The sequence below is a fragment of the Coffea arabica genome, chromosome 2c, assembly GCF_036785885.1.
Source record: "Coffea arabica cultivar ET-39 chromosome 2c, Coffea Arabica ET-39 HiFi, whole genome shotgun sequence".
NCBI classification, from domain to species: domain Eukaryota; kingdom Viridiplantae; phylum Streptophyta; class Magnoliopsida; order Gentianales; family Rubiaceae; genus Coffea; species Coffea arabica.
In genome coordinates, this window is record NC_092312.1 from 56,777,111 (window position 1) to 56,848,232 (window position 71,122).

Consider the following 71,122-nt stretch of genomic DNA (forward strand, 5'->3'; position numbering starts at 1 on the left):
AAAACTTAGACTCACTTGTAAAACTTTAAAATCGCTATTTGAGTCGAACTGGCAAAGAAAACGTAAATACCCTAGATGGTTCACGTGGTATTCGTTCTCAAACCTTACTCAAGTCGCAAGTATATCGACCTAGTTCTCGAGCGTAAATTTGGGCAGCACGCCCTTTGTATTTACCTATTTTTCAGCCATTTATGGCTTCATTATTTTTCTCAATCAATCCCAAAGTCATACACAATATAAATTCATCATAACAGCCGTTCAATAGGCTCTAAGTCATTCAAAGACAAGATTTAGCTAGGGAAATGACCGGAAATGAGCTTTAAGCTAAGAAACCAAAAGGATAGATTCACCGCTACTTAGCGAATCAGACATAACTGAAACTACGCTTATTGGATTGAAGTTCACATTATACTGTTTCGAAGCTAAGACAGAGGGCTATAACTTTGATGAAGACTACTTAGCCCAGTTCTCACCCTAACTAGGTCAAATTTACCAAAACAGCCCCAAATTTTCCAGTTCGAAGCTCACTATGAAATGCAACCAGCAGTCCTGATTCATTCAATCATATCTCAGCACATACGAATCCCATTCAAGTGATTCCAAAGCCATCTGAAAGCTAAGATACCAGGCTATAAATGTTAAGAAGACATCGACAACCAAATCAGCAGTATTCCCAGTCAAACTAACCAATTACCAAAGCTGATTATCAGTTTCGGACAGAAACAGGGCAGCAGGGGTATTTCAGTCTTTTCATAGGCTACGTTGCTCCGATTGGGCTGAAATTTTGCAGGCAACTATAAAACATCATTCTCTACAACTTTCATGTTTTAACCTAAGGCTACTTCGGCCTATAACTAGGTCCAACAGTACCGTGCCGAACAGGGAAAAATTGAAACCCTAATCTGGAATTTTCCGCACAAAGTGGAAATTTTCCGCAATTCGCTACAATTTACGCACTATAGCTTCATTCTAGACTATCCTAAGCCATCATCCATGGCCACACACTATCAAACAAATAAAAACAGAAAAAACAAGAATCAATATAAAATTCACCAAACTCAACTAAAAGTCATGAAATACCACCTAAAACTATCTCTTTAACTCATACAAGCCACAAATTTAACATTATCAAGAACAAAAGAGAGATTCCTTAGCTACTCACCTTGTAACTCAAGAGAAGAAGCAACTAAGCACCACTTTCTTCCAAACCACTTCCAACAACAACCTCACAAACACTAAACTAAGGATTTTTATGGAGAAATCAAAAATTTAAACGGTTGGTTTGCTAGATTAAGGTAGTTGGAGAATATGAGAGTTGAAGGTTTTTTTTCTTTTCTTTCAAAGGGAGAGTCGGCCACAAGAGTGAAGAAAATGAGGATTTTTTATCAATTTTGGGATATTAGTAAAGTGCATGAATAGTGGTCAAAGTCCAAAATTAAATCACAAGGTGACACTTGTCACCTTTTTGGTTGATAATTATCCTTTTGTCTCTCCTATACTAATCTATCTAAGAAACCTCTAATTATCTCTTAGCACCTAGTAAATTACTCATGGTATACAAAACTTAACCTAATTAGCCGAATTTTACCGCACTTACTGCACTAGCGGGTCCCAAATCCGGTATTCACTCTTAATTTCTCAAAAACTAACTGATACTAGAAAAATAATTTAAAAACTATATTTATGCATAAAAATTTCTAAAAAATTTTCCTAATAAAGAAAATGCAGACAAGGCGTGCAATTAAATAAAATAAAGCCTAGAAATTAGAAAATTTCAGGTTCTCACACTTTCTCCCCCTTAAAAGAATTTCATCGTCGAAATTTCTTATCATCGCCTTCTCCAGGATACAAAACTTTTGTTACTTCCTTCTCACAATCAAATTGAGCACCGTACCTATCTAACCAATCAGTATCCCTTCACTAGCCAACCTCATTGAATTCTTTTGTATAGTTTTTTTTTCCTTCTCAAATTGAACGTCTTATACACCATTCTAGTGCTCAAACGGTGGAATACCAGAATCTTACCTTCCACGTCTTCAAACGGGTCAGGGGCTTGATGTAGCTCAAGGGCATATGCCCGAGCCGACACCTTTGGTCCATTCTTCTCCCCCTTCGACCGATCAAAGTTGGTCGTGGTTGGCTATTGGCTCCTACTCCCTTCTCGAACTCAGCCTGGACAGTTTACGATTTGATGATCTGTGCTCCCACAACGTAGACATTTTCTTCCTTTCTTCCAACAAACCTCCTCTGTGTGATTTGGCTTCCCACAGTACCCGCAGGGACCACGGGAAACGGAGACTGAGCCTCTCTGTGAGGCACCACTTGACATTCCTGGTAGTTGTACCCCCCCCGTTGCCCCTGCCAATCCTAGGAGGCATACCCTTATCCCCTTGCTCTGAGCTACTTCCAGGAAATCCTTTTTTCTTAACTTGGAAGTTTCTAACTTGTAACCTCGCGCTTTCAACTCGTTGAGTTTTCTCCACCGCATCACTAAAGGCATTGAGTTGGACTATAGCCAAGCCCTTCTGAATCTCCACATTTAATCCCTGGACAAAACGCCTTATCCTCCTTTGCTCGGTTACGATTAGTTCGGGAGCGAATTTAGACAATCTGGTGAACTAGCTCTCATATTCGGCCACAGTTTGAGTTCCCTGCCGAAACCTAATGAATTCATCTTCTTTCTTTTCCTGAATCAGAGGTGGGAAATACTTTGTGTTGAACTTTCTCATGAAATTCACCCACGTCCTTGGGGTTTGTTCTCTTTCCCATTTCAGTCTTATAATATTCCATCATGAACAGGCTGCTCCCTCCAGTTGAAAGACAGCAAATGTAACCTGTCGCTCCTCCGTATAGTGTAGTGCGGCAAAAATATCTATCATCTTCTCTAACTACCTCTCGACCACGTCAAGGTCGGGTCCTCCAAGAAATTTCGGTGGCGAGAACTTTTGAAATCATTCAAGAGCTTTATCCTCACCCTCGGTATGATTACCAGGATTTCCCGGCTGAGTAATAGGATTTTGGCCTTGCTGTTCCACTACGTGAGCCAAAAGATCGGTCATACGTTGGATAGCGGCAGCTACCTGAATGTAGGGTCCATTCCAGATTCAATGTTGGGTTCAGGTATTGGTTCCCGATTTCCCCCTTCATTCAAGGGTTGCTTATGTCCACGGCCACGGCCTCGTCCACTACGAGTTCCTTCCATTGGATTAACTAATCTAAGCTCGAGACGTGAATACAATATACAACTAACGAGGTCAGTCAATCAGATATATATCTAATATGTCCGAATCAATTCAAAACAAAACAAATATACATATAACACGACTATATCAAACAAATCACACAGTAACGGTCAGTCAGATACAAGCAAAGGAAATTCTATGGAAGTAAGGGGGTCATTCAATAGTACATATTACGAACTAGACCAGGAGTACAAAAGCAACTAACAAAAAGCTCCCTCCCTAGGGTTCCATCCGTAATCTACAAGAAATCGCAATTTATCTCTTAGGCAGGGTTAAACATCTATGCATCATATAAAGTTTCGTAGAATCAGAGGTCTAAGTCGCCAAGTCATTTCTAACCTAAGCTTTCATCCCATTTTGTATTCAGGTACAAGAATCCAAAATAAGAGAATTCACCACTTGAGTTGGCCAGTCCCAAGAGTAAATCATCTACATTTGAAATTTCTACTCGACATATGTATCTATAGTCTCCAAGTACCAAAATAATGTTTAAAACCTATCATACACTGTGAATCATAGCTTATGCTCGAAAGAGTAATTAGTCCCTTATACTCATTCACATGAGCGAGACCACAACACCACTTGGCCCCAATCTCACTCCGCGCAGAGACCACGCGAAGCGGCTCTAATACCAACTGTGATAGCCCCACCTTCCCCTAAGGCGTACCAAAGGGGTTAGCGGACTGCCTGCCCAACTCTCGCCAGGACTACTAGCGTGGTTATGTACAGTCTAAAACATTCCGGAAGGTATCAGCGCGTTCAAACGAAGCAAAAATCATGAAACGAAAACGAAAAAAAAATCGAAGCCGCACATGAACAGTGCCCGGTCATGTAACGATCCGACCGGGACCGAATCGAATACAAGTAACTTCATATAATCCTGGAAATGGATTTATACAAACCAAATATAACACATGAGAATGAGTACACGCTTTTATAAACCACATTCGTATTTTTACAAATCAAAAGGGAACATTAGAATCCAAGTACAATTAAGGTTTCCAATCATTGAGGAGCTATACAAAATATTTAAACTAGCTCGACTCATGCTTCAAAATCATAGTTCCAAAAGTGGTTCCCTGTAAGGAAAATATGGATAACGGAATGGGGTGAGTTAAAAGTTCAATGAGGTACCAAAAGTGTAAACAGTAGAACTCATGAGAATACACTTTAAAGCACATATTCACATCAAACACGAGAAAAGAATGAACACCACAATGTAAAGAATACAGGTGGCTCTCAAGAGCCAAATCCCCGTTGCAATACTTGATCCAGCCTTATTGACCCTCCGTCAACGTTCAAATAAAGGAATCAGTCCAGTAGATCACCACTTTAACGCCAAAATCCCGTTCACCAAACATACCCCTTACCGGACCCGAACGCCAAACAGGAACAGGAATGGTAATACTCGAATATACCGGAAATCCAGAGTCTCTAATACCCATAGATTCCCAAGGAATAGGCACCCATGGATTGTCAATTTCCTCGACCAAGCCCGTGCTTGCTCGATTCAATTAACTCCCCATGAGGTTGAGCTCAGATTTAACAGAAAGGTCATTGGATGTACTTCCAAACGACATTATAACAGGCGCAGGTGACAGATTCAAGTATATGCAGGAAACAAGTCACACAGGCCAGAGAGCGAGTGTGATAAAATACACACTCGTCTCGTATAAAATAAACAGTCGAGAAAGACATTCAAATAGCAATTTGCAAGTACAGATAACCAATTTAGCAATACATCAGGGGAGTGGTACACTCACCTATTAAGGCAAAATAATGTCTAGAATATCTTCCGGGTAACACACTCAATCACCGATGAACCCTAAGGTTAATCAAGAGAAAATATTACAGTTCCTCCAGTAAAAGTTAGGTGAATCGAAGACAATTCAAATACCACTAGTACAAGGTATAAATATGATTTTTTTTGGAAGTGAAAGGAGTACATTTAAACCAAAGGACATGAGTAAAATATTTGTAAAACTTAGACTCACTTGTAAAACTTTAAAATCACTATTTGAGTCGAGCTAGCAAAGAAAACGTAAATACCCTAGATGGTTCACGTGGTATTTGCTCTTAAACCTTACTCAAGTCGCAACTATATCGACCTAATTCTCGAGCGTAAATTTGGGCAGCACGCCCTTTGTATTTACCTATTTTTCAGCCATTTATGGCTTCATTATTTTTCTCAATCAATCCCAAAGTCATACACAATATAAATTCATCATAACAGCCGTTCAATAGGCTCTAAGTCATTCAAGGACAAGATTTAGCTAGGGAAATGACCGGAAATGAGCTTTAAGCTAAGAAACCAAAAGGATAGATTCACCGCTACTTAGCGAATCAGACATAACTGAAACTACGCTTATTGGATTGAAGTTCACATTATACTGTTTCGAAGCTAAGACAGAGGGCTATAACTTTGATGAAGACTACTTAGCCCAGTTCTCACCCTAACTAGGTCAAATTTACCAAAACAGCCCCAAATTTTCCAGTTCGAAGCTCACTATGAAATGCAACCAGCAGTCCTGATTCATTCAATCATATCTCAGCACATATGAATCCCATTCAAGTGATTCCAAAGCCATCTGAAAGCTAAGATACCAGGCTATAAATGTTAAGAAGACATCGACAACCAAATCAGCAGTATTCCCAGTCAAACTAACCAATTACCAAAGCTGATTATCAGTTTCGGACAGAAACAGGGCAGCAGGGGTATTTCAGTCTTTTCATAGGCTACGTTGCTCCGATTGGGCTGAAATTTTGCAGGCAACTATAAAACATCATTCTATACAACTTTCATGTTTTAACCTAAGGCTACTTCGGCCTATAACTAGGTCCAACAGTACCGTGCCGAACAGGGAAAAATTGAAACCCTAATCTGGAATTTTCCGCACAAAGTGGAAATTTTCCGCAATTCGCTACAATTTACGCACTATAGCTTCATTCTAGACTATCCTAAGCCATCATCCATGGCCACACACTATCAAACAAATAAAAACAGAAAAAAAAAGAATAAATATAAAATTCACCAAACTCAACTAAAAGTCATGAAATACCACCTAAAACCATCTCTTTAACTCATACAAGCCACAAATTTAACATTATCAAGAACAAAAGAGAGGTTTCTTAGCTACTGACCTTGTAACTCAAGAGAAGAAGCAACTAGGCACCACTTTCTTCCAAACCACTTCCAACAACAATCTCACAAACACTAAACTAAGGGTTTTTATGGAGAAATCGGAAATTTAAACGGTTCGTTTGCTAGATTAAGCTAGTTGGAGTATATGAGAGTTGAAGGTTTTTTTTCTTTTCTTTCAAAGGGAGAGTCGGCCACAAGAGTGAAGAAAATGAGGATTTTTTTTTTCAATTTTGGGATATTAGTAAAGTGCATGAATAGTGGTCAAAGTCCAAGATTAAATCACAAGGTGACACTTGTCACCTTTTTGGTTGATAATTATCCTTTTGTCTCTCCTATACTAATCCATCTAGAAAACCTCTAATTATCTCTTAGCACCTAGTAAATTACTCCTGGTATACAAAACTTAACCTAATTGGCCGAATTTTACCGCATTTACTGCACTAGCGGGTCCCACATCCGGTATTCACTCTTAATTTCTCCAAAACTAACCGATACTAGAAAAATAATTTAAAAACTATATTTATGCATCAAAAATTTCTAGAAAATTTTTCTAATAAAGAAAATGCAGACAAGGTGTGCAATTAAATAAAATAAAGCCTAGAAATTAGAAAATTTCAAGTTCTCACACACTTGACGGAATGTGACGTGACCAATCTTAAGAAAAAGTAGAGATTTTATAGAGACTTGTACCACGAGGAGTTGGAGTGAGCCTCTGATAGGCCTAGGAAAACAGAAGCGCTCGCAGATCGAGCAACTAACTAGACGCATGTGATATCTATCCTAATTGTGTTTAAGGAGCATATGACGTAGAGTAAGTAGGTTTTGCATAAAGAGGTTAACCGTCTACATGAGGAGGTTAACTGTCTTAGAGTAGAGAGGGATGAGCAAAAAGAGCTTGTCGATATGTGGCTTGAGGGATTCCAAGAGATGACTACCCTGCTTGAGGAATGTGATGCTACCTACCAAGCTATAGTGGTGAAGTATAAATAGAGGAGGCAGCGTGTTTTTAACTGGATAGATAACCACCTGCTGATTTCATCTCAGATGCCGGGTAGGCTCAGTTATGGCCCTATAGTGACGCTGAGTCTGGTAGCGAGCCAATGTTTGATCCTAAGAAAGAGCCACTACAAGATGTACCTATGGATGGTAATCCCCATGAGGAGGGAGTTGGTAGACAAGATGTGTCGGAGAAGACGATTTAGAAGATGGAGATGTTGATGACAGTGCAGGCCTCCGGGCGATGATCAGTAGAGACAGCCTTAATAAAGTTTTATTTGTTATTTGGACCAATTAGTGCTTAGGATTTTATGATGCTTTGTTCCATTTATTTCCACTTAAGGATTATTAGCATATGATTAGGAGTTAGACAAATGTTAGGTTTGGTAGTTAATCTTAGATAGATTAGGATTTTGAATTTCAGTATGTATGAGAACTTTATGGAATTTCTAGATATCTAAATTATCATTAGTATATTTGAGTGTGATGTTTTAAAACTATATATATATATATATATATATATAGACACACACACAAAATAAATAAATAATACAGATACATACATTTATATAAGCAATAATAAAATAGTAATCGTAAATTAATAAGCAAATACATATATTTTTTAATAACAAAGAGTACATGACATTGGTGAACTTGTACGCGATAAAAATTTCAAGTCTGCAAAACGACAAGAAAAAGAAATACACGACAAATATGTACTATATAAACTTAGAAAAAATATGTAGGTACAATCTCTGGAAGTTTCTCGAACTTATGGAGAGCTTCCTTCGATTCTTCTCCTCGAACACCAATCCAAGGGCTTCGCAGCTTGTTCTTGGATCAACCACCGACTCCTTCAAATCTTGATATGGAAGATTTGAAGAATTTGAGAATATTTGGAGGCTCAAGCCTTGATATGCGAAAGACTTGGAGAACTTGAAGATCCAACCCTTCGTAGCTTGAAGCTTCAATACTTGAGTGTATGAGATACCTCTTGAAGTCTCTCTGTGTATCTCTGTGTCTGTCTGACTTGGTTAAGAGACCTCTATTTATAGTTGTAGCAAGAGGTAGAGGTTGAGAACCTGTATACCACCTTACTTGTCTTGCGAGACGTGCAGTCATATTAGGACTGTGCTAGCCAAATATTATCTCTTCATTTTATATTTATTAATAAAGAGATAAGTAATTTATCGATTGGCCAAACTTGTGGGGACACGTGACGTGGCGCCATTTGACTGGCCAAGCTACTGCAGTATATAAGAGGTATACTCGGATTAAATAACTCTAAATATTATCCCTTTAATAAGAAATATATACTTAGATATTTATGCAATAGGTATGTGATATGATATGATTTGGTTGGTGAAAACACCCCTGCGATTTGAATTGGTTTGGAACACCTCAACTTGACACGTGGAGGAATATAATTGGCCATTTAATAACCAAACTTTCCAAGTGTACATGATATATGGCAATATCCGATTGGACGAAAATATTTAATAGACCAATGGTAATTTTTAGAATTTAATTAAAATTCCATTGTCTACAAATGCCCCCTCGAAACTTGTTCGCGAATGCTGAAAATTGAAGCAAGATTTGAACGGGCAAGTTTCGACATTTTTTTCCTTTGAGAGCATGGTCGGAATTAATTTTCAAACGAGTCCATAAATGGACTAAACTTGGAGATTTAGCGGCTTAGTGATCTTCAAGTAAAGTCCAATGACTTAATGGCCCCAAACTCCACGTGAAATACCACCGATATCTCCTTTAATGATCTCAATTCCCAATTAATTTCCAATACGAAATACCACCAATTAGTCCCGAGGCCGGATTAATTTATACCTTGTGTCTACTGTTGGAATAAAGCCTACGGATGGATTCACTTAAGGCTTTGTAATGCCATGACCTTTGAATCAATCATAAGATGGTCAATGCAAGGCATTTTAAGTTCCACGGCTGCATGCATCATTTGGTGGGGCCAACGCTTCAAATTTCCAAGACCAAAAATGTTTCCCTGCAATGTCTATGCCATAGCTATACCATAAGTCCAATGAAGTAGCTATCCTGCCGCATGCAATGACTCCAATTCCCAACATGACTCTCTCGTGGCCCACAAGTCCTTCCTTATACCAAATGTGAGTGCTTACTCCCTAAGCCGAATTGGAATTCTTTCCCATAGCAAATTGCTCAGCCGGTGCAGTCCGCGAGGTCTTCTGACAAATTGGCTTCGAATCAATAAAGTTGATTCTGAAAAGGACTCGACTTTCTCACAAGTTCGTGCAGAAGAAAACTCCCTCCTCGGCTCAGATTCACACCAACCCTCTCCTATAAAAGTCGTGCCTAGCTTTACCAATTGCCGTATCATCCAATTGGCTGAAATACAAATATTGCCGACTGACTTTGTCCTCTGCCAATTGCCTAGCTCCAATACCGCTTTGCAAGTTTTCTCCCAGCCGCATCATCAAATTGCCGCTGCGCCAGACAGCAGGTACGTGCGGCTTCCTTTTTTTCCTTCTTCTTTACTTGCAACATTTAATTATTACAAGAAGCTTGAGACGCTTAGAGCCCCACAATTTTACTAAACAATTTCTCAAAATATTATTTGAGAATGAAGCTCAGGTCAAAATATTTTTTTTTTTTGAGCTATTCCTCAAAGCTGAAAATTCAATTTTCGTACCATTTTTTTTTTTTTGTTTTTGCTTCTTTTTGTTTTGTGTTTTTTTTTTGGGTTTTTTTTTTGTTTTTTGTTTTTTTTGTTTTTGTTTTTGTTTTTGTTGTTTTTTTTTTGCTCATTTACTAGGATAATACCAAATATAATATTTGAACTCCCCTTTTTCTTAACACTAAATATGATATTTTTTTTTGTTTTTTGCTAATCTATTAGGACAATACCAAATATGATATTTGAACCCCCCCTTTTTTTAACACTAAATATGATATTTGAGCAAAAGTTTTTTTTTTTTTTTTTTGCTAATCTATTAGGATAATACCAAATATGATATCTAAACCCCTTTTTTTTCCATGTATGAGGGTAATATCAAATATGGTATTTGAGAGCCTCCCTTTTTTTTCTCTTTTTTTTTTGTTTTTGTTTTTTTTTTTCCGGCCCATGTCAATATCTCAATTTTACTAACTTGCTCTTCTGTAGATACCCCATCTCGTGCCTGAAAAGGAGCTTGAAATAATTTCGGGAATTTGAAGAGAGCCACCGATTAGGTAATTTAATTATCGAATTCTTGTAAGAAATTCTCTTCATCGTCTAATACTTTCCTTTTCAAAATTCCAGCAATCATGCAAATTAGGGACGATGCCGTACCACTGCCGCATATTTCACTGACAGATGAACGGGGAGCAACTCAATCGAAGAGTTTGTCACTACATGTTTACAAACCAGCAATCGGCCCGCTCGCTGAATCCTTCATACCCCTCGAAGGATGCTTTCATCTTGAAGATTAGACTAGCAAGTGGACTAAGGAAGTGGTGGCACCGTCGACTTTCTCCACCACGTCGAGGGAAGAAGAAGTGGTCGTATTAAACTCGTCACTTCACAATGGAGATCCAGAAATAGCCAAATTCACACTTCCGTTCGTGGGATTCAATGTTGACAAAGTTACATGGAAAATCCCTTCGTCCTTCTTTGGTGAGGCGTGCTTCACCTCCCATTATTGGGAGTGGGTTGAGGACATGCTTGGAAGGTATAAAGACATACTCACACGCGCTGGTATATTTGAAGCCGTCTACGCGTCGAGATACTCCTACGACCGCTGCGAAAATATCGTGCGAGCCTTCTTCAAGTATTGGTGTCCCTCGACGAACACACTCCATACGCCCGTTGGGGAGTTGTCCATCACGCTTTGGGACCTCTATCGACTTGGTGGCCTTTCGATCGATGGCACGTTTTTTGATGAAGTTGTTCCTTCGGCGCGGGAGCTCCTCACTCGTGACAAAGAAGGGAAGCCGCTTCTCCCCGAGAGTTGCAGGCACCTCTTTTCTGCCTACTACCACCTTTGGACGAACGACCAAGGGGTATGGGTGAAAGACTAGATTCGCTTCTGGTTCAAAGGAAAGACTAGGTATAGGGCTCCTCCGAGTAGAGCGAATAGAAGGAAGACCACATCTAAACCAAAAATGACTTACAACCCTTCTGGAAGCGTGGAGCCTTACGACCTTGCTGATACGAAGGACTTCAACGTCCCTTTCGACACACTGGACATTCCAGGGTATTTAAGAAAGGAAACCTACATTGCGGCATTCATAGCGTGCTGGATTTGCAAGTTTCTTTTGCCAAGCAAAAAGGTCGATCGTATTCGCCCAAGTGTCTTTAAGGTTGCATGCTTAATGGCTACAGGGAAAAGATTTTGTCTTGCAATTCCCGTCCTTACGAGTATATATCATGGGTTGAGGGAGATCGTCCACGCCCCTAACCTTGGAGAATGTGCGGTAACTTTTTTAATCCATTACGTCTATGCTTGGATTGGCCAATACTTTGACGTATATCACGAGAATAATCAAGTGAGTAGCCACCACGCGCGCATGACGAGATTTAGCGGTGAGAAAATGGCAATATTTTATGGCCAATTGGAAGCCGAGGAAATTTTCAAAGAAGTGAATCCTTTGATGCTCCCTAAATTGTGCTGGACTGAGAATGAAGAAAAGGCGTTGATCGATGACGGATTCTTATCATCAAGACTCACGAGCTATTTCATTAGTCAACGCTCTTGCCATTTAACTCTACGTAAGGACAATATTTTCATTATTGAAAAATATAATCCTTGCAGGTTTAGCAGACAATTCGGCTTTTGTCAAGACATTCCCAACAACTTGAAAGAAATCACTCACACTTACACTTTGGGCGAGACTATTCAAATATGGGATTCTTCAGTTCGCACGCAGACGCGATCTCGGATGACTATACCCGCGCACAGGAAGCATCCATTGATCACAAAAGACTATGACGCCTGGTGGTCGACTCGGTCAAATAGTGTCTCTTCAACTTCCTTTAAATTCACCGTTAAGATCCCTCAGCAATCATCGAAAAAGGGTAAGATTACTTCCGCTAACGAGTTAGGGCATCACAATGGAGCTATAGAGATTGTAACGGGTCTTGCCTCATCCACCTTGCGAAAGAACAAAATTACTAGCAGTCCCTCGAAAAATATTGCCACAAAAAATAAGTCTTCTAAGGACTCTCGGCAGGCCATCAAAGAGGCGCAACCAGCGGTTCCAGCGAAGAAAACGCCGCCCAAAGCTTTGAAATCCTTATCGGCCACTCGCACTGAAGAAGATGTCGAAATTGAAACGGTGGACAATCGTGATTCTATCAAGGCTATAGAAAAAGAAGGAACTCAAGCTCAGGACATCGGATCTACCCAAAGAGGGGTCCATTCATTGGCAAGCGGTAGTAGTAGTCAAGATCGTCATTGGAACCGATCGAAAAAGAGGACATCTTCTGATTTGGAGGAGATTTCCTTTACACCACCATCGGTTGAAGTGTCGCCACTTAAGGTAATCATCTCTCCATCTTTTTCCCCTTTTTGTAATAATTTTCTTTTGGTTGTAACCTTTTTCTTTTCAGCCCCCGTTTCTTGAATTTCGTCAAGAAGGTGTTGGTAACAATTCACCACCCGAACTTGAAGCTGATGATATAATCTCAAACAACAAAAGTGACGAAATAGCTATCAGTGCCCCACAACAATTTGCCCCCAGTGGAGATACCTCGGCAATGCATAATAAGGAACCGACTGGTTCACACGAAATTCGAAAAAGACCTAAGGTAGCACTGGTTTCAGAATTTCATGGCCAAAAGTTGATCCAGGCACATCGAAGAAAGTACTTGCAGAGTTTGTGGATGGATTTCCGCGAACAGATTCTTGACACTCCAATTGAGCAGATCTCTTCTTTAAAAGAGTGTGCGGAGGAAATCATTGCAGAAATCACAAGAACGGATCCCGCCAATGGTCTCCCTTTAAAAGACCACTTGATGGAATTGTTTGCCAAGGCGGAGGCTTATGATATTCTAGCATCTTCATCGTGGGAAAGGATGAGCAAAGAAACACATGCAGAACTCCTTTCCAAAGCGACCGTCCAACTCGAGAAAGTTAAGGCAAAGGGAGAAAAGCTAACTTGTCATTTGCAACGTTTTGAAGAAGAGTTGCAATCCATTGAAGCCAAAAATAAGGTTCTACAACAGGAACTCATCAGTTTGGAGAAGCAAAGCTTGGAAATCACCTCAACTATCGATCAAAAGCATGCGACTTTCAAAGAGATCCAAGCCGAAATAACCCAAGCGCATGATGAGCTATCTTCCATTGAAAATGCTAGCATCTTGATTGATGATGCTGTGAAGGAACTTGAAGACATGGAGTCTGCACTTGAATCATATAAAGTAGCTGTAGTGGAATACAAATTTGATATTTAGGCTTTCCACCATGATCTTCTTTTCCTTGAACCACTCATTTTTTTCATGTAATAAATTTTTTTCTTTTTAATAAAACGCTTTTAATTTCTTATCTCTTGTTTTTTTTTTAAGAGAAAAGAACTCAAATGGAGTATTTTATTATTATTATTTTTTAATTTTTTATTTTTTGGGAAGAGAAAATTCTTTTTTTTTTTTACAAGGGACAAGGATTTGATTTGGAGTGGTGTAACTGAACTTAGAAGTTGCCCTCCAATCTGCCTACGTATCCCAACAAGGGAATCAAGTCACACGTAGTTCCTGCCGTTCACATTTTAACCTCATGCGGGCCAGGATTATCTATTTGTTTACCACCTTAGACTTGGTGGAGTGTTTCAGCATTTTAACCACATACTACACTATTGGTGGTTGCCATCCACAGTTTTAGCTCATGCGGGCCAGGAGCATCTATTTGTTTACCACCTTAAACTTGGTGGAGTGTTTCAGCAGTTTAACCACATACTACACTATTGGTGGTTGCCATCCACAGTTTTAGCTCATGCGGGCCAGGAGCATCTCATGGTTTCGATTACGCATAGTACCTTTTTAGGTACTTGCCATTGATGGGGCCAACCCTTAATCCATCTTCAGCAACCAACTTGTATGAGCCATTTGTATATACTTCTCGAACGACATATGGACCATCCAACTTAGGAGTAAACTTTCTTTGTCCGCCATGAGTGAGAATGATCGGTCTCCGAACAGCGAGTACTAACTCTCCAATTTGAAAAGAGCGAGGTCGGACGTGCTTATTGAACGCTTTTGAAAGGCGAGCCTGATAGCACTCAATCCGTTGCTGGGTTTCCAATCTCTTTTCGTCGAGTGCTTCTAACTCCTCAAGGCGAACACGGACATTATCTTCTCCACTGAGCCCTTCTTGATTCGCAATTCTTAGCGAAGGTATTTGACACTCAAGTGGAAGAACAGCTTCAACACCATAAACAAGCGCGTATGGGGTCGCTTGCGTGGGAGTTCGAAAAGTAGTTCGGTATGCCCAAAGTGCTTCTCCAATTCGAAGATGCCAATCCCTTCTCGATTTATTCATGACTTTCTTCAACAGATTACATAAGGTCTTGTTGAATGCTTCAGCGAGTCCATTTGCAGCAGCGTAGTACATGGACGAATTGTATTGTTTGAAATGAAACTTCTCGCAAAGTTTGTTCATTACTACATTGCAAAAAGGCTTACCATTATCGGTAATGATGTAACACGGGACTCCATACCGATAAATGATGTGCAAGCGAATGAAATCCACTACATTCTCCTTTTTGACCTCTCTTAGAGGAATCGCTTCAGCCCACTTTGAAAAGTAATCCGTCGCCGCCAAAATAAAAACATGTCCGCCAGAAGATTTTGGAAGTGGTCCAACTATATCCAAACCCCAAGCATCGAACGGCCAAGAAGCCACAGTTGGGTGCAATGGTTCAGGGGGCTGATGGATGAAATTGCCATGAAATTGACATGCTTGACATCTTCTAGCAAAGTCAATGCAATCCTTTACCATTGTTGGCCAGTAGTATCCCATTCTTTTAATACGAAAGTGTAATTTCGGGCCAGACTGGTGAGCACCGCATATCCCAAAGTGAGCCTCCTCCATTGCTTGCATGGCCTTATCTTCTCCAAGACATCGTAGAAACACCCCATCGAATGACCTTCGGTAAAGCGTCCCTTTGTAGTAAATGAAACGTGGTGCTCGACGACGTATATCAACCCTTTTCTTAGGATCTTCTGGTAACTTTCCATGATTAAGATAATCAATGATGAGGTGACGCCAATCCTCCTTTTCGATCTTATGGACAAAAATATGATAAGTATTTTCTTCTTCACTATCATTACCTTCATCAAACATCGGAGGTATGACCCAATTTTGACATATTGAAATCTGATTTCGATGAGAAGGTAGAGTGATCATGGACGCCACCCTTGCCAAAGAATCAGCTTGTTGGTTGAAATTTCTAGGGATATGTTCTATAGTGACATTACCTAAATATCCCATGAGTTGCCTTACATACTTGTAATATGGGATCAATTCAGGTTTCTTGACATCATAAACACCAAGGAGTTGATTTACCACCAATTTTGAATCACCGTAGATTCTAAGATGCAACTGCTTCATGTCTACAGCCGTTTCAAGACCGAGAATCAACGCCTGATATTCGGCCACATTATTGGAACACCGGCGTGTTAAAGTGAAAGAGTATGGCAATATATCTGCTTCAGGAGTATAAAAGACAACTCCCGCACCAGCTCCATCACGGTGGGCAGCTCCATCGAAATACATTGATCACGGCAATTCGACCATAAACACTTCTTCATCGGGAAGTTCATCAGTCAACTCCCACTCGGCAGGTAGGGGATGATCGACTAAAAAGTCTGCCAATATTTGTCCTTTGACAGCCTTCGCAGGTACGTAAATAATTTCAAATTGTTGAAACTGGAGGTAATATCTCGCGAGCCGATCAGATAGTACAGGTTTTGCCATGACATATTTAATGGGATTGGACTTAGATATGAGACGAATAGTATGTGCATGAAAATAATGCTTCAACTTCTGAATGACAAATATAAGTGCCAAACACAACTTCTCGATGAGTGCGTAGTTCAACTCATTAGATGTCATCATCCGGCTCAAGTAATACAGCGCATTCTCCTTACATTCATCGTTTTCTTGCGCAAGTAAGGCCCCAACCGACCGTTCTTGAGCGAAAATATAGAGAATCAATGGTTTTCTTGGAATGGGCTTAGCCAGCACTGGGGGATTCATGAGATACGCCTTGATGCTTGTAAAAGCATTCCTACACGATTCATCCCACTCGAAGGGTACCCCTTTCTTCATCGGTCTACTAAAGGGTTGGCATCGCCCGGCCAAATTAGAGATAAACCTCCGGATATATGCCAACTTCCCTTGAAGGCTCTTCAATTCATGAATATTTTGCGGTTCAGGCATGTTCACAATGGCATCAATTTTAGATCGATCGATTTCTATTCCCCGTTGATGAACGATGAAACCAAGAAATTTGCCAGAAGTGACTCCGAATGCGCACTTCAAAGGATTCATCTTTAATTGGTATCTCCGAAGGCGTTGGAAAACTCTTCGAAGGTCTTGAATATGATCCTCTCGCTTCTTGGATTTCACCACAAGGTCATCAACGTAGCACTCCACATTTCTATGGAGCATATCATCAAATATTCTTTGCATTGCCCTTTGATATATCGCTCCAGCATTTTTCAAGCCAAACGGCATTACTTTATAGCAATAAATTCCCTTAGGGGTGCGGAAGGCAGTTAGCTCCTCATCCTCGGGCGCCATACGTATTTGATTGTAGCCAGACGATCCATCGAGAAAAGATAGTGCTTCATGCCCGGTTGTAGCATCTACCGTCAATTCTGTGATAGGGAGAGGAAAATCATCTTTGGGGCAAGCCTCGTTTAAGTCTCAAAAGTCAACACAAACTCGAATTTGCCCATTCTTCTTCCTTACAGGGACGATGCTTGAAATTCATGTTGGATATTTTACTTCTTGTATGAATCCGGTTTCAATCAATCGATTTATCTCATTTTCTATCAGAGGAATCAATTCGGGCCGAAAGCGCCTTTGCGTTTGCTTGACAAGTTTTGTTCCTCGCTTGACGGACAAATTATGAACGGCGACCCTTGGATCCAAACCAGGCATTTCTGAGTAATTCCAGGCAAAGACGTCCCTGAACTCGAGCAGCAAATCAACATACTCTTTTTCTTCTTCAGAAGTCATACAAGAGCTTATGTAAATTGGGCGAGGATCGTCGCTTGTGCCAAGGTTAATCTCTTTTAGCTCATCGACCGTATTTTTTTACCCCTTGTTCAAGTTCAGCAGGGGCGTCATCTGCATCTTCTTCTTCTTCTTCAAAATCACTGATCGTAATATGATGACAGGAAGCCGTACTTTCTTGACCCTGTTCTTCAAAAATGGTTTCAATTCTTACATTGAATAAATCTCCATAGTGCATGAAGAAATTGGAGACTCGCTTTCTTGGTCTGTTCTTCTTTATTGGAGTAAGACTTTCTTCCCTGGCAACTTGGTACTCCTGTTTCTTACTACCTAATCTCTCATAGACGGGCGACTTCAGATTTTTCGGCTGCGGGCCAAGTCTGTCAAACACAGAAGTACGTTTTGACTTATTTCCCAATCGGTCGAACACAGATCTCTTTCGGCTTGTGACCTCCATTTCTTCGTTCACATAGTTACAACTCGCTCTTTTGATCATTATACGAACATGAGAGGGCGGTTGATAACCAAGACCCATCGATGAACTTTCAACATTATAGCCCATTTCTTTCAACATTTTCTGCGTAGGTGTCAATCCGTGAGTCCTCTCGCCAGTCACTTCATGAGGGAGTTTGCCTAATGTATTCTTCTCATTTGGGTTATAACCCGCCTTAGCAAAAAGTCTATAGGCGTTTGGATCAAAACCTTCTTGAGTTCGATTAGTTGGTAGCGAGTAATGCTCCACTACCGGTTCTTCTTTGGGACGAACAAACCCTTGCAAGCTCACCTTCTCAATTTTAACAGGCTCTATCTTGGTGAGCGGAACATTTAATGTGTCATTTCTGATAAAAGAAAACTGACCTTCTTCTCTCTTTGATCTTGGAGTATACCGCAAAATGGGTACTTTGGAATCTTAACTTTCTTCCCTTACCGATTCCTTTCTTTTTGCTTCTTTGTGAAGATAAAATTTGGCATCGGCAAAGTGAGTTTCGGCTTCCGTGAAAGGTTTGTCATCGACAGTAACATTCTTAACAATACCGTCTCGACAATATTTGAAACATTGATGCAGAGTAGATGGTATAATTTCATTCTCGTGAATCCAGGGTCTTCCTAAAAGCATGTTATAAGAGGTTTTGGCTTCAATGATATGAAATAACGCACTTGAAGACAGCTCACCAATGAGCATTTCAAGCCTTATGAGGCCAATTGCTCTTTGCCCCCCTTGATTAAATCCTTGGATCATGAGGCGGCTCTGGGAGAGTTCATCACTTGAGATTCCTAACTCTTTCATAGCACGTACGGACATGATATTGACAGCAGATCCCCCATCAATGCGTACCCGACTCATCTTTTGTTCTCGAACATATGCACTAACAAACAAAGGTCGATTGTGTGTCTTGAACTCAACAGTTAAATCATCATCATCAAAAATGATGGTCGTTGCACAATCCACCGGTGGTTTATCATCGACTTTGAGTTTTTTCTCAAATTCAGTGCCAATTTGTGTGACTTGAGGATTTTCAGCTTTGACGACATTACAAGAAGTGAAATCATCGGTATCGTCACTTAAATACCCCTTGGGTATAAATTCTCTCAGTGTCACGGGCTGCCAAACCTCTTGGAGGCGCTGAAAATATGAAGGAATTGGTTTTATGGCCACTCTCTTTTGTTTCTTTGTTGCATTTTGTCGTTTCATCGTTACTTTTGCCTTTGTCAAATGGATGCTTTTCGAAAAGATGTACTTCTTTATTCTTGGCTTGCAAGTTCTCTTTCGAGTGACTAAAGTCCATCCTTCATTATCATCTTCGACAATATCTTCAATTGACGATTTTTCAAACTCCGTTTGTACAGACAGAGCACTGCTTGATGTGGGTAGAACTTCTATCGGGCAACACACAGATCCAAACATTATTGTTGTTTGGTTTGCCGATGCTTTATCCTCCTCAAGAAGGATTTTTCCTTGGCGGGCTAATTCCATAATTTTGTCCTTAAAGACAAAGCATTTAGTGAGAGGGTGACCAATCAAGCGGTGATAACAGCAATAATTCGGATCATTGACTTGACCGGTTTCCTCCGGACGCTTCATGTCGGGAAGTTCAAGGAACTTCTCCTTGAAAAGATCATCAAACATTCCTTGTAAGTCGGACTCAAGGAAAGGGTACTCCCTTTCTTGCATCTCTTTTAAAGTGGGTCTTCTTACTGATCTATTTTGGGAGGAATCTAATTTCTCAGTGATCTTTCGACTCACTTTGGTAGCAATTTTCATGGGAGCTGTGTTTATTGCCATGGATTCCTTATTATTGAATCTTGAAGGAGGCTTGCCCCCTTTTCTATTTTCTTGTCTTTCATTGTTTTGCCGAGGTGGCTGTACTCGCGGAATTTGAATAGGAAGCCCATCAGTTGCATTGGCCGTGATGCTTAACTCCATGTCATGAGCACGAGTAACTAATTCTTCAAATGTGTTTGGGCGTATACCCTGCAAAATGTAACTTAGGCTCCAATGCATTCCTCGAATGCACATTTCTATGGCAGAGGGTTCAGACAGCCTGTCCTTGCAGTTGAGACTCAGACTTCTCCACCTATCAATGTAGTTGACCACAGGTTCATCCTTCCATTGACGAGTGTTAGTCAACTCCAGCATACTGACGGTTCTTCTAGTGCTGTAGAAGCGATTCAAGAACTCTTGTTTCAACTGTTCCCAACTGTCGATGGACCCCGGAGTGAGATCAGTGTACCAATCAAATGCGTTGCCCTTCAAGGATCGGACGAACTGTTTGACTAGCAGGTCACCATAGGTTCCAGCGTTATTGCAGGTTTCGACAAAATGGGCCACATGTTGTTTTGGACTGCCTTTCCCATAGAACTGTTGAAACTTAGGCGGTTGATATCCAGCAGGCATTACTAGATTGTCAATTCTAGCAGTGTAAGGTTTGGAGTAGGTAAAACTCGATCTTGAACTACCCCCATTTTTGTCCTTGATCACGCCTTCAACAAGTTCCTTCAACTATTCTACGGGGATAGTTCCCTCGGCGGTCACGTGTACTTCCTTCACCTTGTCTTTACCTTTAGATGAGAGATTTTCACGCTCTTAGTTCTCCTTAGAATTCATATGGCTTCCCTCAGGAGCGTGGTCCTTTTGGGTGAGCAGTTGAGCGATAAGAGCATCTTGGTCCTTGATGTGTTTCATCATGGTTTCCATCATTTTGGACATGTTCGAAACTTGTTTTTCGAGACTCAAAATATTTGTCATCATGGCAGGCATTGCAGCAGAAGAAGCAGCAGAATCTTCAATACAAAATCTTGAATGAAGAGTTTCATGTGAAGAGGCTGATCCAGTGCTTGATGAATCATCGTCATGCTTGTAAAATTTGGGTTCGGATCCAAATTCGAGCATGGCAAGAGTCTTCTCAATCGAGGTGAAAACGTCTTGGACCCCCATCGTGAAGGAATAGCTCATTTGTGATGTTGGCCCGAAAACGGGAGTTGGCGCCGAGGGTTCCATGCTACTTTGGGTGGAGGCCCTCGTCATACTCCTTGTCACAGAGCCAATAATGCGGGTATTGGTGGCAACGTGTGCAGCTTCCTGAACAGGCTTAGCATCAGTAGCCTTGGAACGTGCAACCACGATTTTGTTGTTCTTTGGTGCCATTGGTGATAGACGTAGTTGAATATTCGAGGGGAAGAGATGGAAGGCAGAGATGGTCCCACCGGGCGTGCCAAAAATTTGTACGCGATAAAAATTTCAAGTCTGCAAAACGACAAGAAAAAGAAATACACGACAAATATGTACTATATAAACTTAGAAAAAATATGTAGGTACAATCTCTGGAAGTTTCTCGAACTTATGGTGAGCTTCCTTCGATTCTTCTCCTCGAACACCAATCCTTGGCTTCGCAGCTTGTTCTTAAATCAACCACCGACTCCTTCAAATCTTGATATGGAAGATTTGAAGAATTTGAGAATATTTGGAGGCTCAAGCCTTGATATGCGAAAGACTTGGAGAACTTGAAGATCCAACCCTTCGTAGCTTTAAGCTTCAATACTTGAGTGTATGAGATACCTCTTGAAGTCTCTCTGTGTATCTCTGTGTCTGTCTGATTTGGTTAAGAGACCTCTATTTATAGTTGTAGCAAGAGGTAGAGGTTGAGAACCTGTATACCACCTTACTTGTCTTGCGAGACGTGCAGTCATATTAGGACTGTGCTAGCCAAATATTATCTCTTCATTTTATATTTATTAATAAAGAGATAAGTAATTTATCGATTGGCCAAACTTGTGGGGACACGTGACGTGGCGCCATTTGACTGGCCAAGCTACTGCAGTATATAAGAGGTATACTCGGATTAAATAACTCTAAATATTACCCTTTAATAAGAAATATATACTTAGATATTTATCCAATAGGTATGTGATATGATATGATTTGGTTGGTGAAAACACCCCTGCGATTTGAATTGGTTTGGAACACCTCAACTTGACACGTGGAGGAATATAATTGGCCATTTAATAACCAAACTTTCCAAGTGTACATGATATATGGCAATATCCGATTGGACGAAAATATTTAATAGACCAATGGTAATTTTTAGAATTTAATTAAATTCCATTGTCTATAGAACTAATTAATTCACTCAAATAATAACGCACTTAAACATTTGTTGTTACATTTTCCTTCCCATTTTATCTTATTAAGGAATGGTAATCGCTTAAAGTTAAGGAACAAATTCTTGATGTTAGTATAGAAATTCACCGGTTCGTTATAGGAAATGGCACCAAATAATAGGCAACGTGGAGGCTGAAATTACGACGCTGACAATAAGAATAACAACGGGGTCAGCGACAATAGGCCGAATCAGGGGAATCCTAACTTGACCATGAACCCCCAAGAAAATGGGCAAAATGGAAATCAGGCACATATAGTGGTGCCCGCTGAAAAGATGGCTGCCCTAATTGGAGTTGCACAGGCACTGCAAGGGCAAGTTCAAGTGCAAGCTCAAGTGTCTCAAGATCAGGCTTATGGACAAGATGGGGTCCACCTTTACTATGAGAAGATGAAGAGCGCTCACGTTCCCACCTTTTGACGGTACCCCCGATTCGAATATGGCAGAAAAATGGTTGGATGAGCTTCAGACCAATTTAATGTTGTAAGTTGTAACAAGTACCCAAGGACATGAAATATATCGTCATCAAGCCCTTCTTGGTAGGAGAGGCGAAAAGTATGTATGTATATATACATACAGTGGCGGAGCCACGTGCAAGCAAGTGCAGTCAATTGACCTCACTTAATTTTGAAAAATTAGTTTTTAGGCTTAAGTAATTTACAAAATTTTAAGGTTGCATCTTATTTGATCCCACTAAATTTTACTAAATTCTCTTTTTTTATATACATAGACCCTGAACAATTGAAATTTCATAATCCTTACCATCACAATAATTTTGAATTTATTTCAAGTTATTTGTGTAAGTTAGTTCAAGAATAAATTCATCCAAAGTTTCCAAAAACAAGAGGTGAACTTTCTTGAGTAGAGTGAGAAAATCAATTATTCAATTTTCAAAGTTTCCAAAAACAAGGATTTTTCAAGTGGACGATAAATTTTTAATTTATATTATGAAATTAAGTTACTATGATTTTCATTTATAACACAGTAAAGATAAATTTCTTAAAAAAAACTCGAAGAAAATCAAGTTGATGGTAATTCACATTTTATTTTTAAAAAATTCAAGAAGTTCATTTAGTTACATTGAAAAAGTTGTATTTAACAAAATTGATAATGAATTGATTTTGCAACGCTTTAAAAAAATGAGCACTCTTGTAATTTAATTTTAACCTGTATGTAATGTTAGTAGTTTTTTTTTTAATTAAATGTTATTATACTAAAATTTGACCGCACTTAATATGGTGTCTTAGCTTTGCCCCTGCATGCATACATACATATAGATTGACAGCTCATCATTTTCAGGCCTATGAAACAAGTTTCTATCTCGTTTCTTCCCTCTTCTCAATACGTGCATCGAGTAAAAAGCAGGTACCGTGTTGTTCCCGTCTAGGTTTTGGTTGTTGCCTATCAGATGGATAATGTATGAAGATGTTATCTTTAGCTTTAGACTTTTAGCTTCAAAGTTTTAGATGATAGTTCTCTTCCAAGTGTTTTTTTTTTTATACAACTACTAATATTGTAATTGTTTTAGCATGCTGCTCAGTTGTAGAATGGGAATTCTTTTAGCTTGACTTCCGATTAATAACAAGTGGCAACCTAAAACAAATTTCGACTGTTGGTTCTATTTATATTTAAATAGATCTTTAATTTCACTAATATACTTCATTTATTATCTTATTGTATATTTGTCATTTTCTTCATTTTTCTAGGATTTAGAAGCCTTTATAATTTGTTTTAAAAAGCCCAACAATATCTCATAATTTTTTAACTAGAAAATTTGTAGTTATCTTAGATTTCTTCTCATTTTATTTATTTTTGGGGGGGGGGGGTTTAAAACTAAACTTCTTTCCTACCTTTTGTAAAGAGTGTGTGAATAGGCACAAGTTTCCACTTTCTTGGTAAAGCTTGCCCCGCTTGGCAAATCAAGGTGGTTCAAACCTGGCTTCTAGGTTTGGGGAAAGGGAGGGTTTAGGGGAGGAGGGAAGCGTTAAAAAAAATCATACGCCAGGTTCTTTGATATTTTTATAAAGTTTTACTTGGAAGTCGAATAACTTAACCAATTAATGACAAAAAGACTATCAGATTTTAGAAAATCAAGTAATCAAGTAATTAATTTACAAGTCAAATTTTCTTACGACCTAAATTACATCAAACTTACTATGTGAATATATGCACTCATATTTCATTGTGCCCTTGTATTTAAATACTTTTTCTAATTAGTTTTACTCTTTCCAAAAAACTAACACTTGAATTTATATGAATAAGTGCCCTTGAAACAGGCGTTGGCCAACTCCCCCCCCCCCTTTTTATGAGACTTTGGTGGGTATAATTATTAAGTATTTTGTTGTTTCCATTTACGAAGAGGAGTATTCAGTTGGTAAGAATGGTATGGCGGGGTAATTGCTTGCTTTTTTCTCCGATCAATAATTAAGTACAAAGGAAAATATAAATCTAGGGATGGCAATTGGGGTGGGGAGGGAGGGGTTAAAAAACGAGGTGGGGGTTGGGGAATATATCCCACCCCCTCCCCCGGCACAGCCACCCATTAGAAAGATTAAATTTTATACATAGATATGACTAATATTATAATTTAATTAGTTATAAGTATTATATAATAGTAATAATTATACATGTAAACTAATAAAAATTATTAATTAGTTATACTAAATTTACTAATACATTTATATTAGATTCCTAATAGCAATTGAAGAAGGAAATTGAAGACTTGATGACTAATGGCATGTTTTAATAGAATGATTCTTAAAATTCAAAAGTGATAACTTGATTACTTTAGTTGTATTTATCGCATCATGTTGGATTATATTTAAATAGCTTTTGTTTGATTGTTTTTATGGGTCTCAATTGTGAAATTACAATGAATAATAATTTAGTTATTGATTGGTATTTTAAGTACTCGATTTTTGACAAAAAATTGGTTACAATACAATTATATGACAAGTTTTTATTAGTCCCTGCAGATACCCTCACAAGAGAAGCGAGGTGGGGGGTAGGGGAGGGCTCCCCTGCTGCATCCCTGCCCCGTTGCCATTTCTATATAAATCGAGATGGATTGTACGTGGTTTTAAGCCAACTTGAAGAAAATCAATCAACAATAATTTGTAAGCAGTCTCCCATTACAAAGATTAAATTATATATATAACTAATATTATAATTTAATTAGTTATAAGTATTATATAATGTATATTAGTATATATAACATTAATAATTATACATGTATATTAATAACAATTATTAATTAGTTATACTAAATTTACTAATACATTTCTATTAAATTCCTAATAGCAATTGCAGACTTGATGACTAATGGCATGTTTTAATAGAATGATTCTTAAAATTCAAAAGTGATAATTTGACTACTTTAGTTGTATTTATCGCATCATGTTGGATTGTATTTAAATAACTCTTGTTTGATTATTTTTATGGGGCCTCAATTGTGAAATTACAATGAATAATGATTTGGTTATGAATTGGTATTTTAAGTACTCGACTTTTGACAAAAAAATTGGTTACAATACAATTATAGGATAAATTTTTATTAGCCCTCGCAAATACCCTCACTAGAGAAGCGGGGTGGGGGGGTGAGGGAGGGCTCCCCTGCTCCATCCCTGCTCCGTTGTCATCATATATATATAATAAAGTCGTATTTTCATACTTATCCCTTCGCATTTTCTCTTTCCTATGTGACTTAATAATGACACGGCAAGTAATTTTCTACGTGGCTTGCTACTTTTTTGTTTGGATGTATATCAATTCTTATTTTCTATAAGAATTCTTAATATTATATGATTTTTATTTCCTATCCAAAAAAGGAACTAAAAAGTAATTCAATATAAATAAAAGAGACATAAATCTCCTTTATTAGATATATAGGAATAAATCATAATATATATTTTTTATAGTGTCCTTTTTTTAATTTTTTTTTACAGCTTCATCATACATCCTTTTTATTTTAAGATAATCTATCCGTATATAGAACAACGTACAAACAATCTAGACATGGAAATTAAAGAAAGTTAACCCAAGAAAGTTTTACAAGACTCACAGTCCCCATGCATAATTGATGTACAAAGAGAAATGACACTTCATCTGATTGAAAATTTCTAGAAAAATCCATAAAGAAAATATTAACATTTTTATCATTTTAATTGTTACAACATCTAGATAAACATAACTTTTAGAATATGTGTATTTATATAGGTAGATGTTAAAAGTCTTGGCAAGTGATGCAACCAGTAGTGCTTGGTTTGTTATATTTGATCAAGAGGCTGAAAGAATAATAGAATACAAACTTTCTTTTGTTCTTGACGAATTTAACAAGGTAAACTTATATCTAATTTTTAAAAATATTTTTAATAAGGATTAATTTTTCCTGCATTGACAGTGTATACACTATCATTTTTTTTTTGTCAAGAATTTATACGCATAACACCTAAATTAACCCCACAAGGAATACCAAAAGGCGCTAACTTTTGGTACCCCCATGGAACTTAAATACTACACGCACACACTATCAGCATTGGATGAATGACAACTATGCAAAATTTGAATTTGAAATTCAATTTTTGCACACATGTCATGAATTCAACGATGATAGTGTATACACTGTCAGTGTAGGAAAGATTTACTCTTTTAATAATAGTAGATAATCCGACACTTATCTTAGCCGTTGAATATTCTAACAAAAAAAAATCTATTATGCATTTCTTTTTCAGGAAGAATTTAGCAGTGAAACCGTGTCATCAATTATAAATAAGATCACGTGGAAACCTTTTGTGTTCCAAATCAAGTGGAACAATTACAATCTGGAACAAGGTAGTAATAGATTTACAGTGACTAGATGGTTCTACTGTGATTTGGGGAGGGAAATGCATTTCATGCTTTTACAGGTTATGTGCAATAAATTTTTCTTATATTTCACATATTATATCCCGCATAATATTTTTGTCTTTAATTTTGATAAATCATTATCAAATTGGTGGAACCGACAACCAATACCAACCTGAAGCATTTTCTTCCCAGATCCCAATTAGTATAACAGATGATTCTAATTAATAACATTTTAATACACTTCATATGAATCATTCATCAGAGGGTTCAATAAAAACTACAGAGGAAGGAAATCCTAGTAAAAAGATTTGCATGAAAAGGTAGATTTAATATACTATTTTACTTTCTTAAATTATAATCTTTACGTATTGTTACACACAATTTTGAATGCGATAAATCATTTTTTTCCAGTACTTAGTTATCCTGCTTTGCTATCATGCAGCGATAATGGAAAATCAATAAATACTGATTTGCACAGATAGATCGAGGAGAATGTTCAAACAGAAGAAAAACAAAAACAAGTTTATGAAAAATAGAATATTATTTGACACTATTTACTGCACTTTTTATTTATTTTCAAGTTTTTTAATGTTATGGTATTGTTGAATAATATTTTTTCTATTTTTGAATTATTATTCACTGAATTAGATGTTCAAATTTATATTATAAGAATACTTTGTATTACAATGCGCACATAGTAATATACTTAAGATAAGTTATAATAGATTATACATTAAATTTTTATTTTATATCGACATTTTTATAAAATTAATTAAATAGTTTATTATTTTTTTATGATTCCCGTTCAACGAACGGGTACAAAACTAGTTCCTATAAATCGAGAGTGGATCATATGCAATGTTTTGAAACCGGACCGGACCGGCCGGTTCGACCGGTTGAACCGCGAACCGGCCATGGCACCAGTCCGGTTCAATGTCATAGTTGACTTTTTCAGAAAACCGGTCAAGAACCGATCGAACCGTAAAAACCGTTATTGGACCGGTTTTCAACCTTCCTCTTTTTTTTTTTTTTTTTTTTTTTTGCAAAATGTAGCTATCAAGATTTGAACTCAAGACCTTTCTAATAAAAGATCAATGTATTAACCGTTGCACCATCACATCTTATTAGTTTTTTTTGATAACTTATTTATATAAAACAAACACTCATATTTCTTTTTTCCATTTTTTTTACAAAATCTCATCCTCTCATGGCTCTTTCTTTTTAATTTTCAACTCTCTCTCTCTCTCTCTCTCTCTCTCTCTCTCTCTCTCTATCCTCTTTTCTTTTGTCACTCCCTTTTTAATCAAACCTCTTTATTTTTAATTTATTGATGTTTTCTTCCATCTTTTAATTTTGTTTTTGTCCATTAAATTGAAAAAATGTTAAAAAAGAACTATTTTTTTAACCCAAATTATTTAATGCCACAACCACTCACTTTTATCTCATTTTTTTGTTTCTTATCAAGTTTACATTTCTATTTTCGATTTTCTTGACTTCCTTCGAATTCCAAACTTTCTTTTTTAAATTGCAATCTCTAAATCCCAAAACGTAAATTAAAATTTAAGTTCACAATATCTAAATTCTCATAGATGTGAATTTTGTATAATTTCAAAATATTGTGATATTTTTGGGTTGGATTTAGATATGATTGAAATTGAGATGAAATTTATTTATTTTAACTTATAATTTTAAAAATTTATTTTTAAAAATCCAAGTTATTAAAAAATAGTAAACTTTTCATCACATAAAGTATTAAATTAGTCCATTACATGTCTTATTTTGTACATATATATATTTATATAAATTATTTTTTAAAAAATTCATTGAACCGAGGTTGAACCGGTCCGACCGGTTGAATCTCGACCCTTTCACTTCACCGGTTCAATTAACGGTCCGGTTTTTAAAACATTGATCGTATGTGGTCTTAGGTCAAGCTGAAGAAAATCAATCAACAACAATATTCATAAGGAGTGCATATAATTTGTATATTTTATAAAAGCAAATATACATCGTAGAGTGACTTTTACTAGGGGTGATTTGTTGGTAATTGAAAATTCAGTTAAAAAATTTTAGTTTCTTCGCATTTTTTTATCCTAGAAGCCTAACATTCGATTATGTCCAAAATTTTTACTTCGTAATTTGGACATTGGTAATTAAATTTTGGCTAGATATTCTAGAAGCTCAACATCCGGATCCGTTCAAAACATTTATTTGGTAATTTAATTTAGACATTGGCAATTGAATTTTGGCTAGATAATTTATATTTTGATAAAATCCACAATTTGAATTAAATTTTTTGGCGTAAATTAGTTAAGTATATATTTTTTTTTATAAGCAAACCCCATAAGGGATGCCAGCCCATTATTTTTATTAAAAAAATAAAATAAATACAATAAGTAAATGATATATGACCACACACTACATGAAAAAGAACTACTCCTTTACACTACATAGCCGAAAATGAGGAAGAAAAAACTTATCGAGTTGCAAGCACGCCTTAACCTTCGCCGGGAGGTGTCAAAACTCCGTAAACACCGCATCAAAACCCAATTGAGCCGACGCAAGGGCGTCAGTTCAAGAATTCTCTTCTCTAAAGGTATAAAAATAAGCGAAGCATTTAAATCCCTGAGCATAATTCATATTTATAAATTAGTTCAGTATATTTAATGTGCAATTAACAAGATTGATGTTCAATGTGCTTTTAAGGTCAAATGATCTTGTACGGAAAAACAAGGTCACATGATCCTCTATAAGCATAGTTAAAACTTTTAAACTAATAAACTAGCCAAGTTTGTGTAGCTGGGAAACTTTTTTTTATTGGTTTTTGGGTTGGGGAAGGGGGGAACACTTAAAAATTATTATATTAAAACTTGGGAAATCAAATTCTGACAACTATTCTCAAATTGTCTTACGAAATTTTAAAAATTGGATATAAATTATAAATTAATTTTACCTAGAATTCTTTTTTTAATTGAAATCCAATTCCCGAACTAAGCCTTGTTTGGATTGCTGTTTTCCGTCGAAAAATTACGTTGTTTTCCGTAAACACATTTTCCTATTACCTTTTTCCCTCACATACATCAAATCGCTACAGTATTTTTTCCATGAAAAATAATGAAAAATGCAATCCAAACAGGTTCTATAAGATTCCCGATCTAAAATGGATTGGCTGATATTAGCCCATTTTTGAGTTTTTTCTTTCCAAAGTTTAAACACCCTTAATTATGTGGTTAACAGAGCTCGCGCTCGACAATTGACAGTCCAAATTCACCTTACGAGTAACAATTAACAAACCAAATCGCAGTACAAATTTTATATTGACTTTCTCTTTTTATTGGCAAATAAATTTGAACCCAGACCACGTCAATCAACCGCGACTCCGATTTGGGCAGCCAACCAGCCTCTGAAGCGCGGAAACCACGGATCTGCAGATTCAGGGTACCCATCACACATTCACACTACTACGCAGCATATCATAAACCTCTATCCCCATTTGAGGCGTACTCACAGGTTAATCAATCGTCAGCCCACAATGGAGGCGTCACGAAACGTGCTGGGAATAAGGGGCTCGACAATCCGACAGCCCACGTATTCTTGGTAAAAGATTCTCTTTTACACCTTTTTTAATTACTCTTTTACTATGAATTAATCTGTCATATGAATATATGACGACAATCGCAATTTAAATTTTATATATTTACATATATTCAACCTTAATATCATATACGATATCAAAATCAAGCCTCGTACTCGGTATCTTTGTCCTCGGAGGCCTTATGTAGATTGGCAGACGCATTTGATTTTTCAAACACCCCTTTGTCAGCTCATTTTGTATGTAGTGTGTACACGTGATTGGAACTGTTGCATAGGTTCTTGAATAAATAAATAAAGATGTTACATGTTTGGTTTGTATCCTAGTGATGCTTGTGACTTACGCTAGGTACATAAATTGTATTCAGTCACATGACTCAGCCCATCATCAAATATCATTTGTCTTTTTATGTGTTTTGAGTCATCTCAAATGTTTCACGGCTCTAATATTCCTTTGCTTGGATATGTTATTTGCAAAATTTTTTTATTGCATAGTAACACGTTTTCGATCATCTTTTTTTTTTTTTAACCATATTTTTTTTGCCACACTTATATCGCATTTCAAAAAAAAAAAACTGCAATATTATTCTAAATTTTTTTTTCAAAAATCTCCTCTTCAAAAAACATACATTGGATTGTGTTTGGATAGGCTCTTATTTGCTAAAGAATTATTTAATTGCATCATGAACATGTTTTTTAACCACTTTTTTATCTCATGTACATCATATCATATAAAGTGTTACAGTATTTTTTTTTTAAAAAACTATTCCAAATAATCTCCATTATTTTCCACATAAGATATTCAAGCATGTATGGCTGAAAGTCAGGCATCGTGGGTTTCGTGCGATTTTGAACATTAGTGAACTAGTTGGAATTTGTTTTGTCAAAGCCTAAATGTCGTTTTATGAGAAGACGACGGTACCAATTTGGATTGTGCTTTTAGGATAGTTTTGCTGGAAGAGGACGTCTTTGTTGTGAGAGTGAACGTTCCAGGAAAAGACGTGTTTTACGATTTCAAGTGTCTGTTTAATAATGGGTGGTGGCTGCGTTTGGATTTAAAAGTTTTTTGAATAATTATTTTTGTCTTTCAAGCCTATAACAATAAACTTTAAAAACAACTTTAAAAAATTTTAAAAAACACAACACATCTCAAATGCACTAAAAAAATAATAAAAATGTCCCCTATTTTCTTCTATATCCATCACCCAGCACCACCACCAGCCACCATCACACACCACCACCCGCCGCCACCTCCTCCTTTTCTCTCCTACCTCTTCCTTCCCCTCCTTCTTCGTTCTCCCTCTTCCCCTTCCCTTTTTCCTCCCTTTCTTCCTCCTCGCTCGTCCTCCCTTCCCCTCCCTTCGTCTCTTGCCGCCTATGTTTAAAAATGCCGTCTTAAAATTTTAAATTTTAAAAATATCTCAAGATATATTTTAAAAATAGCTCCAAAAATACCATTAAAAACATTTATAGTAACAGTTTTTTTGCATACATTGCTACCGTAAAATATTTTAAAACACCCTAAAAATAGATGTGAGTTCCTACTTCTAGTTTTCTATACTACCAAGAATGCGCACATATGAAGAGTTATCACTGCCATAAACATAGTTGACAAATCAAGTGATTTTCTTCATACAGAATATTGCATTTTATATTTGGAGATTATGTCATTACGTTTGAATTCAACGTTGGATTCCATGCCATGCTCTTCATTGCATAATTTGCAGTATTGGATTTGTTGCATTGTAATATAGGTGGCAAACAAATCTATTTAGTTAAATTTACCCATACTTGTCCATGAATAGATGAATATGGATATGTTAAGTTTTTACATATGGATATAAATGGGTTATCCAATAATACCCATTTAAATAAATGGATATTATTGGGTAACCCATCAAATCCAATTAACTCATTTAAAATTGTCTCCCCCCAATCCTCCTCTCTTCATTCATCCATTTTTTTTTTTCAGATTCTTCATTTTGTCATGATGTTAACTACTTTTGTTTCATTATTATTATTATTATTACTATTACTATTATTTGTTAGTTTTATTTTATCATTTTATTTTCTCTTAATTTTTTAACTTGCTCATTTTTCAGCATTACCAATTTATGACAAGTTTTAACCTTTTTTCCTACCTTTCCAAAATAAATTTTAAATTTACACAAGAAAAAATGCTAGGAGTGCAAAACTTTTGGAATAAGTTTTTATGTTAACTTTTATAATACTTAGTTCAAATTTTTATATTTTTATTATTCAATGATAAAATAATATGTAATTTTGCGACATAGAGTACGGATGGAAAAAAAAACTAGTAATTAAGCGTATTGAACATTATAAGTAAATATTTAAAACTAATGATGGATGCAAAGGATAATATAAATTGATAACTTAGTTTGCAAAAATGAATTTAAATGAGTTTACAAAAAGTTAAAATAAATGGATTATAAACAAGTAATTAGGTTACCCAATTCATTTTTTGACTTACCCACTTGTACCCATCTAATTAAATAGATATAAATGGGTTGACTTACTTATACCCATTATCCATTTTATCCAACCCAAACCCACCAAATTACCCATTTTGACACCTCTATATTGCACCAACACTTGTGGGTGTGCAAGATAAAAGGGAAAAACTGATAAGAAAAAAAAAGATGGAATTTAATGGGACAAATATTAAAGAAGGCAAAAATGAAAATCTAAAAAACAATGTAAAAACACAAAAAGCCCTTTTCTCTTCTATATATGCCGTTTTACAGTTGTGTAATGACAACAATAATAAGGGCGTGAGTTGGATTTGATGATAAAATAGGAGAGATCGTAACTGATAATAAAAAAAAATTGATTCAAAACCTTCCACTTATGAAAAAATAATACTAACTTTACAAGGAAACATAGGTTACTGTTGGTGGCCCTGTTATATATATTACTACAAACAAATATTACTATAAACGGAGCTAAGGGTGTGCAAAATCGAAAAATTTCGAATAATTGAATTCGAAATTTCGAATTTGGTAATTCGGAATGGAAATCAGAATATCTGATTTCGAATTGGTCAAATTCGGTAATGAGATTTTTCAAATTGAAAATTCACAATTCGAAATCGGAATTCAGAATTCCTATTTTGATTTCAAATCCGTTTTTCATATATATATATATATATATATATATATAATATAATATAACATTTATATAATAATAATAATTTTTATATTCATGAAATCGGTGAAATCGGAATTCCTATTTCGATTTCAATTTCGTTTTCACACATATATATAATATTTTTTTTATATATATGTAATATAATATTTATATAATAAAAATTATATGTAATATAATATTTATATAATAATAATAATAATTTTTATATTCATGAATTCGGTGAAATAAAAATTTACCGAATTCTGAATTGAATTCGGAACGAATTCGAATTCGGAATTGGTGAATTCAAAATCGAAATCGGTCGAAAATTCTGATACCAAAATTTTGAAAATTTTTTATTTCAAAGTTCCGAATTATTGATTTCGATTTCGATTCACACCCCTAAATAGAGCTATATATTACTATATCTAACTACAATATAAGTTCCAGTTGAGTATTACTATATCTTACATATATATGAAGACCTAAGATTTCTACTCTCAGGTTCAGCCGCATGGCTTTTCACATGAAATTACTACCTTGCCCAGATAAAAATAACTAGCCCCAAAACAGTAACTGTTGAGGGCTATTTTTGACTTCTTGCGAACAGCCTTTTGCTTTATTTCTCAGTTGCCATCTTTTCTTAGACGTAGTTGCCATCACCTTTGTTGTTCTTCACTTCTTTGTCTCCGTTATCAAAGACAAGAAGTCATAGGAGTAAAAAAGTCAAATAAATACTCCCTCCGTCCCGTTTTGTTAGTTTTGGTTTTTTTTTCACACAGATTAAGAAAGTGTAATTAATTTGGTTGAAAACATAAATTTAGATTAATAATTTCCTAAAATACCCTTATGCTAATCACGAAGAGTGCCAATTAATATCAGCTACAACTAATGGTGCCAAAAAATATCAGTTATCTATGTATTGGAAAAACTCAATGTATTCAATGTAGTGGGTTAGTATTTAATAACAATGTATTAATAACAAAATATTTAATAAGGGTATTTTAGACAATTTGAAAGATTACTACATTTCTTAATGGGAAAGTGGACTATAATTTGGGACAGACGAAAAAGGAAAACAAGACTATCAAAGTGGGACGGAGGGAGTATATGGAAGTGCATCGATGTGTCAAGATTCAGGAAAGCAAAACACTCCCTTTTTACTTCATTTTTACAACTTTAGCCCATAGGAGTCAAAAAGTCAAATAAAAATCTAGAAGTGCACCGATGGCAGGAAAGCAAAACACGCCCTTTCTACTTCATTTTACAACTTTAGCCCATCATCTTTTGTTTTCTTCTTCTTTTCTGTCTCTCTCTGTTTCCCGTTTCTTAATTTTTCTTTCAGCTTTCTTTTCTCCCACAAAGAGTCAATTATATGGAAGTGCAATTTTTGTGCCTGAGTTTTGTTGTATTTCACCTGTTAATCATACTTTTCCAATTGTAAGTTTGTTTGCTTTCACTTATTAAGTCAATGTATGCTTTATATGACTGTAATGGAGCTAACTAATCAATAGATTGCTATGTAATAGAAACAAAAGAGTAAGCATTTCTTTCTAGACTCTATTTTTATTACCTTCGTCTAGGGAAATGAGTAAACAGGGACAATTTTTATTTGAAATTCTCCAATTAATGATTAATATTGTTCAATATTTATTGTACAGGAATATTTGCCTTTCGATCTATTATTTTCTTCTGTTTGCATCCTCATATAGCTCACTATACCTGAAGATATTCAGCTTTGGTTCTTTCCTGTTAAAAAAACACATTTCAATATTTTTGACACAATACCTTGGGCATTGGCTGTGCCTTGCACAGCCAGAAATACTCTAGTCTAACTACAATATATTACTATATCTAACTACAATATTACTATAAACAAATGTTGAGTATTGCTATGCTGTCTTAGTCCCATCTACGTTAGCAATGATGTCCAGTTGTACATATACACGCAAATGACGACAAACAAATTCCAGTACTCAGATTACTTGGAAAGCTGCACATGCATCTTAATCAGTCATATAAATGTTACCATTATATTTGTGCATTGCCTGAATTCGCCCAATTCTTCACAAGTTGAATCTGTACCAGACACTCTCTCTTTCAAGTACGTAATTTTCACTTTTTTCCATTGGTAGATAGCATGAGAATAACTGACTCGAAAATAAGAGTTGTGATAAAAAATTTTAGTCCACAAATCATTCGTGGCTGGCCCTCCATTGATTCTTATACATAACTCTGGTCTTCTTATTTGTTTTTTCAATTGTTTCATTGATTTTGCAGTTGGTCTTGAGGCAATTCGACAGGTGGGGCGGTGGTGCTGCTGAGAATTTGGTGAGAAAATGGCAAATGATGAGCTTCAAGAAAAACTCCTGAAGAAACCATACTATGAGAACTGCCCTGGTTGTATGGTGGATGAGATGAAGGAGAGGCAGAGAGGTCTGCCCATCACGAAGCTTCTAGCCATATGGACCGTTGTGCTATCTGCAGGTAATTGAAGTTTCTTTAAACTCTGCTCTACTCTTGCTGGATTGAATGTGAACTAAGCCAAATATGATTATTAGAGTTTGGTTTTGCTTTGTCGGTCTGGTAACTGGACAGCTAGTGTCTTATTGGATATTGGAAGGAAGTGTATGAAAATTGGTCAGGGTGAGACTAGTGAACTGATCTCCTCTCTTGCATTTAGGATTTTATTTTAATTCATGAGTTCGAGAAGTGGAGAAATAGAACTGGAGAAAGCAAACTTCAACTCACGAATCTTAGAGTTTTTAATCAGAGATAATTCCTTCATGTCTCGCATTGGCCTTGAGTGGTTTACAATTTTGGTTTCATCCCTCCTCTAGCTGCAATAATTTATTCTAGGAGATGTACTTTGTTTTTTTTCCTGATTCTTGTTATCATGGAAAAGAAACAGAACAAAAAGCTCTATCCCTTATATCACTTACTTCAAATGAGCTTCTGTAGCACATCCTGAAATTGTAGAAGAGAGGAAGCTGCTTATTATTTTAAAAAATCTACTGTCTTTGTGGCATAGGGGATGACTCTTGCTTTTCTGTTAACTGGTCTGTTTGCTATTAACTCATGCTTTTCTATTAACTGGCTATAAAATGTTAAGAAAAAAGTACTGATGGTCTTCATTCTTTTTGTCAAAGGATCTTTAGAGATATTTAATAACTAGCTGACGAATCTAATAGAGAATGGCCAGAAAAAAATTAATATCTGATCTTTTCAATTTGGCTGTTGAATTGAAGGCAATTAATGGTATAGACGGAGCAAAAATGTCACCAGGCAGAACGAATGTGATTATTATAGCCAATGAGTGACATTGACCATTTCAAGAGAAAGGAAGTTCTATTTGTTTTTCACACGGTTCCCTTTTTGCATTATGGGACCATTCATATCTGAATTTTTCTGGTAGATATATACCAAATTTGTATTAATCTTGTGACCTTTCCCAGTAGTAGGTGAAACAGAACAGTGGACTAGTATTTTAATTGACCAGACGGAGCTTCTGAATTCTGCTTTGTAAACATTTTTTCTTAGGTTGTGCTGTTGGGCTGCTAAGAATGCTAATAAGAATGTCCCTATCGAATACGAGTGTCTAGAAATTCATTCCCATTTGAGATTCACGTGGATTCTGAAGGAAATCTACACTTTTAGGAACAACATCCACCTGAGATTAAGAGATCTTCTTCTTAGAGTTTGGGATTGGATGATATTAGTCCTGCCATTTGGAATGTTAGACAGAAGTAGGTTATTTTCTCTATTTTGTCCTGTAACGGTTTCTTGTTGCCTTAGGTATAAAGTGGAAAATACTTTTACTGAATTCAGTTATATTGCAATAACTTTTCTTTCTACCTTATGGGTTATTGTTGAAAAGATCCAACAAAAACGATATAGAAGATGAACTGCTACCAGGATTTTGCCTGAACATATGAACAAGCAAAATGTGGTTTGGTACATGTTTTTGGAAGAAGAAACTGAGATAGATGCTGGAGAAGAGAAATACCTGCATCATTACCAAAAGCACACACTTGAGAAGTGACTTAGTTTGACTGAGCACAAATATTAAAGAAGAGGTTGAACTCCGTTCAAGATCAAAGAGAAATGTAAACCATGTGAACTCACCACATTAGTTTCTTCAAATTGGAGTAACAAAGAAGTATGTGTTGCTAGTGCCAATTTTCATGTATGCAGTATTTAAACAAAATCTTTATTTAAAGTTCAGACTCTGGTTTATGACTATAGTTTTTGGTCAGACCAAATTTTGTAAGAGTCTGAATTTGGACAGAAGAAATGAGATATAATAGTTTACAGCAAATAGTCTGTGAGTGCAGCATGTCTTTTCTTGGTTGCCACAATATTCTTTACTTGCTCCCATTTGTGGGCATTTTTTTATCCTAGATGAGTAATGGTTCATCCGGGATTTGTGGCCCAAAAAAAAAAAAAAAACTCTGGATATCTCTATATTATTGCCTTTTCGTGCTTAGTTTTTCCTTTTTCAACGAAAATGTTTTGGCAATTTTATATAACCTTCATGTGTATAGCTTCATGGTTGTTTACAAATATCTTTAGCACTTATATGGGGATTGGCTATCGTTTTGTTGACATTTTCAGTTGTATTGCATTGTCATGCTCTAATGTCTTGTTTCTTTCACTTTGTCTTGGTTGCTTCCTCAGCACTACCAATTTCATCTCTCTTTCCATTTCTTTATTTCATGGTAAGTACATTTTAGCCGACTCTGGTTGCCTTTGACCTTTTGTTCAAATTCTATATATGGCTTGCCTTTATTTTGTCTCGAGTGGCTTAGTTTAACAGTCTTTTGATTGACTTCTTATAGGGATTTTGCATGGGATTCTCTACTGTTTCGTGTCAGATATCTTGCTAGTCTTTCAGTTTTCAATGTTCAACTACTAATCCGTTTGGATTGGTCATTTTTTGAAAAAAAAAGTTTTTCATATATTATGCTGTAGTAATACACAAACAAAAATAATTTCAAAAATACCAAAAACACAAAAAACAACCTTAAATACGCCAAAAACAACCCCATCTACAGTAAAAAATTTTCATCTATATTACTACAGTAAAATATTTCAAAAACACCCCCAAAACAATTAATCCAAACGGAGCAGACTGTTTTTGCGTGTGAAGAAATAGTTACATTCTCCTCTTTAGATCTCAAGGCCTGTAAAATAACCTTATTCTTTTAAGAATCTAAATATTAATAGACCTAGAAGCAGCTATTCCCTTCAGTTTGGTTGGGAAAAAAATGATATGGGGATAATTTAGGCTTGGAGCAGTATCCTCCTTCTCGAAACCTAGGAACACCCCCCCCCCCCCCCGACGACCCAAAAAAAAATCAAATGGTTGATCTGAATTTTCAATGTTAAACTTGTATATAAGAAATTGACCTCTCATAGTAGTGTATAAAGATGAATATCTGTAAAATAATCTTATTCTTTTAATAATCTAAATATTAATAGACCTAGAAGCATCTAGTCCTTTAAATCTAGTTGGGAAAAAAATGATATGGGGATAATTTAGGCTTGGAGCAGTATCCTCCTTCTGTAACCTAGGAACCCCCCCCCCCCCCCCCCCCCCCCCCCAAAACCAAAAAGCCACTCTAAAAAAAAAATCAAATGGTTGATTGGAATTTTCAATGTTAAGAAATTGGCCACTCATAATAGTATATAAAGACGGATATCTGTAAAATAACCTTATTCTTTTAAGAATCTAAATATTAATAGACCTAGAAGCAGCTAGTCCCTTCAGTCTGGTTGAGAAAAAAAATGATATGGGGATGATTTAGGCTTGGAGCAGCATCCTCCTTCTGAAACCTAAGAAACCTGCCCCCCCCCCCCCCCCCCCTCCCCAACCAAAAAAACCCCCACACAAAACAAAAAAGCCACCCTAAAAAAAATCAAATAGTTGATCTGAATTTTCAATGTTAAACTTGTATATAAGAAATTGGCCACCCATAGTAGTGTATAAAGATGGATATCTTGGTGGTGCGTTGCATCCTATACTTATCTCTAAACTGTGCAATCTATAGAAGGATTAGCAAATCTGTACCAAATTATAAAGTTTACATGGAAACAGATGTAATGTTGTTTTTTTTCCCAACGTAGATGTAATGTTGTTAGACATTGGTTGCTTGCACCATTCATGTTGCTAAACAAACCATGGAACTCTGAACGTAGAAACTTCTATTTTACTCCTTGCCTTGGTAATTTGGACTAAAAATGCGGCTTACTTAACTTTACTACTGCGTTATTGATTTTACAAATGAATCCCACAGATTATTGGATTTGCAACTTGTTTAGTAAAAATTCTATCCAGCTCATGCATTTACTTTCACAAAGAAATTTCTTATACTTCTTATTCTCTCTAATGTCATGGATACGTCTGTATCTTTCCTTTTGGAATAGATAACCAGATTTCCTAATTTCAGTTACAGATGCTCCAGTCTTTAAAAAAATAATGTAACTATTGCAGATAAGAGATTTGCACATTGCAAAGAGGGAAGAAGATATCAATTTTTATGCTGGCTATGTAGGTGGGTCTATGTCCCTCTATTTTAATGATAATTTTCCACCAAGAATTGCAAATTATTGCATACTTGTCCTTGATAAATAGTCATGCATTGCGTATTATTTTGAAGGTGCCTCGTATATGCTTGGAAGAACTCTGACTTCCATGTTTTGGGGAGTAGTGGCTGATCGATACGGTCGAAAACCGGTCATATTCATCGGGATAATCACAGTGTATTTCTGCTTAATCTGTTTGAATTTAAGTTTTCTGTTCCAAGTATGAATAGTTCAATAAGACTTGGTAAACCTCGGTTTCAGAGTTGTTTTCAATACTATATTCGGTCTTAGTGTGAACTACTGGATGGCAATTTGTACAAGGTTTCTGCTTGGTGCATTGAATGGTTTACTCGGGCCAGTAAAGGTATTACCAATTCATCATGTCTTTTACCTATGGAAGTTCACAGCTGAATAATGAAGCTGTTATCCTTAATTTATGTTGATGTAAATGCATTTCTTCTCTTTTTCCCTGCATTTGCATTTACATAAAATCTAAAGACTGCAATGACTGATTTGCTGAAATGTCCAGGCATATGCAAGTGAGATTTTCCGCCATGAGTATCAAGCTGTGGCACTCTCTTCTGTAAGCTCCTCAGATTGCCCTATACTTCTTCTTCTTCAGATTTATAAACTAGCTACTTATCTAGCAAAATTTGTACTATGAGATATGTCAGTTAACTAACACAATTACAGTGTGAGCTAAGATTGAGAAGATAGTTACCTATCAAGTAATATAATTTTGTCAAAACAACATATGTAGAACTAAAAAAATGCACTATTTGAAAGTCTTGGTAAGTTGCAAATACAATACACTGGAAACAAAATAGCAATTAAACAATGACTTTGGAGTGAAAGGCTCGATCTTCTTCAGACAGAGTGAATCTTCACCTGCTCAACGGCATCTCTGAACCATACTGGAGTGTTCAATTTAGCCACACTAATGGCCTAGCCTTCATGTTTGAACTAGAATACGTTAAAACACTGACAATAATTTTTTTTTCCAGATTAGTACATCATGGGCCATAGGTTTGATCATTGGACCGGCTTTGGGAGGCTTTCTTGCACAGGTACCCTGCGTGTTGTTTATGAATTCCCATTTACTGTTCTGCCGCTAATTTAGCGTTTATCATGTGCATATTAACTATTGGAAGCAGCTTTAACTCAAATACTACTCAAGTTCCTAAGATGCATGTATTGACTGAATCCCCATTGCCAAAAAAAAATCACATTTTGCTTATAATGTTTTTGCTGCTACTGATTTTGGTTTTTGGATTTCTTTCATCAAGAAAAGATTATCTTGCTTCTATTCTTGTTAACTTGACTTTTGGAACAGTACAGTATAAAAACCTGATGGGGTTTTACTTTGATATAAGAAACTGCCTACAAGATTCGACATAGTTTAGTGAACATTCATGTATAATGAGCTAAAAGCCTACAAGTAGAGTTTCCACATTCTATATGTACAAAAGACCCAAAATTCTTTGATCTTGTGAAGCATGTATAAGTAGAGACTGATTTATTTTACGCCGCATCTTTTGAGTTTCATTAATGTGCTGCTCTAATTTTTATTTCATGAACCAAGCCTGCAGAAAAATATCCTGCTATATTTTCTCCAAATTCTATCTTTGGGAGGTAAACAATGCTCTTGGTCTGTATTAATATTTTCAAAATGTTGTTGGCCTAATACTTTCTTCTTGAGTTTCTTATCCATAATGCTCCAAATTTTTTTTTTTTCAGATTTCCTTACTTCTTGCCATGCCTTTTCATATCGCTCTTTGCATTGATTGGGGCAGTGTGTTGTTTTTGGCTACCAGTAAGTCTCCAGTTTATACATTGAATTCTGATTAGATTTCCTGTCATCTTCAATGTTGATCATTTTGAGACGTGTCTTGATGTGGAATGCTATTTTGCTATATCACGTCTCATAGCTGAGAAATTTTTTTTCAATGTAACTTGTCACGGCAATTGAATCTAGAAAAGCTTAGTTAAATGTATATTGTTGGACCTTTTTTCCTACACTTCACCCTTTAGTGAAAGTACTCAGAATCTTTCTTTGCATTATGTGGTTAAGGAACTTTGACTTAGTCTACATTCCTGCTTGATTTTTTGAATGACTTAAACCGCATCCTTTAATCACTAGTGTTAACAGGTATCTTAGGAAGAGAACATCTAGTCACCGTATTATGAGTGACCAACTAGTATTTATAGGAGTACAAACCTAACAAATTATTTACAAAAATACCCTTACTAATTTATTATCTAAAAGAATACTTATATTCTCTTAACACTCCCCCTCAAGTTGGAGCATATATATCATAAGCACCTAACTTGTTACAAAGGTATTTCACCCTAGAGCCCCTTAAGCTCTTGGTAAACACATCAGCCAATTGATCTACAGACGGTACATGAGATGTCTTGATGACCCCGTCAAGCAATTTCCCTCGAATGAAATGACAATCAACTTCAATATGTTTTGTCCTTTCATGAAACACTGGATTAGACGCAATATGAACAGTCGCCTGATTATCACACACTAAATTCATAGGCTGTTTATGCTCAAACCCAAGTTCAAGTAACATGCTCTTCAACCAAACCAACTCACACACAGTGTGAGCCATAGCGCGGTATTCAGATTCTGCACTTGATCTGGATACAACTGTTTGCTTCTTACTCTTTCATGACACTAAATTACCACCAACAAACACACAATATCCTGTAGTCGATCTTCGATCTGAGGCAAAACCAGCCCAATCTGCATCACTATATCCTTCAATATCAGTATGTCCATGATTTTGATACAGCAACCCTTTTCCAGGAGCACTCTTAAGATACCTGAGAATCCGTATAACAGCATCCCAATGACTAGTATGAGGGGTATCAAGAAATTGACTCACAACACTCACTGCAAACGAAATGTCAGGTCTCGTTATAGTGAGATAATTTAATTTACCCACAAGTTTTCGATATTGCTTAGGATCATCAAGTAATGCACCTTGATCTCTTGCTAATTTCACATTGGGATCCATAGGAGTATCCACCGGTCGGCAACCTAACATCCCAACTTCACTCAACATATCGAGTACATATTTCTTTTGACATAAATAAATCCCATATTTAAACCGAGCTACCTCAATACTCAGAAAATACTGTAGATGACCTAAATCCTTTGTCTGAAAGTTTGCCTGCAGATTGGATTTAAGCTTCTGGATCCCCACAACATCATCACCTGTAATCACAATGTCATCCACATAAACAACTAATAAAATTTTACCAGCATTAGAATGCCGATAAAATACAAAGTGATCTACTCCACATCTTGTCAGACCGAACTCCATGACAACACTACTAAACCGGCCAAACCAAGCTCTCGGAGACTGTTTCAATCCATATAAGGATTTTTTCAAACGACAAACCAACCGCGGATTCTCCCCCTGAACAACAAATCCAGGAGGTTGTTCCATATATACCTCTTCTTCCAAATCTCCATGCAGAAATGCATTTTTCACATCCAACTGATGCAATGGCCAATTATAAGTGGCTGCCAAAGAGATAAGAAGACGAACAGAGGTAATCTTTGCAACAGGAGAAAATGTTTCTAAGTAGTCCACTCCATACACTTGAGTAAATCCTCTAGCTACCAGACGAGCCTTTAATCTATCAATAGAACCATTAGGCTGCACTTTTATAGTGTACACCTATTTACAGCCAACAACAGGCTTACCTGAAGGACGAGGGACAAGATCCCAAGTACCATTTTGTTCCAAAGCAGACATCTCTTCTTGCATGACTAATCTCCAACCAGGATGATTAAGAGCATAGGTAATAGACTTAGGAATGGAGATAGAATCAAGGGAAGCAACAAAAGAAGAATATGACAAAGAGAGATGAGAATAAGAAACAAAATTAGAAATAGGATGGGAAGTACAATGTCTCTTACCTTTGCGTAAAGCAATAGGAAGATCTAACTCAGATGAGGGCGTCATACCTGGATTTGAAGATTGAGAGTTAATTGGTGAAATGCGTGGCATAGCAGGAACTTTCTCAACCATGGAACGACGAGAGTAAACTTGAAGATGAGGACGAGATAATCGATCTATGGAATCTGGTGGATTAGATAACTCAGGTAATAAAGGGGAAGGGACTGGTAAAACAGGAGAGGAAAAAGAGGGACACTGGTCTAACTCACAAGACATACTTTGTTTGATAAAATATGGAGTGGATTCAAAGAAAGAAACATCAGCACAAGTAAAAAATCGATTTAAAACTGGACTGTAACATCTATACCCTTTTTGCGCTCGTGCGTATCCTAAGAAAATACACTTAATAGCACGAGAATCTAATTTATCCACCCCGGGAGCAAGCTGATGAACAAAGCACACACATCCAAAAATACGATGAGGCAATTTAAACACAGGTTCATGAGGAAAAAGAATGGAATGAGGTAATTGGCCTCCAAGAATATTAGATGGCATGCGATTAATTAAATAACATGCAGTTAGAACTGCATCACTCCAGAATTGTTTGGGCACATTCATGTGCAACATAAGTGTCCGAGCAACCTCGATTAAGTGTCCAATCTTTCTTTCAGCAACTCCATTCTGTTGTGGAGTGTGAGGACAAGAGGGCTGATGAATAATACCGGACTTAGTCATGAAGGTATTAAAAGGAGTAGAAAAATATTCTTTCGCATTATCACTGCGAAGTATACGTACAGATACACCAAACTGATTCTTTATTTCTGTAACAAATGCACAAAAAATGGAATATAGTTTTGAACGATCTTTCATTAAATAAAGCCATGTAACTCTTGAAAAATCATCAACAAAGATTACAAAAAACCTAACTTTGAAGTGACTCGACTAGGACCCCAAACATCAGAATGAACTAACAAAAAGGGTTCCGAAACCCGTTTATTGACCCTAGGGGCAAAAGAAACACGATGATGCTTTCCTAATTGACAAGACTCACATTCTAATGAAGACAACTGACTCAAGGTAGGAACCAGCTTCTTCAAATTTTGTAGAGACGGATGACCCAAACGACAGTGAATTTCAAGAGGAGAAACAGTAGCAGGGCACGCAATCGGACCATTAGAGTTGAGAAAATAAAGACCATTATGCTCGCGCCCTCCACCAATCGTCCTCTTTGTCTTCAAATCCTGAATAACAACAAAATCAGGAGAAAAAATAACTGAACACTGTAGAAATTTGGTAAGCTTACTAACGGACATTAGATTAAAAGGTAAATTTGGTACGTAAAGAATAGAAGACAGCGGAAGAGATGGGTTAATTTCTACAGTGCCTAGTCCTTTAACTTTAGTTGTAGATCCATCAGCTAAAGTAACATGAGGGAAGGAAGTAGACTCTTGAAAATTAGAAAAATTTCTAGAGGTACCTGACATATGATCAGTAGCTCCGGAATCAATGATCCATGAGTCAAAATTTTTGGAAGTGGAGAGACAAGCCATAGCATTACCTTTTTGTGCTAAAGAAGCAGAGGGAAGAGATGCGTGATTTGCAGTTTGGTACTGCAGAAATTTGACATAATCTTCCTCGGATATGGTAAAAGTTTTCTGGGACCCTTGTGCTGAAGAACTTGATTCAGCTTGGTCAATAGTAACCGCATTAACAAACCGAGGTGGTTTTCCATGTAAATCCCAACAAGTATCATGAGTGAGATTCTTCAAATCACAATGAGTGCACTCACGGGTGCCTCGACCTCCACGACCCCCACGACCTCCTCTACTTCTTCCTCCACGAGAGCCACGTCCCAAGTTAAGTTGCTCTATCCGATCATTGTTAGCAACTAACGCAAATTTGTCATTAATTAGAGCACCATCACCCTGTGCTTTGTCCTTAGATGCAGAACGTAAGACCCGAGCATACGCCTCTGCAAAGGATGGTAATTGTTCACTCGCTAAAATTTGAGATTTGATTGGTTCAAATTCTGGTTTGAGACCGGCCAAGAATTTGAGTACAAGCATTTGTTCTCTTTGCCTCTGCATAACTGTAATATCACTTGAGAGAGGCATTACGGCATTTAATTCTTCTGAAACTCGCTTCAGATCAGCAAAGTATTCAGTTACTGTCTTGTTATCTTGTTGCAATTGAAAATACTCCAAAGAAATATCATACATCCGTGAAAGATTACTACAGTATAATAACCGGACATAATCCCAAACTTCTTTTGTTGTCTCACAATGAGAACACATGTAAGCAATTCGTGGCTCCATAGAATTCCATATTGCTCCAAGAATTTGGGCATCCTCTTGAATCCACATTAGTTTCTTGTTGTCCTCCGTAGGAGAGTCATCTGTGAGATATCGTTGCTTTCCTAAGCCTGTCAGATAAATCTTAACGGCTTTTGACCACTGTTGATAATTAGTGTCATTCAACTTTCAATTTGTGATTTGAGACATCACCATTGGCATAATATTAGTAGACGTCACAATACCTTTTGATAGACTTTCAGCCATAGCGAATAGCACTCCAAACCAAACGAAGGGTCAAAACTCGAGATGAACAGCGCGTGAACAGTGAACAGCGCCGCGTGAACAGTGCCATGAACAGTGTCGCTTGAACAGTCGCGATGACCAAAACTTTTGCTAGATGTTTAACCCTAACCCTAGAACTTTTGCTCTGATACCATGTTAACAGGTATCTTGGGAGGAGAACATCTAGTCACCGTATTATGAGTGACCAACTAGTATTTATAGGAGTACAAACCTAACAAACTATTTACAAAAATACCCTTACTAATTTATTATCTACAAGAATACTTATATTCTCTTAACAACTAGTTATAAGTATATTGCCACTTATGAACCTGCAACACTTCATAAACAAAAATCAGCTGCAGGGATCCACTGATTTGCATGAGATAATTTAATCACCATCTTAACAACTTCTCTTGATGAAAATGACAATTAAAAGTCAACATCTTACAGGTAGGAAGAACTTTGGCTCAGGTACTAGGATATTGCACTCAAATTTGAAACAACCTTTGTGTACACTTATGATACAAACATAATACTGGGCAGCTGGCTTTTGATCTTGAGGAACAGCCCAATCTGTGCTTCATTCAATTTGTGTATAAGCATGGCTCTTATACAACGAAATTATACTTACAGCAGTTTTAAGATAGCTATGAGTACGTAGAACTACATCCCACTAACTACTTTGAGGAGCATCTGGGAATCCACTGATTACTAACCTGAAAGGAATGTCTAGTCTACTCACAGTAGGATAATCGAGCTATCCAACCTGTCTTACATACCATCCTGGTTTGTTAACAATGCCTAAACAAAGGGTTTAAAGTTGAATTGTTTTATAATTGTCACCTGTGGTTACACCATGATCTACAAAAACAACTATTCAACTTTTTATCAGAACTTCTTGGTAACATACAGAGTGGTTCATTCAGCTTCTCCTGAGCCCAAATTCACACAGAATTGCTGGTAAATTGACTAAAGCAAGCTCTAGGAGACTGCTTTAGCCCATGCAAAGACTTCTGTAGCCAACTCACCTGCTTGGAATCAACACAGGAGGTCACTTCATGTAAACCTCCTCATCAAGCTCTTTATGTGTGTGTGTGTGTGTCTATTATCTTGGCAACATGAGAAAATGTCCCATAAATTTGTGTAGAGATTTTTGTGACAAGACGGACTTCTAAATTCTAACATATCAAAGGAACCACAAGGATGTGCTTTTACTGGATATACCCATCACAATGACACAATTTTAATTAAGGAAGGAGTACAATAATGCAACATCTGCTTCCATAGCTTTTGCCCAAGCAGGACGGAATATAGTTCCACAATGGACTTGGAATTGAAAGAGAATCAAGTGAGACAACAGAAATATGATAGAAAAAAGATAAAGGAACATAAGTCACTAAGTTAGCGACAGGATACGAAGGGTAGATCTCTTGCATTTCTGTAAAACAACAGGTAGATCTAAATCAGATGGAAGTGTAACTGTCGGATTCGATGTCAAGAAGGGCAACTGATGGATCAGTCTCAAAAGTACATTCACAAGCAAGAGTGTCCATCCTATAGAACAAGTTGCTCAATCTTCCTCTTAGTAACTCCATTTTGGTGTCACTGCAAGGACGTGAATACTTGAGTTGGCCATGACAGAATTGAATGGGCTGGAAAAAGCTTCTTTTGCATTTATCATGAAGATGGATGAACACACGTAGGTAGAATTTTTCCTAATTCAGAATAGAAATAAACAAAATGCAAAATGCAATTTACAATAATATTTCATAGGTTAAAAATTAGAAACTCTAGAAAAGTCATCAACAAATATTACAAAGGATTTGAAACCTAATTTTGAAGTGACAGAGTTCCACTTCTAACTTTAAAATAAACTAACAATAGTGGTGCAGATGCTTGTTTCTTCACTCTTGGGAGCAAATGAAAGACAACATTGCTTGTGCAATTTGATATGTCTCACATTTAAAAGAAGACAAAGTTCTGGGTCTAGTTCTTTAAATTTTGCAAGAATGGATGACCCAAGTGACAGGGGACATCATGTGGAGATACACTAGTGGGATATGCAACTGAATGATTAAATAGAAGCAGGGACTTATTTCCTAAACACTAATTGAGTTGTGAGTTTACTAACAGAGACTAGATTAAGAAAAATTAGGAACATTGAGAACATATGAAAATGGAAAAAAGAAAGAAAGTTTGGCAGTGCCTGCGCACTCAAGTATGCTAGTAGGACCATTTGTCAAAGTAACATTTGGCATGGAACTCGAATGTTGGCATGGAACTCGAATGTTGAAAATTAGGGGAAATAGTAGTAGCTGCCATGTGATCAGTGGCTTCAAGATGAATAACTTAGGGTGTAGGGAATGTAGAAAGATGTCATTGAATTATCTATCTGAGGAAACGAAGCACTAGGACGAAATGTGGCAAATAACTGAAAATAGGTCTACCAATTAAATCAGAACAATAGTGATGAGTATGAATCCTTAAACATAAAGAGAATATTTTTGAAAACTGCAGCCAACTCCACCCTTGACCATTTTTCTTTTAATACCATGTAAATCATGATTATAGCAATAACTTTGAGCCCAAATCAAGTATGATACACATAAAAGATGAGTAATTGAGACACCCGATGATAAGTGCCATGCATTAATAGTGTCGTGTGACCAACAATACAGGATGAGCAATGCCAATGAGTACTAATGTGGACAATGCTGCAATGAACAGTACCACATAAAAATTGCTGATGAACAGTTAATATTTATAATTTTGTCATGTAACAATCTTTTCTTCTCTGTACTGGAATTGTTTCGTGATACCATGTCAAAATATTTGGAAGAAAAAACTCGGTGAGGTCTATGTGGTTGATCTACTTGCATAAAAGCAATCCTAATCATTTTACATGTAACTACCTTGAAGAAAGTAGATCTATTTTCACCTTCTCATCAGGGAAGGACTTAATGGTATTTGATGTACTATGCAAAAAATTCTTTTGGGCATCCTGTGCCAACCATAACATGTAGATCCTCCAGCTCCTTTTTGCTTTCATATCCCATCACTCCTGATTATGAAAATCGTAATATTTTCTTCTTATTTGTTAACTTAGTCATGCATTGAGGGGATACATTGTAGGAATTAATGGTAAATCTTGTGAACCGCAGGAGACATTGCACATGCATCCTTCTAATTGTTCACCTACTGAATCCTATGATGCTTTGGAGACTGCACTACCAAAAGACAATGGGAAAACAGAAACAAAAGATGGAAGAGAAACTGATTCTGGAATAAGTCTCTTGAAGAATTGGCCATTGATGTCATCCATAATAGTATATTGCATTTTCTCCCTTCATGATATGGCTTATTCAGAGGTATAGTTATATGTCTAATAACATCTGTCTTCCTATCATCTTAATCATTAAACATTGTTTCTTTCAGCATGTTACTATCAGTTTACACAGAGATGAAGGTAGGAATTTCTGTTGATGCTTTATGCCTCTTATTTGGTATTTTTGTAGCTGAAACTTTGATCATCTGGCAAGTTATTTTGAGTCATAGTTTTACTGGGTGACTTCATTTCATTTGTTGCTACTCTGGTCCAGTTAACCATGCATATTACATGACAATTATTTGTTTCCACAGATATTTCCATTATGGACAGAAAGCCCCAGGAAGTTTGGAGGTTTAAGTTATTCAACTCAAAGTGTTGGTGAAATTCTAACAATTACAGGTTGGTTTAATTATCAATATATTCTGACCTCTACCACGAAGAGGTTTTTGTTTATTAAAGTCTATTGTTTCATGGTGTCTTCTCTTTCCTCCATTCTGGTCCAGCCAATTGTTGTAGAATCATGGATGTATTTTATCATTTTTTTTCTATGATTGAAATGATCATTTATCATGAACCTTTTCTTTCAGTGTAGCACCATGTGTGGTTTGTTGTCAGAAATAGATATTAACTAAGTTGACGAAATAGTTTCATCCATGACGCTCATATTTATCAAGTCAACAAGAGAGATGGAACTTCAATGCACACTGAAGATGTGATAAGGATCTGAATGCATGATGTCATACCAGTGTTCCATCAGCCATTATAGCTAGTTTTGTGAGACCCAATAAATTAGTAACAGACTCGATGTACTATCAAGGCATTAATCTTTGCTGACTGACAAAAAATCTTTTTGTGTTTTGTTGGTGTCATGTGTTGGGGCATATTAATTGTGGTTTTCAAAGTGGTACCATATGGCACTCCTTTCTTCTGTTTAGCAAAAGCAAAAGTTGTCTTTGGTTCCTTCTGCTAGTTGAACCAAAGATGCAGCATTCTTGTGAAGTCCATTGGTTTCTGTTGTTGAAACTCCTCTTGAATTTGTGCAGGGAGCTTCCTCTATTAGTCAGGAATCTATAAGAAGCAATTTTTTTTGCAGTATATCTATCATTTTGAGAGTAACTAATCTAAGATAAGAAGTTTCTTGGACAAAAAAAAAAATTGTCATTATCAGACTCGTGATATCTGTTTTATTACCTCGTGTAAGTAGATAGCTGCTTAGATATGATCCCGCCGCTATATCCCTTGTGAAGCAGACATGATCATTGTAGACCTACCTCTTTAATTTTTTAAAACTACTTCCAGTTGTGCTTTTATTTCCAACTGGAAGCCATAGAATTGTTTCTACTTCCCCGTTTCAACTGTTATTGCTGACTAATTAACGAAGGCAAATATTTTATCTAGTGAACCTTAGTGGGGTAATCTATGTGATCTTCTACTTAGCTTTCTGTTTTCTTTCTTTTGCCTTTTGGTTCTTGGTTTTATGTAAATTCATGTGTAGCCATGCAGTTGTATTCATTATTTTCTTGTAAAAATGACATGATCCATGTCTATGAACTTTTTACTCTAGCAGCATATTTGTTTCTTCTATTGAAGTTTTAACTAATGTATGTGTAACCATTTTTTATATCCTCTGAACTACTGGTTGGAACCTTAATCAAATGTCTTTACCATCGAGCATTTTGCTACTGTCTTTTAATCACAAGAAATATTTTAAAATGCTGGTTGTTTGCTTAGCTCCTGCTTTTCTTCTGGTTTTTCATTTTCTCTTCATCCGTTTCATGAAGTGAGTGGTTTTGGAGAATTATCTAGGTTCACTTAAAAGACCAAATGGTATATGTATATTCTAATTATAGCTGAAACAAATGAGAACATAATCTCTGTTATTTGCTTTGTGTATGTTTTTTCTTCTTTACATTTCTTTTTTTCTGATGAGAAACTTCAGCATTACATTTAAAACAACTATTCCAAATTTTCAGGATGTGGTCTTTTAGTTTTCCAGCTATTTTTGTATCCATTTGTGGAGAAGATGCTCGGCCCAATTAAGATTGCTCGAATCTCAGGAGTAAGCACTAAATCCATATTGAGAGTACAATCTGATTAGAATAAGGTTTCAATTAAATTTAGTTAATGGCATCTAATACTATGTAAAACTGTTCTGTTTGTAGGTTTTGTCAATACCTCTGCTGACAAGTTACCCCTATATAGCTATGTTATCTGGAGTTGCCCTCTCAGTTGTCCTCAATTGTGCATCACTGTTGAAAAATGTCTTATCTGTAAGTTCTTATCTTATTTCACAATTCATAAGTAGTCTTTGGCTATCGAACTCTGTCAGCAATTATAGAAAAAATTCCAGAATATGTTGGTGTATACATAAAACAAATATATATGCAACACAAAGAAGAGTTCTTTCAACTTACTTGATTTGTTCTTTGACTTATTAGGTGGTTCAGTAACAATGAAAGAATTTTATACAAATATCGTTTGAAGTAATACCTTAGCAAATGGTTGTTACTATCTTAACAACTTCTACTTTACTGTCCTCTTTCATAACACTAAACTCATTTGTTTTCCATCAGATTGCATGTTGTCTATGAGTGAGATGGATATTGAATTTATTATGTGACAAAGATCTGATTTCCTGTACCTACTGCTCTTTGTTCCTTAACTGAAATTCAACTTAAGGATTTTACATGGAGGGATATCCTATTGGTTAATCTCCAGAGTAGATTGGAGTTCAAAGTATCTTTCTAGAATTGGTCTTAAACATGATTAGAATATGGTGATTTTCAACTGTAACTCATTTTTATTTTCCTTGTCCATGGCTTCAATTTGTCATATAAAAACCTCATTCACCAGTTCTTATGTAACATAGATGTAGATTGATTCCAGACCTCAGTATGTTATTGATCATATAGGAGCAGATTGATGAGGACTTTAGTTAAGCTTGCACTGGCTTCAGCTTTCTCAGTGGGAATTTTTGGAGCTTGTTTAGGAAAAACACTCTATACAGATCATAAATTCAATGTGCAGTTTCCCTTTGGAATAGGCTTAAGCTTAATCATTGTTATTCATAGTATTCACTGAGTGGAGAACGTTTCCACATCCTTCGAGCTATGCATTTAGTTTGCTACCTTTTTGAGGTAAACCAATGTTTCATCTACTTGACTTAAATTTAGTTGATTGTGGATAAACTTTGAAAACCGAGAGTTGAGAATCAAGAAAAGACTCGATCATATTCTCATTCAATTTGGAGCAGTAACGAGCCCCACAGACAGTTTTCAACCTGGAGGAGACTGTTGAAATGGTAAATTTGTAGATATAGCCTCTAGACTTTACACCTACTTTTGATTGGGGAAAGATACGCGAACTCTGTCCCCAAAATTGGTCCTTGCATCACCCTGAAGTTCAGAAGTTTTGATAGGTAACATTAAAAGATAAAAACCGGAGAATTTCAGTTTTACAACATTTACAGTCAAAATGAGAACTCAGGTGTGTAGAAAGGCCAAAGCAAACCCTTTTAAAAATGAATTATAATCAGAAAACTCTTTATGTTCCTGTCAAATTAGGAACAAAATATTCTTCATGTCAAAGTACTAGCACAGTGACTTTATGTTAATAAACTTTCTTAGCTGTTTAGTGGATGGTTCGACATTCTTTTTAAGGTGGGTTATGACAAGATCAATAGTTTCACAAGAATCTTTCGCTTCCCTCCACTTCATAAACTGTAGCACTCATGATTAGCAAAAGGGTCATTTCTGCTAGTTTTTAACAGCTCAGTTAGGTTTTGGACTGAAAGAGCTGCAAAAATATGCACATCTCTGTGCTAATTTTAAAGATCTAGGACTTTCTCACTAAAGGTGCTATTTTTGGTTCATGATGAGGGTGTTTGGCATAGACCAACTGTTTCGTCAACATACTTCAAAATAACTACAAGTCAGAGGGATATACAGTGCTACTTCTCATAGCTATGAATGGTAACAGCTACCGTAGGGGAATATATGCAATTTCCCTTGCATTCGATATGAGAGTCTTCAAAAATTACTCAGATCGAGAATTTGAGGAGACTCCTGTGATGTATCACATCTTATTCAGGGATAGGGATTATTATCAGAATCAGCCTCATATGTTCTTTTTGACGATGCATATGGAACCATCGTCATCTCTGCAATTAGAGAATTGGGCCAGACTTTTAGATAGTTAAACTTCATACCTGAGTTTGAAAGTGCATCTACGATCCAATTCTAGGAAAAGAAAGCTTGAATATATTGTATCACTTAAAGAACTCAGGTTTGAAAGGTTCCCTTGTTAAGTGATCACTGTAGTTTCTGGTCCTCTATATACTGTTGGGTCCTTCCTGATTTTCTGTTTTCCATAAAAAAAAAAAAATCATGTGGTTTGTTTGCTCATTTTGGGTCTGAAGGCCCTCTATCACATTCACCTTCAAGTCATTTTTTGGAGCTGTATCAAGAATGTCAACAATCTGGCTGTTTAGTAGAGCAATTCTTTGAATCTTGGCTTGCATTTCATTCTCGTCAAATTTTATGTAAACAGTAGGAGAGGTGACCTTCATAGGACACTTTATTTGAAAACTTCACCACTCTATGAACTTCTGTCATGACATCCAAATGAACTCTTGTAGATGTAGGCAATGGGGATAAACTTCTACCCCAACACTGACTCATGACACAATAGGGAGTAGGGAAAGATTAAGAATTAGGGAGCTGCATGCACTATCAGTGGCCAATATACAGCATGTTGTGAAAATACATATTCACCTAGGCAGGTGGCTTTAGCAGACTCGACATTGTCATGGAAACCTGGTGACCATTTAATTCCTGAATGCTTTAAATTCCTTTCAGAAAACAACTGTGGAATCGTTCATCTTAGCGAGTAGCAAATTTGAAGGCAAAGAGAATAGCTCATCTCAGATTTCAGGAAAAGAAAAAAGAAAAGAAAGGGTTGTAGCTTCCCCTCAGTGCATGGAGAGAGGCTGGACAGATGGTGACAAAATACTTTAGCTAGGAGATTTTAGCTTTAGAATGCATATCAGACACTATAGTGGCAAAGAATTTAATACCCCAGGCTCCTTGGGATGAAGCAGCAAGAAGGTTGGTTAACATCGAGTGTGGTGTGTTGTTGTCCTTCATAGAAGACTGGAGGGATGCGGAAGCATTTACAAAACAAGAGTCTTTCTGCTAAGATGCATTCGGGAGTTTGTACTTTGTAGGATACATGGTCAAGAATCAATAAAATAATGAAAATTGTGTGCTCTGTTTGGGAGAGATGTTATTTTTTTTAAAAACCAGACCTAAATAGATAGGCCTCCTCAAATCAACTAAAAAGGAAGAGACACGAAATTTTATCTGTTAATCAAATGCCTTTTAGATGATTGATACCTATATATGAGCATGCCTATATATAGGTAAACCATAAACCTAGATCCTCTGTAGAACAGATGCTGGCAAAATTAATAGGATCTAACAATTCCTCAATTAAGTTTACGACGAATTTATGGCCTTCAATATTTTGATATGCCATTGCATCAAAAATGTCCTCTTTACAAGGAAGAAGGATTCCATGATTGGCAAATACATATTTTTCATGATATGAAGATCTAACAAGGAGTGTTAGGATGACACGTACTGGTAACCAGGATTATCCAATCATTCATCACAGAAATAAGATGGCACAGACAATAATTTAGATTGACTTGATTGCTAGTATCTCACAAGTTAATTTTCTTTCAGGACAAATTTAGATACTTATGTAAACCTACTAATTATTTGATTATACTAATTATGTCAGAAGACTATAATACATTAATTAAGAATGGCCATTATGTTCACATATGGTTGTGTGATTCATTTCATTCAAGTGACAAAAATCTTTGATCATATTGAAATATATTGAGATTTGCAAACTGATTCTGATATCAAGTCCTAACATTTTCTGGTAAATCATAACTGTTTCAGACCTCCATTATCACTGGTTTGTTCATACTCCAGAATAATGCAGTGGTAATTTCTTTTTCACTCGATCTCAGTTTTCTATTGATCTCATTACTTGCATTCTTCTCAAAAAAGAAGCATGCTTATCCATTTTAGACTTTTATTAACTTATGTCTGATATTATAATCACAGGAACAACACCAACGAGGTGCTGCTAATGGCATTGCCATGACAGCAATGTCATTGTTCAAAGCTGTAGGTCCAGCTGCTGGAGGTGCAGTGTGAGTGTCTCTTGTTTAAGATAACTTTTTGGTTACTTTTTTATCGGATATATGAAACATTTGCATGGTGCATCTGCCCTACGCTGATTTGTCTGATATTAACTATCAATCATGTCAAAAGAATCCACTCAGCCGAGCAGAAAGCATTTTCTAAAAATAATTAGCATTTCTTACAGAACCACGCAAAACAAAACAGAAAATATTTAGAGGTCAAAATATTATCTTTTTTTTCTTTCATTCAACGAAGATAGATATATATGACCATGACTATCAGTTACTTTCTGAATAACATGAAGCTATGTAGTATGTACCCATGTGAAGATTCTGTTTCAATGTCAGATGCCTCTCTTTCATGGCCTTCCAAAACCCCCTTACAACTTGTACTCCACTATCACCATCAACTCACTGATTCTTTTCTTTCACTGGGTGCAAGAGAGTAATCCGGATGCATGTATGTATTCCCATCTAAGGGTTAGAACTTAGTGCGGTAGTAAAGTCACTCTGTTTTGTGTTGAACATCATAAATTTCATAATGAGAAACAACTGCATCAGAAAATAAAGCTGAGTACCGGTAGTAGTTTTTGGCATTATATTGCCAGAATCTTCTGCACTTGGTCTGGCCTTGATCATGAAAGTAATGAATTTCAGCATCCTTTGACAGCTGAATCACTCTTGGTCTTTCAATTTATGCAGCCTTTCTTGGGCACAAAAACGTCAGCATGCTGCCTTTTTTCCAGGTAGGACCTTTGCGAAGTTTGCTGGTTTTGTATCATTTGATCTAGTACAAGAAAAGTTAGTTTTCTAGTTGTCTGAGGCAATGTCATCTTGCTTTTAGAGGAAAAATGGGCATCTCCATGTCCATGTGTAAGTTTTGGACTCAGATGTTGCAATTAATCATTTTCCCCTGGAGACAAATAATTTTGGAATGTTTTGAATTGAATATGCTTGGAATGGCTAGTTCCAATTGAAAGTTAGGCTTAAACTCTGTTTGCACATTGGACAAAGCCATTTGAAATCATAGAAAGAGTCTTTTAAAGAAAAAGAAAAGAAAGCTGAGACCACTATATCTGGTTCTGTTGCAAAGCTTACTGAGAAGATATAATGCAAGTTATGGAGAACATCCTCATGAGGAGTTTGCTACTGTTGTCCCTTGAACTTTTCAAAATAGTAATATATGCATGAACATTTTGCTTCCTTTTGTATAAAAGCCTGTGTTCACTAATTTAGTTGTCTTCAATGCAGGTGTCCAGTTAGTCTTCTTTATCTTGAATGTAATTGAGGCAATCGGAGTATTGATGACCTTCAAACCATTTTTGGCTGACCGGAGCCAATATGAGTCGCTGAATTGAAAGACATGATTCAGTTGAACTTCCATGATGCAATGAATCGAAGAGCATATTACGCATGATGCTTTTGCAGAGTAGTTTGTGCTGAATCTTGTGGCACCAGAAGCAGAAAGCTCATATTAACTGGTATAGAAAAGAAAGTGACTGCAGCTGTTGGGAGGGAAATCATTGTCATAAGGTCATTCATCGCTTGGAAGAAATAAGCATGTTGAAAATGCAAAGTTTCAGTTTGCAGATTAGATAGAGATATAGGCCAACACTGTTGGCTGTAACTTTGTATGACAATGAATTGTAGAAATAAAGGCTGTGTGTTAGTATTTTCGTTCAATCTGTCAATATTAAGCTCACTATTTCAGGCTTACATAACAAGTTTGTGTCTGTTCTCTTTGCTTCCTTCTCAATCCATGCATCAGGAAGACAAGTTTGTGTCTAATATGTTTACTTCGGTAAGGGTGGTTTTTCTTTAAATTTTGGTTATTGCTTTATAAAATTCACACCGTATGAACATATCTTTGGTTTTAGGCTTTCAGCTTCGAAGTTTTGGAGGATATTTCTCCTCTAATTGGCATAGACTTCAAAATTGAATAAATCCAACAGCTTTTTGGTAGCTCAACATTTTCACTAATTTGTTCTGAGGGTAAATATTGTATAAGTTTAGCAAATTTACAATTTTTTTTTTTTCTGTTTTCTTTGACATTCCATAAGTTGAGGGTGGCAATTAATTCTAATCTATTCAACCTCAGGAGTCCAAGTGGAAGGGCCACCTAAACTATTCCAGTAAACTCAAGTTATGAAACGATTTTGCAGCAAAACTGGATTGTGCAAAACCCAAATACGCGGAAGAAACATATGAATCTAGCTGCAGAACTACTTGTCATTGAATCAGAAAAGTCAAGTTGTGATAAATATAAACTGAAAGGAGGAGTAGCAACCACGCAACTTGGTTTTATATGATCCACAAAAATGGACGAGGAGCACAAGGTACCCTTCAATTAGTTTTTAATATCGTCACCAAAAGCTACTTCAGCTCATGCAATTGGTAGCATAATCCACACACAGTGATAATAAAGCTGGATACTATAATGTGGCTGTAGACAATGAAATTTTTATTTAATTTATTTAATCAAGATAAAAACAAAATGGTCCTGATTAAATTAAATTAAATTAGATTATGTCAAGTCCATTTATCTTTGTGTCATATGGCTCTCAACATAAAGGTACAAGGTCCATTTAAACTAAAGTAGATTAATTGATTGTCAATTCACAATGGTTTTATTAAAGTCCAAATTAATTAAATGAATATTTTGGCAGTAAATAGAGTACACGTATTGGCATTTTTTGGGAATGCCATTATGCCTCCGTTCTTCTTTTCCAAATGGTTTTGTAACAAAATAAAGTATTATCTCACAAATTAGGTTGTTTTTTCCAATTCACTATTATTTGAGTAAATGCAAACTTCCACTACCCATTAGTCGCATCTTTTAATATGTTTTGTATGTCAGAGTATCACATTTTTTCAAGTGTGTTTATATTCTATCATTATCACTCTGCAAATACAAATTGTACATTCATTTGTCTCTTCTTTCATTTTAATATTCGATGTGATATGCGCTGTCTAGTTTTCAATTCGTGAATTGGACAAAATTATGTACATTCGATTCTTATATTTAGTAAATTGTAAATTGGTAAATTTCTAATCTATTCCATATGTTTTCCAACTTACGAAAATTAAACCATATCTCCTAAATGGAAAGTTCAAAATCAACTAACAATCTTTAACAATCACACTCACCCCATTTATCAATTTTCCGTTAAAGGCTTTTCTCTTATTACACTTTTTTTTCTTTATACTTTGCTGAAATGGTATGAAAGATCACTATGTTTCGTATGATGTCCCAATTTAACCATGGGTTAGGGTTCATTGGAAACTAGTCATTATACTGTAAATAAGTTCTTTGTTCATATTCTAAGTAACTCTCAATAGTGCGTTCTTCCCAAAATGATCGGGAGTTTAGCAAATAACCTTGCCCATATATCATGACTAATTACAATTTCATAGCTAGGACTCAAATTGCAGCCATTGAGTTTGTCAAATGTCCACAAAATTTAATTGAAATTAGACAGTCAATTTTAGGCAACTCGATTTTTATTAGCTTTCGTTAAATACAAAATTAGGCTGGTGCTTACTCAGATTGAAAGTGATTATGAGTTTTCGATTTCCATTTTATCCGACAAATCTTTATGTTTAATTCTTTTTTTCATTTTTTATTTTATGCATTTGTGTGTGTGTAATTAATTACTTATGCCTCACTAACTGTCGTGTTACCCATGTATGCCCCATGTCATTGCCAATATTTATTATTCTTACTTACTATTTTATTTTCCATCTTTTCATTTTTCCTTCTTATTTCCAATTGTTTGCTTCAACTGCTTTTTGATATTTCATTTTTTTGCCATTTACATCAACTTTGTCGTATTTGTGACTATTGACTAACAACCTAACAGGAATTTATGCCTTTCTAAATTACTAGTATTTCATTTGCTGTTATTGACCTGTATGATTTTTCATACTTTATTACATGTGCATTCATCACTTGCTCTTCATATCGTTATTTTCCCTTTCCAAAAACAAAAGAAATATATATAATTTCATTTCTATTATTTTCATATCTGTTATTTTATTGCACTGTCATGCCCTCTATAAAATTGTTTGGTAACAAATTGCATGCCATTCTATTTTATATTACAAATTGATCCCTCATACAATATTTCATTATATTTGTTCAATTACTCCCTCACCCACCGGTTACTTTCTCCATCCCACTTGGTTAGACTTGTTTTCCTCTCTCATCCATCTCAAATTATTGTCCACTTTCCAATTAAAAAAATGTAGTTAATTTTTAACTTCACTAAAATACCCGTATTTAAGGATTATTATCACTTTACCCCCTTAACGTTTGGTGTCACTATCAATTTTCCCCTTAACGTTATCTTTTCGTCACTTTATCCCCAAGACTAACGGTCAAACTTAACGAAATTTGTTAATTAAAGTGAAAAGACATGTTTAACCCTTAAAATTATTATCACTTTACCTCCATAAACTATAGTTTCATTATTAATTTCCCCCATAGAGTTATTTTTTAGACAATTTATCCTACCATTAAACCAACTTAGCAAGTTAAAAAACTTTAGGAGAAAATACCCTCCTCTTTGCATAATAAAAATAATATAAAAAATTTAGAGTGGCTATTCTCCTTTTTAGTATCAAGAAAAAAAGTCAAAGTATTAATTTCTTTCTTCTTGTCAATCTTATTACTATAAAAAAATAGAAAGATGGAGAGGGGGAGGGGGAGAGAGAGGGAGAGCTCAATTCTTTTTTTAAAAATTACAAATAAGAAAGAATTAAATACTTTTATTATTTTAAAATTAATTCACTTTTTTGTTTACTACCAAATTCCAATCCTAATCCCGATAACCTTAACGTAATATGATAATGTTAGATTTTTCTTTTTTTTTTTGTCTTTGTAAAATCTAATTTTCTGTCTCCTTCTTTCCTGTCTCCTTTTCTTTTCCTAGTACTAATAAGTGTGAAAAAAGAAATTTGAGAAAACCTTTTATTTTTATGTTTTTTGATCTCTTAAAGTGAAAAAAGGAAGAATAATCATTCCAACTTTTTTTACTTTTAATTATATATAAAAAAGGATAAATATATTTAAAATTTTTTAACCATAGTAGTTAGATTAACGATGAGGTAAAAGGCCTAGAAAATAATATTAGGAACTAAAGTGATTGTATCACTATAATCTAAACGAATAAAGTGATAATAACAATGTAGTAATGCTATAAAATAAAAGGGTATTTTTGTCCAAAATTTCTTAACATGTTGAGTTAAATTATTTATGGGGGTAGAGTGACTAAAAGATAATGTTAGGGAGTAAACTGATAGCAGTGATATAGTTTAAGGAGGTAAAGTGATAATAACCCCTTATTTAATGTACTTTATTATCAATGAGTATAGCTTACCGTATTTAATTATAGTAAGGCTAATACTTAATTCTTATTTAATTATAGTAGGCATAATACTTAATTTATTCAAATGTATTGGCATATCAAAGTAGGAGCAACTAAGGTGTCGTTATCATTTTTATGGGTATTTTACCATTGAATTAATATCAACCATTGGATCTAAAATGGTGCCTTACTAACAGTATAATTATACAATGGGTAGAAGTGTAATAAGAGATTACGTTTATCCCTTAGCAAAGATGTAGAAATAGACAACCTATAGTACCAGTTCTATGTCTTTCATTCTCTTTATTGTGCTCACACTTTAATAAAACATCTTTCCTTCTCCTAGTTCTCCTTGTACATGATTAATTTGTTAAAAAAAATCCAATTATGAAAAGGTATTCCACATTTATGACTTCAAAAAACATTAAACTGCTAAACATATAATTGAAAAATCATTTCTTTATAATAGTGTCATCCATGTTTAGTGATTGTACAATTTTCATTATGCAATACAAAATGATTTTTTTGAATTACATTCTCTACTATCAAGTAAAAATGGGTTTTGCAGTTGCAAGCAATATTTTCAAGTGTTGAAAGGTTCTCTAGTTGTATAGGTACAGATGATTAAAATACAAAGTCAAAATATTGGAATTTCTTTTTTGATGTAGTACCTGCTATGTTAATTAATCGTACAATTTTGTTATTCCATAATACAAAATTACTTCTTCCTTGTACATCTTCATGATTCTATTAATTTCTTTCCATATGATTGGTTTATCAAAAAAAATTAATAATAGAAGATTTCGTAGTTTTACAACAATAAATTCTTTGGAATAGGACAATCCAAGTTAATTGATGGTATAGTTATCCTATTTTGCGGAATGATTTTATTGATTATACATTCACTACTATCGAGTAAAAATGGTTATAGCCATTCTATTGTTCTGTTTTCCTTTTATTTTTACCTTTTTCATTCTAGGAATTATTATCAAATATCAAAAGGTCCTCAAGTTGTACTTGTACCAATGGCTAATGTACTAAGTCGAAAAATAAAAAATTGTTTTTTCATGTAGTACCATCTATGTAAAGTAATGGCACAATTTCTCCATATTATAATACAAAATAGCTTCTGTTAGTATAATAAATTTGAATATTAAAAAAGGGTAAAAAATAAAAAAGCCCCCTGTGGTACGTCTAATACACAGAAAAACCCCCTATGGTTTCAAAATATACAATACGACACCTCATGTTTTGAACTAAATTATAAAGGTGACGGAATCCGTTAAACTTAACGGAAATGACTTATTGGAACCTAAAAAAAAATTTTTATGCCTAATTTTTATCAAATATACCTATTCTACCCCTTAACCCTCAATTCTCTCTACTTAGAGAATAAAACAAATGATTTTTCTGAGCTGTCTTTTGCTTAATTATATCAGTACATTTTGGTCATTTCGTCCATTTCCGTTAAGTTTAATGGATTCCGTCACCTTTACAATTTAGTTCAAAACATGAGGGGTCGTACGTGTTGTATATTTTGAAACCATGGGGGGTTTTTCTGTGTATTAGGTTAACCACAGGGGGCTTTTTTATTTTTTTACCCATTAAAAAATCACTCTAGTTTCACAATTACAAAATATTCAATTGCCAAATTAATAAGTGAAAATTATTTCTTTGGGATAGTACCATCTAATTTCAATGCATGTACTACTTTAGTATTAAGCAGCACAAAAAACGATTTTCTTCACTATATAATTGCTATTGTTTAGTAAAACTGCTTCTATCTTTTCCATTTTTTGACATTAATGGTTGTACACAATCTTTTTCAATATAAAAATGTGTACAAATAATTAATATAGTAAGTTAGTTTGCTCTGGTTGGAAAGTTTTCTAAGGGAAGGCCGGTTATGGAGGATGTTCGGAAATTTTTCATCTCTCTTGATCTGAAGGATTCGTTCTCCGTTGGGCTTCTAGATGGACAACATGTTTTGATCCACCTTAATAATGAAGCTGATTTTATGCACGTATGGATAAGGAATATTTGGTACGTTTATGGTTGTCCTATGCAAGTGTTTAAGTGGACAACATGCTTTCACGTGGACAAGGAGTCTTCCTTGGTGCCGGTGTGGTTCAGTCTGCCTAAGCCCCCCATCCATTTGTTTGACAAGCAGTGTCTATTCCAGATTGTCTCTTGCTTGGGACGGCCTTTATTTGTGGATTCGGCAACTGCTACGTTATCACGGCCAAGTGTCGCTAGGGTATGTGTAGAAGTGGATCTTTTGAAGACTTTGCATTCACGGATTTGGATTCAAATTGGAGAGGGTCATGGGTTTTGGCAATCTTTAAATCCAGAAAATTTACCAAAGTATTGTTGTCGCTGTTACCGACAAGGTCATGGAGAAGAAGACTGTCACATTAAGAATCCTAAGCTTCGACCAAGACAACTGTCACGTCCCGAGGCACAACCTATTTTAAAGCTTCGACCTAAAAAGGCTAATGATAGTGGTAATCTGCAGGTTTCCGCTGCGACTGCCACAGACAATAGGCAAACTACAACGGTTTCTACTGCTTGGCAGGTTTCCTCTACGACTGCCGCAGACAATGGGCACATTGCATCGGCTTCTACTGCTGGGATTGCGGTATCATCAGGTGCAGTTGACATTCTCATAGTCCCAACTTCCGAGATTGGTTCTACCCAAATTTCGAATGGGTTGGAGTTGACGTTAAATCAGGCTGTTGTAATGACTGATGCTGAAGTTATTGTTGCCGAACGAATTCCTATTCAGGCTATTGGGCCAAGTGTATCACTTGGTTTGTTTGAGGTTGAGTTTCATAAGATACAAAAATTCGAGGGTTCGCTGGTTGGATCTTCTGATCAAGTTAACTTATCAACTGTGATCGAGGATGTTTCTCCGTTGGGAGTTTACAGTTACACCTTCTTCAACTTCTTGGATGCACCTTTTTTATTGTACTTCTCAAATCATGATAAAGTTTTTGTGGGAGTTTGCAATTGTGCCTTCTTCATTGTGTTCCCAAGCCATGATAAGGCTCTCATAGGAGTTTGTGGTTGCGCGTTATTTCAACTTCTTGGCTGCACTTTCTTCATTATACTACGCAAGCCATGATAAGGCTCTCGTGAAAATGTGTGGTTTCAAGATAAGTATCTACCATATATGTTGTAGCGAGGGATCTTCCTTTTATGCCACGCAAAAAAAAAAAAAAAAAAAAAAGAAATTGGCATTGACAAGAAGTAAAAGCTACGGATTACGTGAATTACCTTAATACTCTAAATGCCGAAAGATATGGTTCTAAAATCATGACGCGATTGCAATATCAATTTTGCCTCAAATAAAGGGTGCCAACACAAGGTCAAACCTGGAAAAAAAATTTTCATCAACGACAAATCAGTGATGGTCCTCATTTCATAAAAGAGAAAAGAAGTGATGTGTAGTATGCATTGGAGAAGCATGTTTTGTTACGGTCTTTGGCCAACCAACATCACCACGTAATTACATGCAAACAATTTCAATAGAAGTTGTGTAATTAACAAAAAGGAGGAAGCACTATGGACTTTGCATGAATCCAGGTGCTATGGTTTGAAGTCAAGAAAAGCAGATGAACATACTTTATATGCAAAATGACAATTGGAGTCGAAAGTGGACTTGGGACAGGGAACAATCATGAAACAACGTTAATCGGTCCTTATGTGCACTAAGTCTCGTTGAATCAATTTGACAAGCAACTAGTGCAAGAAAATTGAATTTTTAGCTGCAAGTGCAAGGAAAAAAATCTCAGCAGCAACAAATGTTGTAATTCTTCAAGAAAGTTGGAGAATTTCTGCGTGGTTGGGGCATATTCTAGCAAGTTTTGTCTCTTTATATGGAGCTTATATGGGCTAGAGCCAAGGAAACAATTTTTTTTTACTCCAAAGTCGTAAGCACTGATTTTGGTAGTATGCTGTTTAGGAAGCTTTTGAAATTTCAAAAAGTCCATATTGCCGAATTTGGTACTTTCTAGTATTAATACTTTGCTAGATACTATAAAAAAAAATTTTGGGACAGAGGAGCAATACATGTTTAGTTGGGCAGTTATCTAGAAACTTGAGTTCCCAATGTTGGTGACTAATCTCTGGCCAAGACATTTGGAATTATAAAAATCAATGTTCATGACTAATCAATGGACCATGAAGTTGCAAATGATTTGAAACCAATTTGGAAGTTGCCAAAATTCATGCTTTCCTAGGTGTTAGTGTTTGCATGGTCTTTTGCAGCTACTGGCTATATCGAGTCAAAAGGTCACACCGTAATGATCTTGACGGCCAAATGAATTTGGAAGCAGCTCTTGGACTTCTCACGATGTTCAACCTTTAACCACAACTTCCGAATTGTGTTTCGGAAAGGAAAGTAGTTTAGTAATTTGTTATATATTCAAACTTGGCAATGACCAATGTGAAGCTTTTACAAAGTTGAATCATATCAATGTTCCCTTATATGCTTGGAGATCAAGATGATATTAGCGAATTCTAAATGTTAAACAATGTTGTCCAATAATACTCGAAGTTTTTTTGAGCCAAGTTGTCGAGCTTTGAAGAAGTTTCCTTGTTTTAATTTTTCATGTCTTGTTGGAATAGGGCTTAGAGTCAATGGGCTACTCACATGCTCCAACTTCCTACTTAATTCGCTTCGGCATTTTAATAAATCCGATTAATTGGTTTTGGCCTATCAGCTGATGAAGTTCACAAGGATGAAATTTGACCAACAAGGTAGGAAAATTTTACTTCAAGCCTTGTCTTTGGCAATTGTCAAGCAATGTCTCGCCAAATCTTGAAGTGGGGCATTTATAGACAAAAAAAATTTAAATAAAATTGATCTTGATTAAATTAAATTAAATCATAAAAGTCCATTATGTTTTGGGCTGACAAATTGGGTCAATATTATGTGGGCTATTAAATTAAATTAAATTTATGATGTCTATTTAAACTGAAGTGAATTAATTGATTTATTAATTCACAATGAACTACTTGGGCCGACCTACTATTTAAACCCAAGTTAAATGAATTTCTTAAGTTACAAGTCACCTAAAATGCAGGGAGGGTTTTGGGGGGTTTTTTTTTTTAAGATATAGCCTACATATTTTGGCTATAAATAGAGATTTTCGCTCAAAGCAAAAGATACACTGAAATCTCTAAATTCCAAAGAAACCCTATCAAATTGCCTAACGAGCTTTTTTCGCTCAACTCTAAATCATGTCAAACAAATCCCTCTTTCGTTCGTGTTGAAGACTTAAAGATTCAAGTGTTCAACGCCATCATCAAATCTTCCGTATTCTACGTCCAAACAATAGGAAATGCCCTTTTTTTTTTATTGGAGAACAAGTCTTTTCGACCATTCAATTGAAGTCTTTTGAAGAGAAGAATCAGGAGATTAATCTCTTTAATTCAAGAATTTTCAGAGATTGTTACCATTTTATTATTTGATTTAATATATTTGATATTTGTGTAAGTTTTCTTGTCTTTTATTTTAGGTAACGAAATTTGTGCTTACAATGAGGTATAACATTGTGATGTGGTAGTACTACAAGATATTGTTTTTGAGGTAATAGTTTGCTTGAAGTAAACAAACTAGTTTAGGAATATTTTTATTTAGTAAGTGAAAGGGTAGTTTAGGGTTTTTAAAAATTTTGTTACACAAATAATAGAAATATGGGAGGTAAGTGATATTTTTAAAATTTTAAAGGTGCTAGGTGATATTAAGAGACACCTCAAGGACGGTTTCTGATATTATCCCATAAGAGAAAGAAGGGGAGGTGGATTGTTAAAGTCTAAAAGATGAAGGGTATATTAGGAAATCTATTAAATGACAGAACTTTTTAACATAAAGGGTACTCATGCTTTATATATAGAAGAAGAGAAGAAGATATGTGCGTGTGCCTTTAGCACTAGTATTGTAAGTATGTGTTTTTGTGTGTGTGTGTGCGTGGACTAGTAGGAAAAGCACACCCTTTGAAAGTGCAAATTAAGGAAAAAAAGTTATTTTTATTAAAACCAATGGTTATTAGAAGTTTTGTTTGTTTGTTACAAAGAAAAAAAGAAGTTATGATTTTTTCCCTTTTGCAAAAAAAAAAAAAAAAAAGAAGTCATTGGAAGTTAAAATAGTGGAAGTTATTGAACTTTAGTAGTTATTTTTTATTAAAATTTTACTTTTCTTAGGGTAAAATTGAAAAAAAAGATAAAAGATGATAAAAAAATTTTAACACCAAAACCGTGCATCATGCTTTATATATACTAGTGGGTGAAGCACACATTATGTCTATGCATATTATGAAGAAAATAATGAATAAATAAATTTTAAAAAGACAAATAATATTGAATTAATTAGATGAATAAAGGGCGAGAAAACTTTATGCAACCTACAGTTATCAATTTTTAAAGGGTTATTATCACTTTACCTCCTTAACGTTTGGTGCTACTATCAAATTTTCCCTTAACGTTATCTTTTAATCACTTTACCCCCAATACTAATGGTCAAACTTAATGGAGTTTGTTAATTAAAGTCAAAAGACATGTTTAACCCTTAAAATTATTATCACCTTACCCCATAAAATATAGTCTCATTATCAATTTACCCCATAAAGTTATTTTTTAGGCAATATATCCTACCATTAAACCAACTTAACAAGTTAAAAAATTTTAGAAGAAAATACCCTTCTCTTTGTATAATAAAAATAATAAAATTTAAAGTGACTCTTTTCCTTTTTAGTATCAAGAAAAAAAGTCAAAGTATTAATTTCTTTTTTCTTGGCAATTTTATTATTATTGAAAAAAATAGAAAGATGGAGAGGGGGAGGGGGAGGGAGAGAGGGAGAGAGAGCTCAATTATTTTTTTAAAAAATTACAAATAAAAAAGAATTAAATAATTTTATTATTTTAAAATTATTTTACTTTTTGTTTACCATCAAATTCCAATCATAATATCGATAACCTTAAAGTAATACGATAATGTTAGATTTTTCTTTATTTTCTTTTTTTGCAAAATCTAATTTTTGTCTCCTTCTTTCCTATCTCTTTTTCTTTTCCTAGTATTAATAAATGTAAAAAAAAAAAAGAAATTTGAGAAAACCCTTTATTTTATGCTTTTCGATCTCTTAAAGTACAAAAAAAAAAAGAATTACCATTCCAACTTTTTATTTTTAATTATATATAAAAAAGGGTAAATATATTTAAAATTTTTTGACCATACTAGTTAGACTAACGATGAGGTAAAATGCCTCCAAAATAATGTTAGGAACTAAAGTAATTGTATCACTATAATCTAAATGAATAAAGAGATAATAACAATGTAGTAATGCTATAAAATGAAAGGGTACTTTTGTCCAAAATTTATTAACATGTTGAGTTGAATTACTTATGGGGGTAAAGTGACTAAAAGATAACATTAGGGAGTAAACTGATAGCAGTGATATAGTTTAAGGGGGTAAACTGATAATAACCCTTTTTTAAAATATTATATGAGTGTCATGGGTTAGTAGTAGTTTAGAGGAAGTTATACTAAATATTATTGAGAGGAAAAAAAGAGAATGGATAAGAGAAACAGGGGAAGTGGGCTGTAAAAATTGTAAAAATAAAGGATATATTAGATAATCTCTTAAATGACAGAAAATTTTAACACTAAAGGATGCTCACGCATTATATATATCCTATATATATATAAAAAGGAGTTGGTGTTTGACTGTTGGTTATTTTTCATCTGCCTTTTTTAGGGGCAATTTAGGTAACATGTCGGCATAGCACAACTGATCCAGCTTTGAGTACAAGCATGCTATACTTATTGCTATGTGAGTTGACAAGCGTTACCCTAGTGGGATGATGATTATATTCTCAAATTCTACTTATGTGGTTGTAGTGACAGTTTTACATTTTTAACCATCCGTAGATCTGTAGTTAACACAAAAAGGTAGTTGGGTGAACTTGAAACTATTGCAAACGGTAAGTCAAGCAATTGAACTTGGCAAAGAGTGGGACTAATTAAATTCAATAATCGAAGCATCATTAAGACTATATGAATGTATCAAGATGATGATTAATTGACTACTCCATCTCCTAAACTTCTACATGTGCAATTGAACTCATACAAATAGTGGGTTAATTAGAATGAGCAATTATGGTATCTTTAAGATATGAGTAATGCATGAGAGATGAGGAATCTCTTGGAAAGCATCTTTGAAGTGTAACTGCAAAACTTTTTCCCTTCTATAGCATTTGTTGAGCTGATTTTTGAGGTAGCTACAATAATGGGGGTTGTTAATACAAAATATCATTGGTTCAGCTGGTTATGGTTCATACCATAGGTTGTTCCTTTTCCCCTTTCCTTTCCTTGTGGTTTCCATTTCAATCCTTCGTGAAGGTATGCTTATTTTGCTACCCTCCTCCCTCTTATGTTCTTTGATTAGATTTGTTATAGTTTGTCTTTTGTTATTTAAGTTCTTTGATTCAAAAATCTGATGTTCTTTTTTCCATATTAGCATTGTTATATATGTATGATAAGATATCAATGGATTGTATTTTTTTTTTTGGAAGCTATTTTTTTTTAATTGTTCCAGTTTTGGTGGAAGCAGGTTTAACTAATCATTGGATCCTGATGATTCCACTATCAAGGTTTGCTTTTCATATCCTCATATATTTATGATATATTAAATAGTCTAAATTTATATACAATTCTGATCTCCTTTTCATGTCTTACTTCAATTAGCTGTGGGATGATCAAGTCAAAAATTGTCTCCGAATGCTTGAAGGCCATAGTATTTGAGTCATGTGCTTTCATCCTAAATTTCCTATTATAATCATTGGTTCAGCTGATGATATTGTTCCAGGTATGCTGTGCAATGACCTACAGGTAATCTATACATTTGAGAACTCAACTTATTACTATTCACCTTGTGAGAGTGTCAATGCAATTGTTTCAAAAGTTTCATTTCATTCCAAAATAATTTGATGCAAGGGCTTTGTTTGGTATTATTATTATAATATCAATGTGATATCATCACTTTAATAGCCTTGATCTTCTCTATTTTTTTTTGGCACTAGGTTCCCTCATTTTTAAGAAAACAATGTTTTTGATTCTATACAAAATCATGCTTTATTTCACAGTGAATTTACCGATTAAAGCACTCACTTGTTATGAATGATGAGTTCTATATATTTAGAAAAATAAATTAGAGTATTACATTTTAACAATTTTCTTTTACTTCGTTCCATGTTCTTTTCAGCTAAATATTACAAATTTGTTGATTGTTACTCCAATTACTCAATC

At 35.5% G+C, this 71,122-nt stretch overlaps 1 protein-coding gene across 6 annotated transcripts; it reads left to right on the forward strand.

Annotated features, from left to right (window-relative positions):
• Window positions 1-35,769: 35,769 nt before the first annotated feature.
• Window positions 35,770-58,132, forward strand: LOC113727371 (protein ZINC INDUCED FACILITATOR-LIKE 1). 6 transcript variants are annotated; one of them, XR_011839492.1, is made up of 18 exons: window positions 35,770-35,927; window positions 36,104-36,310; window positions 38,501-38,541; window positions 40,317-40,377; window positions 40,483-40,585; window positions 40,670-40,772; window positions 40,938-40,991; window positions 41,413-41,475; window positions 41,991-42,040; window positions 42,146-42,221; window positions 50,066-50,272; window positions 50,544-50,631; window positions 52,206-52,291; window positions 52,395-52,502; window positions 56,202-56,246; window positions 56,370-56,458; window positions 57,120-57,195; window positions 57,701-57,840. XR_011839492.1 is itself a non-coding variant. In XM_027251503.2 (18 exons), the coding sequence occupies exons 2-18, from the start codon at window positions 36,163-36,165 to the stop codon at window positions 57,805-57,807; spliced, it is 1,473 nt and encodes a 490-aa protein (XP_027107304.1). In that variant the 5' UTR covers window positions 35,770-35,927; window positions 36,104-36,162; the 3' UTR covers window positions 57,808-58,132. The 6 variants fall into 6 exon arrangements, 5 of the variants coding, with proteins under 5 accessions (XP_027107304.1, XP_071932108.1, XP_071932110.1 ...); XM_027251503.2 differs by having other exon boundaries at window positions 57,152-57,195; window positions 57,701-58,132; XM_072076007.1 differs by lacking the exon at window positions 57,120-57,195 and having other exon boundaries at window positions 57,701-58,132.
• Window positions 58,133-71,122: the final 12,990 nt, after the last annotated feature.

Excerpts from the sequence above, each read along its gene's own strand:
- LOC113727371 (XM_027251503.2), top strand. The coding sequence starts at position 36,163 with ATGGCAAATGATGAGCTTCAAGAAAAACTCCTGAAGAAACCATACTAT. Across the intron at positions 52,292-52,394 it reads AGATTGCTCGAATCTCAGGA|GTTTTGTCAATACCTCTGCT; the intron begins GTAAGCACTAAA and ends TTCTGTTTGTAG. Across the intron at positions 57,196-57,700 it reads GCATGCTGCCTTTTTTCCAG|GTGTCCAGTTAGTCTTCTTT; the intron begins GTAGGACCTTTG and ends TCTTCAATGCAG.